This window comes from Ceratotherium simum, chromosome 4, assembly GCF_057802395.1.
Source record: "Ceratotherium simum simum isolate JZ-2026a chromosome 4, ASM5780239v1, whole genome shotgun sequence".
Taxonomy (NCBI): Eukaryota; Metazoa; Chordata; class Mammalia; order Perissodactyla; family Rhinocerotidae; genus Ceratotherium; species Ceratotherium simum.
The window spans coordinates 34,932,583-35,003,500 of NC_141903.1; the positions used below are offsets into that span (position 1 = coordinate 34,932,583).

Sequence of the window (70,918 nt, forward strand, 5' to 3'; positions counted from 1 at the left end):
TCACTTTCTTGTTGAGTTCCTAATAGAGAGACTATTTTATATATGGTTTCTAAAGCCATTTTTTTACACACAGAGAATCAGATTGGCCCATCTTGGATCAGCAATGTCTACCACATTATCTGATCACAGAGGGAGATGAGTCATATAAAATAAACACATGTGCAACAGTACACTTCTCCTGAAGACAGGAGAAGTTTCCAGAAAAAAGATGGGGTGGGCTAGATAGACATCACAAAAGGGCTCTATTATTTAAATATTTTGAAATAATCTAATAATCTTTCTATAATATTCATATATATTATACACTGAAGGTTGATATAAAGAGAGAAAAAGCCTTTAAGTATGGGAGAAATTGTAGTCTTTTCCATTTAATACTACTGTGAAACAAAAACATGCAATTTTTGCAGACATTTCTCCATTAAAAATCTTAAGACAAGTAGGCGTAATATCAGATTAAACAGAATATATACTATTAATTCATTATATTTGTATCATGCTTGTCTCCTAAGTAACGACAACATCGAAAACTTAGAAAAGGCTTCTGGACAACAATCAAACAGAGAATAGGGCTAAGGTCATCTTCAAATCAATAGTGTTTGATGATGAAAAGTTGATAAATCGAACAAATATTCGTGACTTGTCAGTAATGAAGTAAAGTTGTCTCCATCAAAATATAAATGAGGAAATATGAGTATATACTCAAAGAAAATTACTAATCTCCTTAACTAAGAAAATGAAATCAGCAAAAACCCAAGAAATTCTGTAGGAACCAAAAAGGTAATGGAGACCTAGTATATTTAGAAAGAACTAACCTTCATCCTGAATGCTCTGAAAAATCAACAAATTCCTAATTGAATCCAAAACCGTTTACAAAGTTTGTTTTCCTCCACATCATTCACAGATGGTCAGAAGCAACAGACTTCAGAAACTGGAACTCGCTGGTCCCAGAGCCTCCCCTCAGACACACCTCATACTGGTAGCTCTGGGACAGGGTCCCAGTACCGCTGACGTCCACCAGGTGGCCCGGAAAGTGGCCCTCAGGCACCGAGCAGCGACCCAGCGAGGCGGCCCTGCTCCTCCCGCACAGCCGCACCGCGATGAACGCGAGCACCGAGAAGAGGAAGAGCGACGACACCGCGGCCAGGGCGATGACCAAGTAGACGGTGAGCGGGTCGGCCTGCGCCTGCTCGGCCGCCGCCTCCGGCAGCGGCAGGTAGGGCTGCGAGAAGCCGTCCACCAGCAGCACGTGCAGCGTGACGCTGGCCGAGCGCGGCGGCTCGCCGTTGTCCTTGACCAGCACCAGCAGCCTGTGCTTGGGCGCGTCGCGCTCGCTCGGCGGCCTGGCCGTGCGCACCTCGCCGTTGTGCGCCCACACGCCGAACAGCCCGGGCTCCGTGGCCTTGAGCAGCTGGTACGACAGCCAGGCGTTCTGGCTCGAGTCGCCGTCCACCGCCACCACCTTGCTCACCAGGTAGCCCGCCTCGGCCGCCCTGGGCACCAGCTCGGTGCAGGGCGCCGAGCCGTTCTGCAGCGGGTAGAGCACGAAGGGCGAGTTGTCGTTGTCGTCCAGCACCAGCACGCGCACCAGCGCCTGGCTGCTCAGCGCCGGCGAGCCTCGGTCTGTGGCGCCCACGCCGAACTCGAAGGCCTGCAGGGCCTCGTAGTCCAGGGACCGCAGGGCGAACAGGTGCCCGTTGTCCGCGTTGATGGACACGAGGGAGGCGAGGGGCAGGTGCGGGTCGTGGGGCGGCAGCAGCGAGTAGGTGACCTGGGCGTTGGCGCCTGCGTCTGCGTCTGTGGCGCTGACGCTGCCGATGTGCAGGGCGGGGCTGTTGTTCTCGCGGACCCGCAGGGTGTAGGAGGTTTGGGTGAAGGCGGGGGCGTTGTCATTGACGTCGGAGACCAGCAGGGTTAAGTTGTGCTCGGTTTTCAGCTTGGGGGATCCCGTGTCAGTGACGGTGATGGTGATGTTGTACTCGGCTCTGCTCTCTCTGTCCAGGTCTTCTTCTGTTTACCAGCTTGAAGAAATTCTCAACGGAAGGTTTCAGAGTGAACGGAACATCTTCCTGAATGGAACAAACCATCCTTCTGTTGTCCCCAGAGTCTGGGTCTTGAATACTGAAAAGAGAAACCGTGGTCTAGGGGGAATTTCCCGGAATGGAGCTTATAAGTGAAGCCACCGTTAGTTCTGGGGTGTTGTCGTTTACATCCACCACTTGTATTATGACAGTGCATTTTCCAGAAAGACCTGCCCCATCGGAGGCCTTAATATCCACCTCATATGACACAATTTTTTCAAAATCTAGTTTCCCAATTATTTTAATTTCTCCCGTTAGTTCATTAAGTGCAAATGTCCTAGTAATCTCTTCAGCACCATAAAAAAATGAGTAGAATACTTCGCCGTTTATTCCCATGTCTAAATCTCTTGCAGAAACAGTGACAATAAGGGATCCCAGGGGACTGTTTTCCAGAATCTGCACATGATAGAGTGGCTGCGCAAACTCAGGGGCGTTGTCATTGATATCCAAGACATGAGGACGAGGGCAGTCCCAGTTTTGGGAGGAGCTCCGCCATCTACTGCCATGAGAGTTACTCTGTACTCCGGCTGCACCTCTGGATCTAGGGCTTTGTCCAGAACCAGTTCCGGGAATTTTCTGCCCTCACCGCCATTGCGAGTAAGAACGTGGAAATGGGAGTTGGGGTAGATGCTGTAGTTTTGAACATTATTGATGCCGACATCAAAATCTTGTGCTTTTTTCATGGGGAACACAGTCCCTGGAAGAGTATTTTCCATGATTTTCAAAATCATTTCTGCTTCTGGGAACACAGGGGAATTGTCATTTACGTCTCTGATCAAAAGATTAAACCTATATACCTCCCAAGGTTCTTCCAGTAACACCTGGAATTGCAGCACACAAGGTTCAGTGGGGCCACACAGTTCTTCCCGATCCAGTCTCTCACTTACTTGTAAATCTCCGGTCTGAAGGTTCAGCCGAAAATGTTTTTTGTTATTGTTAAAAACGACCCGAGCCCTCCTCCAAGACAGCTCTCTTACCCCCAGCCCTAAGTCCTTTGCTAGACTGGCCACAAAAGAACCACTCTCTGTTTCTTCTGCAATACTGTAATGTTCCCGCTCCGTGCAAGTCTGAGCCAGCAAAATAAAGAGAAGAATTCGCCTTAGTTTAGGAAAGCGCTCCTCTTCAGCCTCCATTTCTCCAATGCCAAAAGTCTTTAGGGTCTGGGTGCCTTTGGGTCTGTAGGCAATCTGCTCTGGGTGTCAATCCTTACCGCAAGGTAATTCTGTTAAGAATCCTCTTCTCTTACATCTGTGTATGACTGCCAGAGCAGTAACCACCCGCAGGTCTGTTTTTCACAGCCTTAGCTTACAGCGCCACCATGTGTTCCACTTAAACCTAGTTGGCTGAAAATGCTACAAAACGTATTCCATTTATTTAGATTTATGTACACATACACAAGAAACAAACAACGGATTATATATGGGGTGCTGTATAAATAAAAATGGTAACTTCTATTTTCCTGTGATATTATGAATGTTGAGATGGTGCCAGACACTTGAGAAATGATGCAAGAACAAAGCTAACTATATTTATTTGTTTATTCAACAATTTGTTTATTCAACAAACACTGATTTCTTATTATGTGTCAGGCACTGTACTAAGTGCTGGGAATAAAAATTCTGACCTCATGGATTTTACAATATAATGTCTACTATATTGTATAGTCTGTGCTTTGGGGGAAAAGTGAGTAGACAAGGATGTGTAGCTATGAGTCTGTTCCTAAAGAGAGAATATACACCATTAAACTCTTAACTCACTGCTAGCACAGTAGATGAAGAGATTCACTCACATGTTTCAGGGATATAAACTTAAGTGATAGACCAGCTAGAACCGGTCTATTTTGCAAACTCAATAGACAGCTTAAGGGGTTGTGGATAACTTATTTGTAAATATTGTCTAAGGAGAGTGTCTCTGTACCTTTGAGAGCAGGTTGTATTGACTTATTCCATTATCCAAAACAATTTGTAAAGAGTATGTACATTTATTCATAAACTAAGACACATACATGTTGAAGTTGAGTCACTGAGATCTGAAAATTAAGAGTCAAGATCACAAAGACAAAGGGCTGAAGTTAAAGTAAAAACTAAAGTGCAGAAGAAATAGCAGGCTAAACTTATTCCCAATAGGAAAGATCACAATTCATTTATAGCAAGCGACTCACATATCTCTCGTGGATACCTTGGGATCCTGGCACCCTAATATGGAACTGAAGTTATTTTACTCCTAAGGATGGGAAAAACATCTTGGGATGGGGGACCTGAGGTCTCCCCAATTGCATCAAACTTAAGCTAATATTTTAATAATAATGTTTAAATAATAGACACTATCACATATTCTGGCACTTTAATTACCTGGCTAACTTGGAAAACTTAGCATGGGCCAAGTGTAAAAATTGTGTTGCATATTGGTTTAATTCTATTAAGGTAAAAATCACTCAAATCGACATTCTATTTTAGAATGTTTTCCCCTACAGTGAAACAAATTTGATGAAATAAACTCAAAATATGAGAACATGCTGGTCACATTTAAAATCTGATAGATAATTTTCCTCATAAAAAGATCTTGGTCATGGATCCAAACTCTTTATTATGGAATTAAATGTCCAAGAAAATGTGCCCTTAATGTCCATGCATTTTTTAATATTAACAGATAGAAGCTGATACCTATGTCAGTAAGGGAATGGATCAAAATTAGTTTTTCATTCCCATCTGTCATATCTCATATAAGTATTCTCCTTATTTTCTCTTCTAAGGAGAAAATTTTAAGCCTGTAGACTTGGCAGGAAGCTTGAAATTTTTTTCACGGGGCGTTTTAGTAATAGAATACGTGTCAATCAAATAATATTTATTACTATTAATGAAATCATGAATCAATGCATGTGATGTATAAATTGGATTATTTATAGATATTGAAGATTTTACACTAAATGATAAAAGAATTCTGTTCATACTGAACTCAGACAATACTTTTTAAAAGAAAGAGGTGCTAAGGAGGGTATGATAATCCTGAGAAAAGGTATAGACACCTAAACAATAACAATTTCAGTGTTACTTTTTAAAACTGATGCTGGAGCACATAAAATAATGAAGGGAAACCTGTTAACAAAGTATTCCATAAAACAACCCTTTGTAGCTTCTTTTGTTGAAAGACCTCATAAATTATCTATAAAATTAAGTTTTGTAACAAAATTATCTAGTATAGATAAGTTATCTCTAAGCTTGTACATTTTTTATTCCATTCATTGATTAAGTTAATGGTAGAAGCATGCAATAAACGACCTGGGTTTAATTGTACGTACTCTAATTGAGTACTTAAGATTGCATGTACCTTTTCTGTCTCTTTTGGTTTCAGGAAACATTCTCCTCCCCAAGATAGGTTAAATAAAGGAGTTTTATTACTAGGAAACTGGTGTCTTACCGTAGAACTCAAGGACAATTAGATGTTGGGGACTTAGGAACACTGGAATCAGGAACTGACAGGTCTAGAATCAAGTAGCTATCTTAGTCTCTACTGTCTCTTAAGCTTCTGCCTCCTTCACTTTCTTATTTCTTCTCACTTTTACTCTTTCCTTCCTTCTCTCTTCCCTCTCTAGATGCCTTTCTGTGCTGCCAGCCTACACAGGTATAAACATGGCTACCTCAGCCCATGCTTAACATTTATTTCCTAGTTACAAGCAATCAAAAAAAATAGATGAATTACATCTTAATTGCAAATTCAGGGGTTTGGAGAATGTGATTATTCTCACTTTAATCAGGAGTCTATCACTGGACCAATCAAAAATGGCCAGGAGAGGTAAAGAAGAGTAGAATAAATGTCTCAATAGTGATTACCTCTCTTGGTTAGTACAAGGAAGTTCTTAGACAAGAAGTGTGGGCTGGATATATATCTTAATTCAAACAAGATTAGAACTTATTTTAATACACCAACATCTAAGCAATATATATAGTTCACAAAATATTTATGAAGAAAAATACCTAAATGCAGAAAAACTTCTCTGAAATATTTGGCAGAAAAGTAGAATGGAAAGATTGATTATACTTTTAAAAAAATCTAAATAACATAACATCTTAAAAACCATGCAGGGTTTTTATTCATACCATGCATTTTCCACTATAATAATACTATCAAACATACAAAAACTGTTTTAGTGAAAGGATCTACAGCCTAGAACACCCAGAGAATACCCAGTGAGCCCAGTGTGCAATTAAGCTGGAAGGGAAAATGCTGTATATTCGAATAAATTATTTGAGGCTGCATTTTGGAAGAAAGACTAAGCAAATCCTAGTTCCCTTAGTTTTTTCCACAGTTAATATAAAGAAGAGCAGAAAATAGCCTTACATTATTGAAATTTCTGAAAAATCTTAAGTAAATTGAAGTTACCCAAACGAAGAACTTTACATTACAATGAATGAATTTTACAAAGAAATAGAGCTCGTTCTAAAAGTTCTACATAATAATCAAAACCCTAATTGAATCCAAAGCCACTCAGAAAGCTGTGGCTTTCCTCCATTTCACTGTCTTGGGGCGGGAGGTTGGGAATAATGGGTTTAAGGAACTTGAACTCGCTGGTCCCAGAGCCTCCCCTCAGACACACCTCATACTGGTGGCTCTGGGACAGGGTCCCAGTACCGCCGACGTCCACCAGGTGGCCCGGAAAGTGGCCCTCAGGCACCGAGCAGCGACCCAGCGAGGCGGCCCTGCTCCTCCCGCACAGCCGCACCGCGATGAACGCGAGCACCGAGAAGAGGAAGAGCGACGACACCGCGGCCAGGGCGATGACCAAGTAGACGGTGAGCGGGTCGGCCTGCGCCTGCTCGGCCGCCGCCTCCGGCAGCGGCAGGTAGGGCTGCGAGAAGCCGTCCACCAGCAGCACGTGCAGCGTGACGCTGGCCGAGCGCGGCGGCTCGCCGTTGTCCTTGACCAGCACCAGCAGCCTGTGCTTGGGCGCGTCGCGCTTCGCTCGGCGGCCTGGCCGTGCGCACCTCGCCGTTGTGCGCCCACACGCCGAACAGCCCGGGCTCCGTGGCCTTGAGCAGCTGGTACGACAGCCAGGCGTTCTGGCCCGAGTCGCCGTCCACCGCCACCACCTTGCTCACCAGGTAGCCCGCCTCGGCCGCCCTGGGCACCAGCTCGGTGCAGGGCGCCGAGCCGTTCTGCAGCGGGTAGAGCACGAAGGGCGAGTTGTCGTTGTCGTCCAGCACCAGCACGCGCACCAGCGCCTGGCTGCTCAGCGCCGGCGAGCCTCGGTCTGTGGCGCCCACGCCGAACTCGAAGGCCTGCAGGGCCTCGTAGTCCAGGGACCGCAGGGCGAACAGGTGCCCGTTGTCCGCGTTGATGGACACGAGGGAGGCGAGGGGCAGGTGCGGGTCGTGGGGCGGCAGCAGCGAGTAGGTGACCTGGGCGTTGGCGCCTGCGTCTGCGTCTGTGGCGCTGACGCTGCCGATGTGCAGGGCGGGGCTGTTGTTCTCGCGGACCCGCAGGGTGTAGGAGGTTTGGGTGAAGGCGGGGGCGTTGTCATTGACGTCGGAGACCAGCAGGGTTAAGTTGTGCTCGGTTTTCAGCCTGGGGGATCCCATGTCGGTGACAGTGATGGTAATGTTATATTTGGTTTTGGTCTCTCGGTCCAATGGGCGCTCTGTTACCAGAGTGTAGAAATTCTTGAAGGTAGGCTTCAAGAGAAAGGGGAGATTGTCCTGAATGGAACAAACCATCCTCCCGTTGTCCCCAGAGTCTTGGTCTCTTATGCTAAAAACAGCGACTACCATCTCAGGAGACGAATTTTCTGGTATGGGGTTGGTAAGAGAGGTCATGAGTATTTCTGGTGGGTTGTCATTCACATCTACAACTTGAACTAAAATTGTTGATTTTCCTAAAAGGCTCCCACCATCAATGGCTTGAATATTTATTGTGTAAGACTGGATTAACTCAAAATCCAAAAGTGCTTTTAAATGGACTTCACCAGAAATTGGATGGATTTCAAATGTTTTCCGTACGTCTTTGGAGATGTGGGAAAATGAATAAGAGATTTCTCCATTTATTCCTGCGTCTAAATCTGTAGCAGACACCTTGATGACCAAGGATTCCAGAGGGCTGTTCTCTGGTACTTGAACCTCATAGATGGGTCTCTCAAACTCTGGGGCATTGTCATTGATATCTAAGACCAAAACACGAACCAGAGCTGTTCCGGACCTGGGCGGAGACCCACCATCCAAAGCTGTTAGCGTTAATCTAAGCTCAGACTCCTTTTCTCGATCCAGAGATTGGTCCAGTAACAGCTCTGGGTATTTTCTGCCCCCATCGCTGTCTTGTAATTTAAGGTGGAAATGTGGATTAGGGCTTAATGTGTAGTTTTGGACACCATTCTTTCCTACATCCAAGTCCTGAGCACTATCCATTTGGAATGAGGTTCCTGGAGCAGTACCTTCTGAGATTTTCAGAAGTATATGTTTATCTAGGAATGTGGGAGTGTGATCATTTATGTCTTTGACCCAAAGCTCAGCCTGGAAAAATTGCAAAGGATTTTCAAATAATACCTGGAAATTCAATACACATGGCTCAGTGAGATCGCAAAGTGCCTCCCTGTCCAGTTGCTCATTTAAGAGTAAGTTGCCGGTCTGCTGATCCAACCACAAATATGGTTTATAGTCATCAAAGATGACTCTGGCTCCCCGTGCAGCCAGGTCTTCCACACCCAAACCTGTGTCTTTCAGCATGTTGGCTATAAAGGAGCCGATCTCTGTTTCCTCTGCCACAGAATAGCGCCAGGTCTCTGAACAGACCAAAGACCCTCCTAAGCAAACAAAGAAAAGCAGCACTTGCCTTATCTGCTGACGGCTCACCTCTCCCGGCTCCATGGCTCCTCAGCCAAACGTTCTTCTGCGGAAATGTTTCAACTCAATCCCGAACAGCTCTGGGAGTTACTTCTCTCATCTATCAGCCTGGACCATTGAGAATCTCTAGACTTGTAATCCTGTCGAGAGGGTGTTGTTTGCTCCCTACCTTTCTCTTGAAAGCCTCTTTTCCCCCCTGCTCTTCCAGCGCTTTCAGTTCCACTGGTTAATGGAAACCAGAGCATCTGAGGTTACAAAAATTTCCCCATCTTATCCTGCAGCGCCACCACGCGACTCTGCAGAGTCTCAGGTTTTAAACAAAGTCAAATAAGTGAGATGAAATATTAATCTGTCTTGTGTGTTTGTTGATAATTTAAATTATATTTTCTTGTATATTTCTATTTTCTTTTCTGAGTTGCATTCTCTGTGATATGTGATGCTATTACTATTCAGTATTAAACACAATAAACCAGAATCTGCTAGAGCTGTGGTGGATATAAAAAGCATATTTAAGATATAGGCCCAGCCTCAAGTAAGTTATGATCTCTCTGTGAAGACAATATATAACACAACTAAAAATAGTTGAGAGGACTGTTTTATGTAATTGACCAAGTGAGCAAGAGGCTCCTAGGAAAATTGGAAATGGGAACCAGAAGTCTTAGTCTTCTCTAGCTGTCAGCAATTACTCTTAGAAAAGACAATCAGAATATGGTCATGCATTTGAAACTGAACCTGGTATATGCAAATAGTTGTTTTGGGGAGGCTGGACATCTGAGACTGGGTAAATGGTACCATTTATTTAGGGATAGTCCATAGGAGACTTACCTGGCAGCAGTAGAAAGTAAATGCGCAAAAGAAGTGACTAGGCTATAATTAACAAGACAGGAAACAACATGTGTTGGAGAGGATGTGGAGAGAAGGGAACTCTCATACACTGCTGGTGGGAGTGCAAACTGGTGCAGCCACTATGGAAAACGGTATGGATATTCCTCAAAAAATCAAGGATGGAACTACCATATGATCCAGCTATTCCACTGTTGGGTATTTATCCAAAGAACTTGAAAACACCAATGCGTAAAGATACACGCACCCTTGTGTTCATTGCAGCATTATTCACAATAGCCAAGACTTGGAAGCAACCTAAGTGCCCATAAAGGGACGAATGGATAAAGAAGATGTGGTATATATACACAATGGAATACTACTCAGCCATAAGAAACGATGAAATCCAGGCATTTGTGACAACATGGATGGACATTCCAGGTATTATGCAAAGTGAAATAAGTCAGAGGGAGAAGGTCAAATACTGTATGATTTCCTTCATTAAGTAGTAGATAATAACAACAATAAACAAACACATACAGACAGAGATTGGATTGGTGGTTACCAGAGGGGAAGGGGGAAGGGGGGAGGGTGAAAGGGATAATTCAGCACATGTGTGTGGTGATGGGTTGTAATTAGTATTTGGGTGGTGAACATGATGTAATCTATGCAGAAATAGAAGTATAATGATGTACACCTGAAATTTTTACAATGTTATAAACCAATGTTACTGCAATAAACAAAAAATTAAAAAAAAAAGAAGTGAATAAAGTAAGATATATCCAGTCTCTGACAACATTAAAAAAGGTTGAACAAACTAGACCCCAGTTTAGTTGTGGAACTGAATTCCATTTTGCAGACCCAGGTCTTCCAGAAGCATAATCCTAAATATTTTATTCATACATTCATTAATTTGTTCAGCAAATATTGTTGAGCATAGCTTTGTGCTAGGAATGGTAATAAGTTTTAGGAATAGATTGGTAAACAGACACAGTTTCTGTCCTGAAAGATGGATGCAGAAAAGTGAACACACCTTTAGAATAGAGCATGATGAATGCCATGATAGCAAAAGTTCATGCTACTATAAGAGCATAGGTAAGGGTCATCTAACCAGAATTTGGAAGTACAGGAAAGACTTTTCTGGAAAAAGTATATTCTAAATGGATACATAAAAAACGAGTATGAGTAATCCAAACAAAAACTGGGCGTGGGGTAAAATTTCCTGGCAAACTAAAAACATGATTGTGCAAACCCAAAATAAGGGAAGTGTTTTGTAAGAACTGAAATAGGATCAATACAGCTGAGCCATAGAGCAAGAGGAGAGAAATGGTGAGAGATGAGATTGGAAAGATAAGCAAATATTTTGTAAGCCATGCCAAGGCATTTGGACTCTGCATCAATGGAAAGGGAAGATTATTAAAAGGTTTGAAACATAAAAGTGACAGGACCATATTTTTATTTTTCAAAATATCATCCCGTTTCAGAGTTGAGAATAAATTAGAGAGGAAAAAGACTAGAGACAAGAGACTGATTAGAAGTTGTTGCAGTAACACAGGTAAGAGATGATATTGGCTTCAACTAGAAATGCAGTAATAGAGCTGTATTAGAATGATAAAGATAAAATATACAGGATGTGGTGATAGTTTAGACTTAGAGCAAGTGGGATAACTAGGAGTGAAAGTAAATGTACATTTTCAGTCTTAGGGAACTGAACCAACTGAATGTTGGTGCTATTAGAGAAAACACAGGAAGAGGAGAAGAGAAGAAAGGGTATAGAGCTGGAGAAGATGTTTAGTTCTGAGAAAGAGAAAATTTTAATTTAAAACATGCTGAGTTTGAGGTGTCCGTAGAACATCTATATAAATAGTTATATAAAGGACCTTCCATTACATAAATGAAGTTGAGGAAAGAGGTTTGGGCTGCAGAGACAAATTTGGGATACATTGGTATAAATGGTGATTGTAGGCCTTCAAGAAATAATGTAAGGTGTAGATTAAGAGAAGTATGTTTGAATTTCTTATTTCAGAGATGATGCATCTCTAAGAGACTACCATCTCCAGAAAGTGGCCATGGCCATAGGTGACTAAACTAGAGTAGAAGTGAATGTCACTAGAGATGAAGAGGGCTAGAAACAGCGACAGGTCAAACTCCTGGACTCAGAATTGCGGCAAGAGATGGACGGATGGAAACCGTAAGAAGTTATATTTGAGAGATAAAATGTCTCTACACCCCTTCTCTCCCATGATCTTGATTAATTTAATACCAAACTGATATCCAGGTGATTTGATTCTCTCATTTGATAACTCTCATGTGCAAAGACTATTTAGGCAGGAAGGTTTGCTAATTTCTTTCAGCACATCCAAGATATCTTACTTTCTTTTAGTTTCCATTGCTACTGTTGAGAAATTGTCAACAGGGAACATAGCTGTCTGTTTAACTGTCATGTGTTTAAATATTAACTTTTTCCTATGCCTTTTCTTTTTTCAAAAAGATGTCTCTTTCTCTTTGTCTTTCTGAAATTTCACAATGATGTTTCCAGGCATGGTTATCTTTTATTTATCCTGTTAGGTTTATTTGGGTCTCTTGAATCTGTGCATTGACATTTTCATCAATTCTGGAAAAATCCCAGCCATTATTTTTCCAAATATTGCTTCTGATCCAATCTTTCTCATCTCTTTTTCTGGAATTCGGTTAAATATATGTTAAACCTTTGTACTCTATCTTATGTTTCTAACCATGTCCTCTGTATTTTTCATCTTATTAACTCTCTGAGTTGCATGCTGGATAAATTATATTCTGACCTATATTTCACTCCATGAATTCTTTATTTGGTTGTATCTAATTTTCTATTAAACCTTTTATTCAGTTTTAAATTTTGATTATCATATTTTTCAGTTCTAGGAGTTCTATTTGGTTCTTTTCTGTCACATTTTATGGTTTCTTGTTCCCTGTACATCTTCAAGTATAACTTTTATTTAAATTAAAATGGTTAGCGTATTACAGACTGTGTCTGATAATTAAAATATTTGAAGTGTTTGCAAGTTTATTTCTGTGTTCTGTGTTTTCTTCTGGCTCTCACTAATAGTGTCATGTTTCCTTGTGTATGCATTTATCTTTGTGTTCAAGTTAAGAACTTAAAAATTATTTATATGAATAATTCTGGGCTTAGAATGAATAAACATTCTTTCATAGGAGGTATGCATTTGGTTCTATCAGGATCTGGGAGCACTACCTGTCAATAACCACCTTAAATCAAGTTAAATGCTAACAATCAAGTTCAAAGCTGAAATTCCACACAAGGGCTCATCCATTTCCAGTTTACTTTCACCCTAAATGTGTACCTCTTAAGGATCCAAATTAATTAATGCCCAGGTCTTCTATAAACTTCTTACTTTGTTAGGCTTTGATTTCCTCCCTCATTATAAAAATCATCAAAACAGAGGTTCACATTTCCCAGGATTCCAAATGTTCCCAGGGAAAAAGTGGATTTGAGGCTCATTTATCTCTCTGGATTACCTTTAAACATTAACTGTGACCTGACAATATATTAGTGTCTTATTAGCTAATTGTTTTCAGTGGAAGCATTGGGCTACATAATCTATACCATCCTTATTAAAAATGTAAAGTCTTGGGGCCGACCCGGTGTCGCAAGCGGTTAAGTTCGCGAGCTCTGCTGCGGTGGCCTGGGGTTCGCTGGCGGGATCCTGGGGCGCAGCCATGCACTGCTTGGTAAGCCATGCTGTGGCGCATCCCATATAAAGTGGAGGAAGATGGGCACGGATGTTAGCCCAGGGCCTCAGCAAAAAAAGAGGAGGATTGGCAGATGTTAGCACAGGGCTGATCTTCCTCACACACACAAATGTAAAGTCTCAAGGATATTGTTATGTCCCCAAATTACAAGTAAACTCTTAGCTTTCATGGTATAGAGGCAATTGATCTTGAGAGGATAGAGAAATAATATGTATTTTTTACCGTCTTCAACTGATCAATACTAAATGAGCTCTATAATGCTGCAATCAATTTAAACAATCTCTTGGAAGACATAATTGCTATCATTGACATTGGTATAGCTCCCACTTCTCTCTGCACCCCTTATTCTCCTATATATGAACACATATCTTCTTTCCTACAGCTGTTCCTTCTTCTCTCCTTCCAATGTTTATTTACATATTTGTATATTTCTAAAAATACAAGATATTATATATTATATGGCACTGTACTATAAATCTCAGTCTCTTTCTTCCTTTTAAAACATTTGGGATTTATCCATGTGGTTGTATGTACACCTGGTTCACTCCTTGTGATCACTGCATAGTACTCCTTCATAAACATTTCCACATTTTGTTTATCAATTGCTTTACTGATGGATATGTAGGTGGACTCCTATTCTCGGCTCTCTCAAGATGAACATTCCTATGCACATCATTGTGAAGCTGTATAAGAGTTTTCTGGCTTATATACCCCAAAGTAGAAGTGATGGATCATAGGGTATGTACATACTAAATACTATTGAAAATCTCTCAAAATGGCTGTACATGTGATTTCCTATTGTTCCACTTAATATTACCCAAATTTCTCATCTTTACTAACGTTATGGATGTAAATTGGTGTCTTATTTTATGCATTTCACCAGCTAATGTGGTTGAGCATTACTTCATGTTCTTTTCAGACTTTCTGTATTCCATTTTTAATTTCCTTTCCCTTTTATCGTCTTAAAAAATCTTACTGACTCTCCTGACATTTTGATTTTTGCTGATCTGCAAGAGTTATTTGAATAATCTAAATACTAATCCTTCTCAGTTAAGATGCTGCAAGTAGCTTCTGTCAGTCTGTCATATGCTAGCTTGCCTGTGCTATCCTCTAGTTTTGAGGTAGTAATATTTGTCAAGTTTTATCTTTATTTTTTGTACTTTTAAAGCCTTGTTTAAGAAATTCAAACTGATAGTAAGCTCATAAATATATTTTTACCTAGATTTATTACATTTTTTCCCATTAAAGTATTTCAGATTCACCTCTTAGATCCATATGAAGTTTATTTTTAGATGGTATGAGATAAGGATTTTGTTTCTTTATGAAGTGAGCCAATCTTCCCAATAACATTTGCTGAGTAATCATTATTGCCCCTACCCTCAGTGACCAAATTCTCTTCTATAAAAGGATCTGAACCTGGATTCTATTTTATCTGGTAGTCTACAAGTTTGTTCCTGAATTATTCAAATAGGATATTCTGTTCTTATCTATTCTTATTCTTATGCATAAGAAACATAAGATTTGCTTCTTATGACTCTGAGGGACAAAGAGGGTCCAAACATTCTTTTTCAGGATTTTATTGCTTAAATGTCTATTTAAATGAAATTCTCACAACTAGTAAATATCTATTGCAACACAAAATAAAACCAATAAAAATAGTGTGAAGCAAAGAACAAATGATTCCTAAGGAAATTGAAATTTGTCTCACTTATTTCACAATGTCAAGTAAAATTCCATTTTACTACATCATTTAGTCTATAATATTTAATTTTATGGGAGAAATTATAGAAATGTCTATGCGCAGTAGCTTTAAATCCACACTACATTCTAGCTATCAAAATCTCTACTATAATCCTCTGTTGAACTGTCCACTTTTAGATTGGAGACTTTATAATTTGTAACACCATTAGGCATTTAAAACCATAAATACAGACCCATTCTTTCTTTGTGGATAACTGAGAGAGGCCACAAAGTATTAAGGACTTTTTATATTTACTCTTAAAAATCAATTGGAAACTGAACCTAATTTATTTCTTTAACAGTTTAAATTTTCATTTTAATTTCTTAAGAAGTTTTTATCTGTAATCTTCTGAGGGAGGGTTATTTTACTCAAGATGATACTATGAACTACATTCTAGCTAAGTAATGATCAATATAAAATAATACAAATTTAAACTAGCAGACATGGCATATTTAAAGAAAACAAAATAGCAATATCAAGACCCAGAACATTATAAGACTCCTCCCCACAACAGCATCAACAACAACAACAAAGGAAAATTACTTAGAAATCAATAATTTCCAATGTGATCACTTCTATTTTGTCATAAAGTGAAAAACACTACATAACAAAAAGCAAACAAATAAGGTACCTGAGTACTGAATATGGAGAGGTTGCATTTTTTACCCTTTATGATGAAAATTTTCAAAGCAAATAGTGCAATAAAGTCCAATATACTTTCCACCCAGATCCAATAGCATTTTTTATTTTTCCTTTGATGAAATGTCTAGAAGTAAATTACATATATTGTGGCATTCACTTTTAATATTTCAGTTTGCACCTCCAAATAATCAATAACATTGTCTTGCATAACTGCATTATCACAACAAAAATATTAGCGATAACTCTGTTAATATAATATTTTTGACCAAATAAAAAAAAACACAGAAAGTGCACAGATTATATTTCCATGTCATTATAGCCACTAAAAAAAGATTTTTAAAGCAACTGTGAGGAGACTGTAAGAAATGATAATACATGCAACTATAGTGCAACCTAAAATCTATTACAGATAGGCAAAAACTAGATGCTTTCTGCTAAGAATAATAAAGAAGGAGAAGTTTAAAATAAATTATTTTATTGACTGTTGAATCCAAAGCTATTCCTAAAGTTCTCATTTCCTGCCATATTCCCACCAGTATCATGGACTGGAAGACTGGGGATAATCGGCTTCAGAAATCTAAACTCATTTGTCCCAGTACCTCCCCTCAGACACACCTCATACTGGTAACTCTGGGACAGGGTCCCAGTACCGCTGACGTCCACCAGGTGGCCCGGAAAGTGGCCCTCAGGCACCGAGCAGCGACCCAGCGAGGCGGCCCTGCTCCTCCCGCACAGCCGCACCGCGATGAACGCGAGCACCGAGAAGAGGAAGAGCGACGACACCGCGGCCAGGGCGATGACCAAGTAGACGGTGAGCGGGTCGGCCTGCGCCTGCTCGGCCGCCGCCTCCGGCAGCGGCAGGTAGGGCTGCGAGAAGCCGTCCACCAGCAGCACGTGCAGCGTGACGCTGGCCGAGCGCGGCGGCTCGCCGTTGTCCTTGACCAGCACCAGCAGCCTGTGCTTGGGCGCGTCGCGCTCGCTCGGCGGCCTGGCCGTGCGCACCTCGCCGTTGTGCGCCCACACGCCGAACAGCCCGGGCTCCGTGGCCTTGAGCAGCTGGTACGACAGCCAGGCGTTCTGGCCCGAGTCGCCGTCCACCGCCACCACCTTGCTCACCAGGTAGCCCGCCTCGGCCGCCCTGGGCACCAGCTCGGTGCAGGGCGCCGAGCCGTTCTGCAGTGGGTAGAGCACGAAGGGCGAGTTGTCGTTGTCGTCCAGCACCAGCACGCGCACCAGCGCCTGGCTGCTCAGCGCCGGCGAGCCTCGGTCTGTGGCGCCCACGCCGAACTCGAAGGCCTGCAGGGCCTCGTAGTCCAGGGACCGCAGGGCGAACAGGTGCCCGTTGTCCGCGTTGATGGACACGAGGGAGGCGAGGGGCAGGTGCGGGTCGTGGGGCGACAGCAGCGAGTAGGTGACCTGGGCGTTGGCGCCTGCGTCTGCGTCTGTGGCGCTGACGCTGCCGATGTGCAGGGCGGGGCTGTTGTTCTCGCGGACCCGCAGGGTGTAGGAGGTTTGGGTGAAGGCGGGGGCGTTGTCATTGACGTCGGAGACCAGCACGGTTATGCTGTGCTCTGTTTTCAGCCTGGGTGTCCCCGAGTCGGTGACAGTGATGGTGATGTTGTACTCGGCTCTCATCTCTCTGTCCAGTGCTTTTTCAGAAACCAGAGTAAAAAAGTTCTTGAAGGTTGGTTTCAGGAAAAAGGGGAGGTCATCTTGAATAGAGCAAACTATCCTCCCGTTGTCCCCAGTGTCTTGATCTCGGACACTAAAAAGAGCGACAAGGGTCTCTGAGGAGTTCTCTGGAATTATCTTTGTAATTGACGACATGGTCACTTCTGGTGGATTGTCATTTATATCTATTACTTTAACCAGAAGAGTGCATTCTTCTGAAAGACCCCCACCATCTGTTGCCTGAATATTTATAGTGTATGACTGTATTACTTCAAAATCCAGGCGTGATCTCAAATGTACTTCCCCAGATATTGGATTGATTTCAAATGTTTTACGAATATCTTCTGATGCATGCAACAATGTGTAAGATATTTCCCCATAATTTCCTGCATCCAAATCCTTAGCAGAGATGGTGATAATCCAGGAGCCAACGGGTGTGTCCTCCAGGACCTGCACCTCATAGAGCCTCTGAGGAAATTCAGGGGCGTTGTCATTGACGTCCAAGACCTTGATGAGAACCAAAGTTGTCCCAGTCCTGGGTGGGGATCCACCATCCAGTGCTGTGAGTGTTAATCTGAGCTCCGGCTTATCCTCGTGATCTAACGCTCTGTCCAGGACCAGTTCTGGGTATATTTTTCCATCACTGCTGTCTCGAACTTTAATGTAGAAGTGAGAATTGGGGCTAACTGTGTAGTTTTGGAGACTATTGCTTCCTATGTCCAAATCTTGGGCGCTCTCCATTAGGAATGTGGTTCCGATAGTGGTACTTTCTGGTATTTTAATAAGTATTTCCTTGTCCAGGAATGCAGGGGAGTGATCATTTATATCTTTGACATGCAGCTCAGCCCGAAAAAACTGTAAAGGGTTTTCCAATACCACCTGAAAATGCAGCACACAGGGCTCGGTGGAGCCACACAGCTCTTCTCGGTCCAGTTTCTCATTTAGGACCAAATCCCCAGTCAGCAAATCGAGGTGCAAATGCTTTTTATTATCCTCAGACACTACCCGGGCTTCCCTTGAGGACAGCTCCTCCACCCCAAGCCCCAGATCTTTTGCCAGATTGGCCACAAAAGAGCCAACTTCTGTTTCCTCTGCCACAGAATAGCTCACAGATTCAAGACCCGCCTGAGACAATCCCAGCAAAACAAAGAGAATCAGGACTTGCCTTTTCTGCAGAGCGAGCGCCCCTCTGATCGCCATGCTTCCTTCAGGCAACTTCTTTTGTGGAAAAATTTAAATTCAGCGCCAATTTTGGAAGCTGAAGCCCTGATTTTTTACTAAGAACCCCCTGGTGGGTAAATAGCCCTCCAGCAGCTCTGTAGAAGAAGCTCCTTTAGTACCTTCCTTTTCGGTGGGTTGGATGTTCTCTCTTCCCCTGAATAATAGAGCCCACAGTGTTGACCATGCATCATTTTCATCTTATCCTGCAGCGCCACCATGTGTCTCTATGAATCCTTTTTCAGTAAGAATTTTTTTCTCTTTGAACAAGTAATTCATGAATAGATCTGGAGTATTTTAAAGCAAATCCCAGAATCATATGTTTTTACCTCTAAATATTTCACTAAGTATTTCTAATAGACAAAGACTTTTAAAATATAACGTTTAAAATATAACTATGATACCACTATCACAATCGACAAATTTACCAATAATTCCTTGATATAATTTATACACAGTCTGTGTTTGGTTTTCCCCAAAATGTTTTCTACTGTTGATTTGTTTGAATCAGGATCCAAAGAAACTCCATATAGTACATTTAATTAGCTATGTTTTGAATGCCTGTCAAGAAGAATCCATTAAAATGTTCTGAACTGAAGAAGTAATATTTTATTTAGGCCATTTCTTGAGTAATTGCAAATATATTCTCTCCTCCACTCTTGTAAATACTTGTTGAATTCAGTTAATTATAATTAGTAATGTCATTTCTTTTTTCACCAATATATTTTTAAAACTACACATGTAAGGACATGACATAAATAAGATAGAGATAATCCTTTATGGAGCTCACAGGCTAGAAAATTTGGCAGACAAGTAACTAAAATATGTCACAATGTTTTCATAGGTAAAGAGTAATATAGAAATACCTAGAAGGGACATCTTGTACCTAGGAGGCAGCATTGTGTAGTGGTTATGGACATGGATTCTGGAACCAAAATATCTACATTAGAATCCTAGTTCTGCCACTCACTGTCTCCAGACTTGGGCAAGTTATGTACCTCTGTTTCCTTACCTGTAAAATAGGGACAATAATGGTATTTACCTCCTAGGATTATTATCGTAGGAATCTAATGAGTTAATATTTACAAAGTGGCTAGTAAGTGCTAGTTAAGTGTCTGTTAAAAATAAAACAAATAAAATCTAACACAGATTTTTGGACATCATTGAAAGCTTTCCTAAGGTAGTAAACTATAAGTTGTGATCTGAAGGAGCTAGCCAGGAGAAGGAGGAGTGTTTCAGACAGACATTTGTTTGTTTGTTTGTTTGTTTTATTGATGTTTTAATAGTTTTAAACGTTGTGAAATTTTGGGTTGTACATTTTTGTGTGTCCATCACCATATATATGTCTCCCTTCACCCCTTGTGCCCACCCCCCACCCCCATTGCCCCTGGTAACCACAATACAGTTTTCTCTGTCCATGTGTTGGTTTATATTCCACATATGAGTGAGATCAGACACTGTTTGTCTTTCTCTTTCTGACTTACTTCACTTAACATAATACCCTCCAGGCCCATCCATGTTGTTGCAAATGGATGATTTTGTCTTTTTTTATGGCTGAGTAGTATTCCATTGTATATATATACCACATTTTCTTGATCCAATCGTCAGTTGAGGGACACTTAGCTTGCGTCCACTTCTTGGCTATAGTGAATAATGCTGCAATGAACATAGGGGTGCATAAGCCTCTTTGGATTGTTGATTTCAGGTTCGTTGGCTAGATTCTCAGTAGTGGGATGGCTGGATCATAGGGCATCTCTATTTTTAATTCTTTGAGGAATCTCCATACCGTTTTCCATAGAGGCTGCACCAGTTTGCATTCCCACCAGCTGTGTATGAGGGTTCCTGTTTCTCCACATCCTCTCCAACATTTGTTGTTTTTTGTCTTGGTGATTATAGCCGTTCTAACGGGCGTGAGGTGATATCTTAGTGTTGTTTTGATTTGCATTTCCCTGATGATTAGTGATGTTGAACATCTTTTCATGTGCCTATTGGCCATCTGTATATCTTCTTTGGAGAAGTGTTTGTTCATTTCCTCTGCCCATTTTTTGATAGGGTTGTTTGTTTTCTTGTTGTTCAGTTGTGTGTGTTCTTTATATATTATGGAGATCAACCAATTGTCAGATATATGTTTTGCAAATGTTTTCTCCCAGCTGGTGGGTTGTCTGTTCATCTTGATTCTGGTTTCATTTGTTTTGTAGAAACTCTTTAATCTGATAAAGTCCCACTTGTTTATTTTTTCTTTAGTTTCCCTAGCCTGGGTAGGCATGTCATCTGAAAAGATTCCTTTATGACCAATGTCAAATAGTGTGTTGCCTATATTTTGTTCTATGAGTTTTATAGTTTCAGGTCTCACCTTCAGGTCTTTGATCCATTTTGAGTTAATTTTTGTGAATGGTGATAGCAGAAGGTCCACTTTCATTCTTTTGCATGGGGCTGTCCAGTTTTCCCAACACCATTTATTGAAGAGACTTTCCTTTCTCCATTGTATGTTCTTAGCTCCTTTGTCAAAATTAGCTGTCTGTATATGTGTGGTTTTATTTCTGGGCTTTCAATTCTGTTCCATTGATCTGTGTGTCTGTTTTTGTACCAGTACCATGCTGTTTTGATTACTATTGCTTTGTAGTATGTTTTGAAGTCAGGAATTGTGTTGCCTCCTGCTTTGTTCTTTTTTCTTAGGATTGCTTTAGCTATTCGGGGGCTTTTGTTGCCACATATGAATTTTAGTATTCTTTTTTCTATTTCCGTGAAGAATGTCCTTGGGATTCTGACTGGGATTGCATTGACTCTGTAGATTGCTTTAGGTAATATAGACATTTTAACTATGTTTATTCTTCCAATACATGTGCATGGGATGTCTTTCTGTTTCTTTATGTCATCATCGATTTCTTTCAATAATGTCTTGTAGTTTTCATTGTATAGGTCTTTCACCTCCTTGGTAAGATTTTTCCTAGATATTTTATTCTTTTGATGCAATTGTAAATGGTATTATCTTTTTGAGCTCTCTTTCTGTTACTTCGTTATTAGCATACAGAAATGCAACTGATTTTTGTAGATTGATTTTGTACCCTGCGAATTTGCTATAGTTTTTGATTATTTCTAATAGTTTTCCAACGGATTCTTTAGAGTTTTCTATATATAAAATCATGTCATCTGCAAATAGTGAGAGTTTCACTTCTTCGTTACCTATTTGGATTCCTTTTATTCCTTTTTCTTGCCTAATTGCTCTGGCCAAAACCTCCAGTACTATGTTGAATAGGAGTGGTGAGAGTGGGCAGCCCTGCCTCGTTCCTGTTCTCAGAGGAATGGCTTTCAGTCAGACAGACATTTTGAGGAACGGAGAAAAGTTCAGTACGCCCTGAACTTTAAACCATGAAAGGGGAGAACTTAAAAATGAGACTGGGAAAAAATCAAGGTGAGGACATAAATGATTATATAGGTTATATCATGCACTTTATAGTTTATCCTAAGGGCAATTAAAATACAATGTGGGATTTTAAGCATTTGCTGACATGATCACATCTGCATTTTTGAAAAATCAGTTTGGCCAAAGTATGGAGACTCAATTTCAGGGGAATGACTAGAATCAGAGAGACCAGTTAGGAGATGATGGTAGCCTGGGTGAGGTGATGCTAGTGTAGATGGGGAGAAGAGGGATGATTAGAAAGATATTTAGGAGATAAAAGTATTTAAGTCCAGGTGATTGATAGGCTGCATTGGGAGAAAAAGAGGCAAGACTCAAGGATGATTAACACACATCTGGATGGGCAACTGGATGGCTACTGGTGTCATTCACTGAGACAGAACACAGAAAAGAAACAAAACAAAATTGAAGTGGAAAAAGATGAAGTCAGTTTTGGACATGCTGATATTGAGGTAAGTACCTATGGGCTACGTATGTGTGTGTGTGTGTGCATATGCACATGCCTGTGTATATTTGCGTGTGTGTACATATATAACAGAAGCACAGGATATAAATCTGGGCTGCAGATATGGACTTTGGGATTCATTAGCATGTACATGGTGATTGAAACCATGAGAGCTCTAAGATAACCAAGCTAAAGTGTATCAAGTAAGGATAGAAGAGGCTTAGCACAGAACTCTGAGAAACACCTTCATGAGAAGAGAGAGGAAAAGAAGTATCTTTTAAAAGACAAGGAAGGCCCAGAGTGCAGAATCATGAAACCAAAAGCAAAAACCATTTCAAGGAGATGATGAAGATCAACAGTAGCAAATGCTTCAGAAAATTCAAGAAAAATAAGTATTAAAATGATCCAGGGGATTCAAGAAGATGATCATTGTGGAGGATTCTGATAGATGTCTGCCAAAATCTGTTCCCTTTCTTTACATAATAGAACTGTACCCAGGCACACAGCTACTCAGATAGATTGCCTGTCCCAGCCTCCCCTGTAGTGAAGTGTGGCCAAGTGAATTAAGTTCTCACAGATTGTGCATAGAACTTTTGTTTGCCTCTCCTGGGTCTGGAATGGAAGACATCTGGATGTGTCCCCTCCCTCCCAGCCAGCTAGAACCCAGTTGTGGCAGTGACCCAGCTACAGTCATGCAGATTATGACATTGCAATAGGGGATGTAGGAGCAATTACCTGGGACAAAATTTGGTTCCAAAAGGACTGAAAGGAGCAAAGCTGCCCTATCTACCCACCATTTACATCGGAACTGTCACAAGAAAGAGATACAGACTTTTAGAAGCCGGTGTGTAGTTGCACTGCTTTGTTTCTGCAGTTTAACCTTACCAAACTTACACAGAAATTTATAATCACCTCTACAATGGCAGTTTCAGTAGAGTGGTTATGATGAAAATTAGATTGCACTCGGCTCAAAAGTGAGAAGGATAAGGAAGTAAAAATGACAATCTTTTCCAGAAAGTTGGCTGTAAAAGAAAGAAATAGATCAGTATCTGGAGGAAAATTTAGACTCAAGAGGGTTTTTTTTAAAGCCTAGAGAAACTTGAACTTATTTAAAATGCTTATTTGTAGTATTCAGAAGAGAGAGAGAGAGAAAATTCAGATACCCGAGAGAAGACATAATCAATGTGAAGCCCCTAGAACGTGGTTAAAGATAGGATCCAGAAAATATATACAGGGATTGGACTTAGGTGGAAGGGACCTCAGTAGAGGAAACTGTAAGTACAGATGCTACCAAGGGTGCAGGTTTGGGGACAGGAATTTGAGAGAATTCCCACTGATGGATTCTATTTTCTCTGTAAGGTATTAGGCAAATTCATCTACTGAAAAGGGGTATGTAATAGTAGGGTGAGAAGTTTAAAGTAAGATAAATACATTTGAAGTAGTTTTTATGGAGAATAGAAGAGAAAGCTGATTAGAAAAATATAGAAGGATTTCTTGATCTTGAAAGCCCAATTAAGTTTGAATGTGATAAACTTAATGGCAATAGGATTGATAATTGTCTAAGTTTTGTCTTACAGGGTGCAGCGTCCCAGGCATAAGAGAAGAGGAAGGGGACAATTATATTCATCTCATGTGGAGTTTTATCAGGTGGTTTTAGTGAAGGAAAATTGAAGAAGAGGATTGAGAATATGGGCATGAGAGTTATTGGGAGTGGCCGCTAACTTTCTGCCTGAGCTGTTTGAACTGCTCTTCCCCCTTGCCCACTAGAGATGAGAGAAGGCCTAGATCACTTGGGACCGCAGGCTGCTAGAACCACTCCCACCTTCATTTTTAACAAGGTTGTTGAGAAATCACTTAGATACCATAGAGTTTGCCCATTTAAAGTGTACAGTTCAATGGTTTCTAGTGTATTTACAGAGTTGTGCAATTATCACCATGGTCTAATTTTAGAACACTTTCTTCATGCCAAAAAGAAACCTTGTGGGGCCGGCCCTGTGGCTTAGCGGTTAAGTGCTCTCGCTCCGATACTGGCGGCCTGGGTTCGGATCCCGGGCGCGCACCGACGCGCTGCTTCTCCGGCCATGCTGAGGCCGCGTCCCGCATACAGCAACTAGAAGGATGTGCAGCTATGACACACAACTATCTACTGGGGCTTTGGGGAGAAAAAGGGGGGAAAAAAAGGAGGAGGATTGGCAATAGGTGTTAGCTCAGGGCTGGTCTTCCTCAGCAAAAAGAGAAGGATTGGTATGGATGTTAGCTCAGGGCTGATCTTCCTGATCTCACACACACACACACACACACACACACACACACACAAAAAGAAACCTTGTACCCATTAGCAGTCACTCTCCATCCCCTACCCTCCCTCCAGCCCGAGGCAACCACTAATCTGCTTTCTGTGTCTATAAATTTGCCTATTCTGAACATTTCATATAAACGAGACCATACAATATGTCATATTTTGTGACTAGCTTCTTTCACTTAGCACAGTGTTTTTTAAGGTTCATCCATGTTGCAGCATGTGCCAGTACTTCATTCTACCTTATTGCTGAATAACAACAATTCCGTTGTATGGAGATATCACGTTTTGTTTATCCATTCATCAGTTGGTGGATACTTGGGTTGTTTCCACTTTGGGTTATTATGAATAACGCTAGCATGAACATCCACGTATAAGTTTTTTTGTGTGTGAACATATGCTTTTATTTCTTTTGTATAGATACATAGGAGTTGAATGTCTGGGTCATAAGGTAACTATATGTTTAACATTTTGAGGAACTGCCAAACTGTTTTCAAAAGTGGCTGTGCCATTTTACATTCCTTCCAGCAATGCATGAGGGTTCCAATTTCTTCACATCCTTGCCAACACTTGTCATTGTCTGTCTTTTTTATTGTAGCCATTCTAGTGTGTATGAAGTGGCCATTTTTATTTTTCACCTTAAGTAGTCTGTGTATCTGGTCTGGCATGCTAAGAAGCTATAATGCTTTATATCTCTTTAAGCTAGTGGTCCTCTACCTTTTCCCCACTACGTGCAGTAAAGACAGGAAGTAATCTTAATACTTAACTTCAATTTGTTAATATCTTATGAATTTTAGTTCTCCATGTAAAAAAGCTTTCATTTAGGGAGGAAAGACTTGCTTGCTCCTAGTTCCACTTCTGATAATAGAAAATTAGAATTTTCTATTATCAGAGAGACTTCTGTTCCCTCCATTTTTCTTGAATTCAAAGAATAATTAATCAGTCCACACAGTTCAAAAGAACTGGTAGTGAAATCTTAGTTTTCAAGAAGTGTGAATATTAGATTATTTTGAATATGCTACAGCCAGAGATTTTACTTTCTGGCATTATTAACTGACTAATACCCAGCCCCTCTACAATGTTAAGATAGAGTTTTAAGAATATCTTCAAGAGGCAGTTTCTGGCATTGACTCTAGTCTGGGCACTAGAAGCAATAGAAGCAATCACTTTACGCACCCTCACACATCTCCTCTTTCCCATTTCTGCTCTCTCTCTCACACACACTTCTCTTCCCTCTATACCCTTACTCATTTTGTTAATCTATGCTTTCCTTCCACAATATACAGACTTTAGACTTTTTGATGAAATTTATTGGAAAACTCCTCCGCCAATGGCGAAGGCTTTTTCTTCTGTAATGCAGTCAGATCACTAAAGGTGGGAGTGGTTGGCATGCTTGTGCAGCATGAGACAAAACTTCCTTTTACAATGGTTTGAAATTTTTAAAAAATTAGAACCTTACAGGACAATCTTTTGATACTTCTCAATGCTCTACATATATCTACGAGAAAAGTAGTTTTCCAACCTTGGATTGCTACCCATTAGTAGGTCATGAAATCAATTTAGTGGATCATGACCACATTTTAAAAATTAAATAGAATGGAATAACATAGGCAATTTTAGATTGCATCCCCCCAAAAGCTAAGCATTGTTCACAAAACATTTCTTTCTATTATGTTTGTATGTTACATAACATGATAGACAACATAATTTTTCTGTGAATTTTTTAAAAGTTTGAAAATTAGTGCCCAGTGTATATATATTAAATTCTAGGAGAACACAGGAGGCAAAAAATTATACACATTAGCACACAAGTCCACTTATGTTATACAAATCATTATTCAGGTGCCTGCATTCAACTGCATTGCATTACAGCTTTATAACATTAATGAGACATCTGGAATCATAATTTCATATTACAAGAATCTGTGGGTGGCCACAATATTAATGTGCCTTCACAATCACTCTCCAGGATGAATAAGGAAGAATGCTAAGAAAATTGCCTTCTGGTCCTTTCTAACAAAGTGATTACACTTATGGTTGTATCATAGGACGTGATTTTTCAGGTGTATTTTCTACAGTAATAAATATTTTTAAATGTTAACTAAAAAATTCAGTGAATTTAAAGAAAGAAAAATGACATTTCTGAATAGCAATCATTATTAAACCACAAGAAAAAATGCAGAAAAGAATCAAATGACGAAATACTTGAACACTTGAAATACTTTGAAAGTGGTCTGCTTTATTTTACCATAAGCATAACTGTGGGAGAAAGTTCGATTGGAGAGAAGGCCGTGGAAAAAAGTGATTTGGTGGTGTTATTTAAAGAGGCAAATTCATTACAAATTAAGACCTCTTGGGTTAGAGGATAAATTACCATCTTATTACAACTACAAATACAGATAAACATTCACTTAAAAGTAAAGGTGGGTAGAACATGCTAAAATACAAAAGTAACGTCAGTACGATTTAAAATACACATAATTTGGGGAAAATAACTTCGAAAATAAGCAGCACAAAACAAAATACATATGGAATATAAAAATTAATTGTGATCACTGAATATTGAACCCAAAGCTATTGTGGAAGGTGGGATTTTCCTCTATTTCTTTCCCAGGGCAGTGGGGTGCGAGGTTGGGGATAAGGGGCTTCAAAAATTTGAACTCATTTGTCCCAGTACCTCCGGTGAGACACACCTCATACTGGTGGCTCTGGGACAGGGTCCCAGTTCCGCCGACGTCCACCAGGTGGCCCGGAAAGTGGCCCTCAGGCACCGAGCAGCGACCCAGCGAGGCGGCCCTGCTCCTCCCGCACAGCCGCACCGCGATGAACGCGAGCACCGAGAAGAGGAAGAGCGACGACACCGCGGCCAGGGCGATGACCAAGTAGACGGTGAGCGGGTCGGCCTGCGCCTGCTCGGCCGCCGCCTCCGGCAGCGGCAGGTAGGGCTGCGAGAAGCCGTCCACCAGCAGCACGTGCAGCGTGACGCTGGCCGAGCGCGGCGGCTCGCCGTTGTCCTTGACCAGCACCAGCAGCCTGTGCTTGGGCGCGTCGCGCTCGCTCGGCGGCCTGGCCGTGCGCACCTCGCCGTTGTGCGCCCACACGCCGAACAGCCCGGGCTCCGTGGCCTTGAGCAGCTGGTACGACAGCCAGGCGTTCTGGCCCGAGTCGCCGTCCACCGCCACCACCTTGCTCACCAGGTAGCCCGCCTCGGCCGCCCTGGGCACCAGCTCGGTGCAGGGCGCCGAGCCGTTCTGCAGCGGGTAGAGCACGAAGGGCGAGTTGTCGTTGTCGTCCAGCACCAGCACGCGCACCAGCGCCTGGCTGCTCAGCGCCGGCGAGCCTCGGTCTGTGGCGCCCACGCCGAACTCGAAGGCCTGCAGGGCTTCGTAGTCCAGGGACCGCAGGGCGAACAGGTGCCCGTTGTCCGCGTTGATGGACACGAGGGAGGCGAGGGGCAGGTGCGGGTCGTGGGGCGGCAGCAGCGAGTAGGTGACCTGGGCGTTGGCGCCTGCGTCTGCGTCTGTGGCGCTGACGCTGCCGATGTGCAGGGCGGGGCTGTTGTTCTCGCGGACCCGCAGGGTGTAGGAGGTTTGGGTGAAGGCGGGGGCGTTGTCATTGACGTCGGAGACCAGCAGGGTTATGTTGTGCTGGGTTTTCAGCCTGGGGGATCCCATGTCGGTGACGGTGATGGTAATGTTGTACTGGGCTCTGCTTTCTCTGTCTAGTGGGCTCTCCGTTTCCAATGTGTAGTAATTCTCAACTGAAGATTTTAGCGTGAATGGGAGATCTTCTGGGATAGAACAAATCATCATCCCGTTGTCCCCAGAGTCTTTGTCTCGGATACTAAAAACCATAACCACAGTCTCAGGCAAATTTTCTGGGATTGGACTGGTAATTGACGACACAGTGACTTCAGGAGCATTGTCATTCACATCCATCACCTCAATTCTGACTGTTGCTTTTCCAAAAAGGCCTCCACCATCTGTGGCTTGAATGATTACTGAGTATGATTCAATTGTTTCAAAATCCAAGGATGCCGTTAAACTCACTTCTCCAGACTTTTGATTAATTTCAAATGTCTTGCGAATCTCTTCTGAGGCATGGGAAAAAGTATATGATATTTCCCCATTTTTTCCCGAGTCTAAATCCCAAGCTGAGACGGTGACAACCAGTGAGCCTAGCACGCTATTTTCTGGAATCCTCACCTCATAAAATGGCTGCTCAAACTCAGGGGAGTTGTCATTAGTGTCCCCGACCACCACACGAACAGAGGCAGTCCCGGACCTGGGCGGGGACCCGCCATCCAGAGCAGTGAGGATGAAACTGAGCTCGGACTGCTCTTCATAATCCAGTGCCTTGTCCAGAACTAACTCTGGGTATTTCCTATTGTCTGGATTGACTCTCATTTTGACGTGGAAATGAGAGTTGGGGCTTATTGTGTAGTTTTTTATACTGTTCATTCCTACATCTAAATCCTTCGCACTTTCTAGTAAGAACACGGCACCGACAGGACTATTCTCTGGGATTTCTAGGAGCATTTCTTTTTCTAAGAAGACGGGCGAGTGGTCATTTATATCCCTCACCTGGAGCTCAATCCGTAAAAACTGCAAGGGGTTTTTCATTAATACCTGGAAATGCAGCACACAGGGCTCGGTGGAGCCACAGAGCTCCTCCCGGTCTAGCGCTTCGCTTAAGAGCAAATTCCCCGTGTTTACGTCCAGCTGCAAACGCTGTTTGTTATCATTAGAGACCACCCGAGCCCCCCTGGAGAAGAGCTCACCCATTTGCAGTCCCAGCTCTTTTGCCAAATTGCCTACAAAGCTCCCGCTCTGCATCTCCTCTGCCACCGAAAAGCGCCCAGACTCGGAGCCGGCCTGAGACATTCCCAGCAAAACAAAGAGAAGCAGGACTTGCCTTATCCGCAGAGTGCTTGCCCCTCCGTGCTCCATAGCTCCTTTCCCAAAAGCTTCCTGCAGGATCGCTTCAGCTCCACTTTGCAGTTCTGGGAAACGTGCCTGTTATGTCCACCAAATCTTCAGAGACCTAAGGATTTTAACCCCGTTGAATAGCTTCTAGTTCGCCCCTTGAAGCCTTGTTCTTTCTGTCTCCCCAAATCCCTGTGTGCACTGGGTAAGAGAGTCCGGAACATCATCCAGCATAGGTGTTTTTTTTTTTTTTCCCCTCGGCGATATTATCCTGCAGCGCCACCATGCGTCTCCACAATTTTCAGGGTTTGGTGAAAGCTACCTCAATTCCATTCACATAAATGTCCTTCAGAAACAAATATTTATTCATTGTGCTTAAGTGATTACAAATATATTCTATCTTCCATAAGAATTGTTTTTATACTCTTTATAGTTTCTGATGCTGTTAGTATTTGTTTTAAAGCATTTAAGTATCCCTCCCCACTCGCTGCACAACCGAAGTGCTCAGCTGTAGTGAGTACAGAAATACAAGAAGTGATTCCTGGCACCCAGGAGCCTGTACTCTTTCTGAGAAGATTGAAAACCTGAAATAAGGAGAGTATAAATGACTGTTAAACTGAGCAAAATCCCATCACTACTTGGCCTTCTTTAGGTGGCAAAGGAAAGGGAAGGTGTACCTGAGTCATTTCAGTCTTCTCAGAGGATATGAAACTGCATTAGCCATGAGATAGAACATATATAGATAGTTGTTATAGCACAAAAAGGCATTTCTGTAGATTTCCTTGATAACAATGAACTGCAAACTGGGAGAAAAATGAAGATGCGGAGGTGGAATACATTATGTAAATCCAAAATTTAGTTCCAGTTTCTCATAATTTCCCCCCCAAAATTTAATAAATGCACAAACACAAACATGTTAGCTTCATTTAAAGCAGGCTTACTCCTAAAGCTGGCTTCCCTCAGGCTCCCAAGATTTATTTCAGCTACAGCTATGGTCATCTGCTTTCTCTTTCAGCCCAGCAGGAGAGAGTGAGAAAGAGTCTCTTTCCCAATCATAGAACAAAAACTTAGTTTACTCTGATTACAGCAACTAAGATCACATACCTGCTACTGAAGTAATCATTGTTTCAAGAGGTATAGAATTATAGGCAGAGATTTTAGTCCCAGAATCTGAAGATCTATCTTTGGCCCTTGCTTAGTTTTAATCCTGTCTGGAACCACCTCTTAAGCTTTGGTGGTTTCAGTCCTAACCAAAGTGCATGGTTGCTACATAATGGGGGAGATTGGAACAGATGCTAGGAGCTCACCGATGATGTGAGGTCTCAAAAGTGCTCTCAAGAATGGATGGAGGTGGGATCTAACAAGTTTGCATTTTTAGAATGTTAAGTTCAAATTATATTCTTAAAAATGTAAGCCAGATATATGGTTAAAAAATCGATCACTACAAAAGGGTAGGCATTGAAAAGTAGATGGATTGTCTACTTTTATCCTCCCTCCTTTTAAAATACCCACTAAAATGATTTTTCTGATACCGAGAAAAATGATGAAAATGGTATGAACTCATAAAGACTAAGAATGCACAAGTGAACACATATTTTTGATGAAAGAAAGCAGATGGGAGAGCAATTGAGTTAGCAGTTCCAAGAAATGTCTAAAGTTTCTGCATTGGAGACATTGACAAGAAACTGATGGGCTTGTCCCACATAGTTCCATTTAGGTACAAGATTTGGAGGAACCAAGTACATAAAAAGACTAAAGTCAGTTAAAGACTAAAAAAGAAGTTATTAGTTGACAGTGTGGATATAGGAGAGTTGAATTCTCGGATCCTTTCATCATCCTTCATAGATAGGAACGTAACTCAGAGTCTCCGAATGAAAAGTTTATTCTATGGAGAAATTAAATGGGATTATCTCTAGTTTTGGAGACCCTAGGCAGAGCTGAGAGCAAGTGTGAGGTGTGAAAACAAAAACAGCAAGATTAAGCAAAATTTTGCATCCTGAAGGGTGAGAAGTCTAGCCCCTTCCTATGCAGTAATTTCTGATTGTAGGACACAAGGGAAATGCCTGAGCCCCTCCCTAACTCTCCCTCACACAGAAAATATTGTAGAATTCTAACCTGGAGAATATGAAAGGCTCAGATAAATACTTACACATACTGATATTTGGGGGTGTCCCACGGAAATAGTCCTATCCTAGCATGGTTACGTTACAGTGAAGCCCTGCCATCAACAGGTCTCATGTACTCACAAAGAGCTGACTGTCAGCACTATGATATCTCACCATTCTTAAATATGAGAAGATAGCCAAGGATCACAAGATATTTGAGGAAATACCTACAACATGACACAGAAAGGCCAAAATGACCACCACCAAAAAAACAAAACTAAAGGAATAGGAGGAAACAGATATAATAGAGAAAACAGAAGAAAGTCTTTAAAAATGTCTGATCAATATCCCCAGAGCAGTAAAATATAATAAGAGCTAATACTTATTGAGTATTTACTCTGTGCTACCCATTGTTCTAAGTGCCATATGTGTTTAGCCATTTAATCTTAACAGTAACCATGTGAAGTATATATTCTTATTGTAAGATGAAGAATAGATTAGGGCTTAAGTGCCCCTTATTAGCTATATAACCTTGGACAAGTTCTTAACTTCTTTGTGACTCACTCTCATTTTTAAAATAAGTATAATGTAGTTTTTACTGCATAATGCATTTCAAAAGAATAGATTATAGATGAGACAAGATATTACATTTACAAATCTATAACAAGATGCTATGAAAAACCCTCAGAGAACCAAAAGAGCTCTTAAAAATAAATATTTGTCAACCAGAAAGTAAAACTTAAATATAAAGATTGGATGATAAAATAAATTGCCCAAAAAGTAGAACAAGAGACAATGAGAAAATAAGAAAGGAAAAAAAATTAGAGTCTTAGAGAATCAATCCAAGAGAGTCAATATTTAACTAATGGGATTCTGGTTAGAGTAAGAATGTACAAAATTCAAGGGAGAAATTATGAAGAAATATAACAAGAAAATTTTCTCTTAACTGAAAGTAAGAGTCTAAATGCTAATAGGGTACACCCATGTAAGCAGATTAATAAATAAATAAATAGCAGAAACTAAAGTGTTTTCAGAATACCAGGAAAAAATTTCCAATGGTTTCACAATGAAAAAAAAGGGGTGAGATTAACAGAGATAGGAATCAGAGTGGAATCCGTCCCCTGAACAGCAGCTCTATATGCAATCAAAAGGAACACTGCTTTCAAAATCTGAGGGAAAAATCTGAGGAAATTCTACGTTGAAAAAAATCAACCTAGAATTTTATACCCAGTCAAATGGTCAATCAAATGAAAAGAAAATGAAGATACCTTCACAAGGCAAGTTGTCAAAAAATGTTACCTCCTCTGGATCCATTTTTATGAAGGTATTGAGAGATGTATGTGAGCTAAAGAAGGGAGTAAACCAAGAAAGAAGAATATACTGGATCTTGTAAAAGGGGACTAACACAGGAAAGTATTAAAGAAATAAAAGTGATAGGGGGACAGCCTATAGATCAACTAGTGTAAATGAAGCAGAGATATGGAGGGATCTGGGTGAAAGATCTCCAGGAAATAAATATAATTGATAGATATCTGACATTTTTTAATATCTAAGGAGAAAGATTAATATTTAAATGAGAGACAATGTGAGAAATCAATAGCAGTAGATAGAAAATGATGGAAGTAAAAACAACAATTATCAGCTCTAGGAAAGTTGTTTTTCAAGAAAGGAAATGTAATCATACAACACTAACGTATATTTTGAAGTAATCTTAGCAATATGGACAAAAACTACTGGTTTAACTTAAAAAAATCGATGACAATTCTATTGGGAAAATAGGATAAAGGAAATGTGCAATGTTTGTATGTGTGTTTGTTAGTTGGAAAGTAAAAAAGTTAAATCCTTTTTTATCATAAGCAGAAGTGATTAATATATAAAACTCAATGTCAAGGGATAGCAGTATAAACATATTAGAAATATTGAGATCAATTCTAGAGAAACCACTAGTAGGAGGAGGCTGGAGATTGAAGAATCTTGTTTTTCTTTATAATTTTTTAGTTCATTTTGATTTTTAATTTGGTAGTAATTAAAATAAATTTACAAAATAAAATGAAAAATGAATATCTTTACAAAGGGCCACCAATATTCTCACAAATTTTCAAAATGTTTTTATTTATATTCCTTTTCATGCAGGTTATTACATTTTGTTTGAATTATAAGACATTATCTGTTTTATACATCAGCAAAAGTGGACATTACAAAATATTAACTGAGTAAGAGGAGTGTATTTAAAGGAAATGAAATAATAATATGAACACACATATAGTATTGGAGTACACTGTCACTCACAAAATGATGTTTCATTTTCTCAAGAGCAGAGTACTAGAGAAATATTTCTTTTTAAATGCTGTGATTTAGAACTAGATAATATTTTTTCAACGAGATTAAACAGAATGTTAGAATACGATCAGAAGTGCAGGTATGCCTTCTTACATGAAGGAAGTAAAACAGACAGGTGGATAAGATCATAAGATGCAGACTATGAAAAATACTAGGAGAAAAATCAAAACCTTAGTTTTCTAGAATGAGAAATAACTAAAACTTTGTCCATATTGAAAGGATTAAACCTTAAAACTATTATTTAGAAATGGGTACTAATGAAAACTAACTGCTGATTAATGCAAAAAAGGATGAAGTAACATTGTAAAAACACAGATATACAGAACTTTAAGATTAGGCTTGAAGTTGCATAGTAATTTAACTTGGAGTTTTAAAACTACACTAATATTGACATGGTTATATAACACTTCAAAAGTACATGAAAATATATATAAAAAAAACTTACTGAAAATTAAATCCAAAGCTATTTCGCAAGGAGGGATTTTCTTCACTATTCCTCCCAGGGTCCTGTGCCTGGATATTGGGGAGAATCGGCTTCAGGAACTTGAACTCATTTGTCCCAGTACCTCCGGTCAGACACACCTCATACTGGTAGCTCTGGGACAGGGTCCCAGTACCGGTGACGTCCACCAGGTGGCCCGGAAAGTGGCCCTCAGGCACCGAGCAGCGACCCAGCGAGGCGGCCCTGCTCCTCCTGCACAGCCGCACCGCGATGAACGCGAGCACCGAGAAGAGGAAGAGCGACGACACCGCGGCCAGGGCGATGACCAAGTAGACGGTGAGCGGGTCGGCCTGCGCCTGCTCGGCCGCCGCCTCCGGCAGCGGCAGGTAGGGCTGCGAGAAGCCGTCCACCAGCAGCACGTGCAGCGTGACGCTGGCCGAGCGCGGCGGCTCGCCGTTGTCCTTGACCAGCACCAGCAGCCTGTGCTTGGGCGCGTCGCGCTCGCTCGGCGGCCTGGCCGTGCGCACCTCGCCGTTGTGCGCCCACACGCCGAACAGCCCGGGCTCCGTGGCCTTGAGCAGCTGGTACGACAGCCAGGCGTTCTGGCCCGAGTCGCCGTCCACCGCCACCACCTTGCTCACCAGGTAGCCCGCCTCAGCCGCCCTGGGCACCAGCTCGGTGCAGGGCGCCGAGCCGTTCTGCAGCGGGTAGAGCACGAAGGGCGAGTTGTCGTTGTCGTCCAGCACCAGCACGCGCACCAGCGCCTGGCTGCTCAGCGCCGGCGAGCCTCGGTCTGTGGCGCCCACGCCGAACTCGAAGGCCTGCAGGGCCTCGTAGTCCAGGGACCGCAGGGCGAACAGGTGCCCGTTGTCCGCGTTGATGGACACGAGGGAGGCGAGGGGCAGGTGCGGGTCGTGGGGCGGCAGCAGCGAGTAGGTGACCTGGGCGTTGGCGCCTGCGTCTGCGTCTGTGGCGCTGACGCTGCCGATGTGCAGGGCGGGGCTGTTGTTCTCGCGGACCCGCAGGGTGTAGGAGGTTTGGGTGAAGGCGGGGGCGTTGTCATTGACGTCGGAGACCAGCAGGGTTATGTTGTGCTGGGTTTTCAGCCTGGGGGATCCCATGTCGGTGACGGTGATGGTGATGTTGTACTCGGCTTGTCTTTCCCTGTCCAGGGCTCCTTTTGTCATTAGGATGTAAAAATTCTCCATAGAGGGTCTCAGAAGAAACGGCAGATTATCTTGAATGTAGCAAACCATCTTTCCGTTTTCTCCAGAGTCTCTGTCTTTAATCCTAAAAACAGCCACTGTTGTCTCAGGAGAGTTCTCAGCAACAGAGTTGGAAAGTGATGACATGATCAGTTCAGGGGGATTGTCATTGGTGTCCAAAACCTCAACCAAAACTGTACATCTTGCAGAAAGGCCCCCACCATCAATTGCCTGTATATTTATTTTGTAAGACCTTTCTAGCTCATAATCAAGCAACACTCTGAGAATGATTTCCCCAGAAAATGGATTGATTTGAAAGGTTGTTCGAACATCTTCAGAAGCATCAAAAAATGAATAGGATATATCTGCATTCACTCCAGAGTCTACATCTCCTGCAGAGACTTTAGCAATAAGAGACCCTACTGGGCTGTTCTCCAGAGCCTGGGTCACGTAGGTTGCCTGAGAAAACTGAGGGGCATTGTCATTGATGTCCAGGATCACAATGTGTATAGTGGCAGTCCCAGATCTGGGTGGAGACCCGCCATCCAGTGCAGTGAGTGTTAACCTGAGCTCTTGCTGCTTCTCCCGATCCAGCGCCTTGTCCAACATTAGCTCTGGATATATCACGCCTTCATCGTTGTCACTAATTTTAATATGGAAAAAAGAGTTGGGGTTGATGGTGTAGTTTTGGATACCATTAAGTCCTCTATCTGCATCCTGTGCTCTTTCTAGTCGAAATGCTGTCCCTTCAGCTGTATTTTCTAGTATTTTTAAGACCATCTCTTTGTTCCGAAACACTGGTGAATGATCATTTATGTCTCTCACCCTCAGCTCAGCCCGGTAAATCTGAAAGGGGTTATCCATTAAAATTTGGAAATACAGCATACAGGGCTCTGTAGGGCCACACAGCTTCTCTCGGTCCAGTTTCTCATTTGTGAGCAAATTCCCAGTCTGAGAATCCAGGAGCAAGTGTTGTTTGTTATCATCAGAGACCACCCGGGCTCCCCTTGCAACCAGCTCCTGGTCCCCTAGCCCCAGATCCTTTGCCAGATTGACCACAAACGATCCTCTCTCTGTTTCCTCCATCACCGAGTACCGTCCAAACCCAGAACCTGCCGAGGATACTCCCCAAAACAGAAAGAGAAACAGGACTTGCCTTTGTCTTGGGAAGCACAACCCTCCAGCCTCCATAGCTTCCTCTGAACACGTCTTTCCTCAATATTGGTCACAATCGCAGATCCCAGTGTAAAGAAACAGCAGAAGAAAATCCAAGACCTACGATATTTAGTAGCAGGCGTCTGGATTTTTTTCCTTCCCAATCTTGGGCCGCTACAGCTTTTCTCCCAGCCTACCTGCCGCTCGATCTTCCTTTTTTGTTAGTGACATCCGCAGTATTCTCAGTTCAGTTTTTAACCCGGTCTCTTTAGCCTGCAGCGCCACCGCGTGGCCTCCAGCAGACTCAAATTGTTGTATCCAATTTGTGAATGTGTATCTATTTATAAATTTGTTCTTTAGTGGCTCATTTAAATATTTCATTTGTCTTTTCTTTTGTTTGTTTTGTAAAAAAAAATAATGTGGAGCTAGAGAACTGTACACATTGTTGAAATTTTTCACTGTTTCATGGGGAAAGTTAAAAATTCAACAGTTGGGAAAAGATGTTTCTAGCAGTTAACTCTGTCCACATCGTTGGGCTAGATTTAGTTCTGTACTAGGCCTTTCACACCTGAGACTACTCCATACAATGTCAGGAACCCAAGGGAAAACGTAGTGACCTCTGAGACCACCAAAATAATAGACTTGACTTTTCCAGAAACATTGGGCATAGGAACACCAAAAACTGACAAAAGTAACTTGTTTCACACCTTCTTTGACACATTTCCTCAAAATCTAATTATGTTGCCTAAATAGAATCATCACTGTATAATCCAGAAAGAAGCATTTAGGCTGTCCCTCCTCTGTTTTTCCATAAAAGCTTGTATAATTGCACTGTAAATATTATTGCTTCCTGTTTCATGCCAATCTGTCCTTTCTTCAATATGTGACCTACTTAAGGACAGAAACAATGTCTTAGTTATCTTTGGTTGGCAAATCAGACACTCACTAAATGCTTGCTGTATTAAGACATGCACAAATAAGCTCTAGTGAGTAGAATATGAAAAAATTTTCAGTGCCTTTAAATCCTTACCCTCTGAAAATCGCATTTTTTTTTTGTGAGGAAGATCAGCACTGAGCTAACATCCAATGCCAATCCTCCTCTTTTTGCTGAGGAAGATTGGCTCTGGGCTAACATCCGTGCCCATCTTCCTCTACTTCCTATGAGACGCCACCATAGCATGGCTTGACAAGTGGTGCGTAGGTGCTCCACCAGGATCTGAACCTGCTAACTCCCCGGCCGCCACAGCAGAGTGCTCGCACTTAACCACTATGCCACTGGGCCGGCCCCTGAAAATCATATTTTTTCATTTAGTCATTCTATGCAATTTCTGTTCCTTTTCTTTAATATGTCTTTGTTTTTCTTATATTAGCTTTAAAATTACTTGCAGAATTAAAGAAAGGACTGACCTTCATTGTAAGTTCCCTCAATTAATTTGAATGGGATCTAATTTCTCTGCACCAAATGAAGGGAGAAAAAGAACGGACCACACTAAAGCCTATGCTAACACTGCTGAAAATAAGAACGGCATTATAACATCTGCCTCATATAGAATTTTATTCAAAGGCCTAATATCTAGAAAGGAGCTCTACTTTTTCCATAATAAGCAAGGGATACAGATTAGATTGATGGATATTGTACAGGGAAATGGCTAGATACTACCAAAACACTCTAATTGTTGAATATAAAAGCCACACCATATGAACCTCTGCTTGATGACTTCTATTGTTTTTTCAACTGAACAGGATTGCATTGTTAGCCATTAAAAACTTAATAGGGACTTCTGATTTTTTCATCCAGAATTAAAAGCAACAAATTATTAAATATTTCTACATACTACAGAATGACTAAACTTTGCTTTTTTGTCTCCAAACTTAAACACATATACACGCACTCAATATCTTACAATAATGTTTCCTCTTATTTTCAGATAAGGATGATTAGAGGTTTATTTTATCATATCATACAACAGAAATATTATATTTTAAACAGGCAGATACCATTACAGGGAAAGAGAACTTTTAAAAAAGTAACATAGTTTAAGAAAACTGCTGTAATGAAAATGAAGGTTGACAAACCAACAAAAATATCAGTTTTGAAAGGAAAATGGAAGAAATATCAAACAGTGAATATACAGATCACATGCAGATTATTTTAATTATTGAAGAATTTCTACCAAAAAGAACTAAAATGAAAAAATGTAACTACAAAGTAAAGAGATTTATAAATTGGAAAAAAAATTTTTTAATTTAAAAAATATCAACTTTGAAGATCAAGCTTATTTCACTCTGGCATTCTAGTAAGAAATACTTCAGTGGGCTAAAATGTGAAGAAAAGGAAAATTGTGAAGTTAAGCATAAAATTGGAAATTGAGGATGAATCAAATAGAGAAAAGTAAATAGCACCTTATTGGTGGTGGTGGACAAAAAAATTATTCAACAAAAAAATATTAGAAGGAAATGTGTTTATTAAACAGGTTCCTATCATTAATTACATCACAAAGCTATTCCGAAAGGAGGGATTTTCTTCCACTTCCCTCCCTGTGCCCTGGAAGGAGAGATTGGGGATAACTGGTTTGAGAAACTTGAACTCGCTGGTCCCAGAGCCTCCCCTCAGACACACCTCATACTGGTAGCTCTGGGACAAGGTCCCAGTTCCGCCGACGTCCACCAGGTGGCCCGGAAAGTGGCCCTCAGGCACCGAGCAGCGACCCAGCGAGGCGGCCCTGCTCCTCCCGCACAGCCGCACCGCGATGAACGCGAGCACCGAGAAGAGGAAGAGCGACGACACCGCGGCCAGGGCGATGACCAAGTAGACGGTGAGCGGGTCGGCCTGCGCCTGCTCGGCCGCCGCCTCCGGCAGCGGCAGGTAGGGCTGCGAGAAGCCGTCCACCAGCAGCACGTGCAGCGTGACGCTGGCCGAGCGCGGCGGCTCGCCGTTGTCCTTGACCAGCACCAGCAGCCTGTGCTTGGGCGCGCCGCGCCCGCTCGGCGGCCTGGCCGTGCGCACCTCGCCGTTGTGCGCCCACACGCCGAACAGCCCGGGCTCCGTGGCCTTGAGCAGCTGGTACGACAGCCAGGCGTTCTGGCCCGAGTCGCCGTCCACCGCCACCACCTTGCTCACCAGGTAGCCCGCCTCGGCCGCCCTGGGCACCAGCTCGGTGCAGGGCGCCGAGCCGTTCTGCAGCGGGTAGAGCACGAAGGGCGAGTTGTCGTTGTCGTCCAGCACCAGCACGCGCACCAGCGCCTGGCTGCTCAGCGCCGGCGAGCCTCGGTCTGTGGCGCCCACGCCGAACTCGAAGGCCTGCAGGGCCTCGTAGTCCAGGGACCGCAGGGCGAACAGGTGCCCGTTGTCCGCGTTGATGGACACGAGGGAGGCGAGGGGCAGGTGCGGGTCGTGGGGCGGCAGCAGCGAGTAGGTGACCTGGGCGTTGGCGCCTGCGTCTGCGTCTGTGGCGCTGACGCTGCCGATGTGCAGGGCGGGGCTGTTGTTCTCGCGGACCCGCAGGGTGTAGGAGGTTTGGGTGAAGGCGGGGGCGTTGTCATTGACGTCGGAGACCAGCACGGTTATGTTGAGCTGTGTTTTCAGTCTAGGGGACCCCAAATCAGTGACAGTGATGGTGATATTGTATTGGTCTCTGGTCTCTCTGTCCAGAGGTTTCTCTGTTACTAGGGTGTAAAAGTTTTCCAGGGAAGATTTCAGGAAAAAGGGTAAATCGTCCTGAATGGAGCAACTTATTTTCCCGTTTTCTTCTGAATCAAGATCCGAAACACTAAAAACTGCAACCACAGTCTCAGGGAAGTTCTCAGGGATCTGTCCAGTAAATGCAGACAAAGTGACTTCTGGGGCATTGTCGTTCACATCCATGACTTGAGTCAGAACGGTGCATTTTCCAGAAAAGCTTCCAGCATCTCTGGCCTCGATATTGACCTCATAGGACTGAACAGTTTCGAAATCAAGTTGGTTTTTCAGTCGAATTTCTCCTGTTTTGGGGTTGATCTCAAAGGTTTTGCTAATCTCTTCTGAAGCCTGGAAAAGTGAATAGGAAATCTCCCCGTTGACTCCTGTGTCTGCATCCGTAGCAGTGACTGTGACAATCAGGAAACCTACGCGACTGTCCTCAGGGATCTGCACCCTATAGAAAGGCTGCTCAAATTCAGGGGCGTTATCGTTGACGTCCACGACTTCGATGTAGACCTGGGCGGTGCCAGACCGGGGTGGAGAGCCTCCATCCTGAGCGGTGAGGGTTAACCTGAGCTCGGGTTCCTCCTCACGATCTAGAGCTTTGTCCAGCACCAGCTCGGGATATTTCCTTTCATCGTTGCGTTTGCGGGTGAGGACCCGAAAATAGGAGTTGGGACTGATTATATAGTTCTCAACATTATTTTGGCCTACGTCCTCATCCTGAGCATTCTTCAGAGGAAACGTCGTCCCAGGAGGACTGCTCTCTGCTATCTTGAGCAACACATCTCTGTCCAGGAACACCGGAGCATGGTCATTTATGTCTATTACTTGCAGCTCAGCTTGAAAAAACTCTAAGGGATTCTCTAGCAACACCTGGAAGCGCAGCACACAGGGCTCTGTGTGACCGCACAGCTCCTCGCGGTCCAGTTTCTCATTTAGCAGCAAATCCCCGGTCTCCTGATCGAGCTGCAAATGCACTTTGTTTCCTTTGGAAATGACCCTAGCCCCCCGCCTGGAGAGTTCCCTTTGCCCCAGACCCAGGTCCTTTGCTAAATTGGTTACAAAAGAACTCCCTTCCGTTTCCTCCACCACAGAATAGCGTCTAGGTTCAGTGCCCGCCAGCGATAAACCCAAGAAGAGAAAGAAGAAAAGGACTTGCCTTTGTCTGCAAATGAGCTTCCTGCTGGCCTCCATTGTTCTTACTTGGTATAGCCTCCGGCGAGGATGGTTCCGCTGAGCTGTAAAGACCTCAGTATCTGAGACTGTGATTATTCCACAAGATACCTCAGAAATACTCCGATGAATTGTCCTTTTCAGAGGACCCAGTTCCCCTGCAGCATCCACGCTTCCCGTGGGCTTCTAGGCTCTGCCGGTAAGTTTGCCAGTTAAGGGAGCCGCAGCTGCGGTTCCGGTTTGTACCTTCTTATCCTGCAGCGCCACCACGCGGCCTTACAGGATCTTACATTTTCTGGGATCAAAATGGATGCAATATTCCTAACTCTTGCCTATATGTACCACGGAGCTATGTAACGTTACAACACTTTTATTATCGCCGGATCTTAGGGTGCAAACAACTCTCTGAGGGCCACACAAGAGAAATGACATTAGTAGGGACTTTCTACTTTCAATAGTGCTAATTGAGTTTGGAGCAAAAAGAAAATACTTACATAGCAGCGTGGCTGAGAAGAAAGAATATATGCAGGACATTTTAAATATATATGTAATTGGACTAACATAGAAAACTTTCAGAATCATATACTTTTATTGCCATGAACTATGGGAATAATGAGTAGCTATGAACCTTGGACAAATTATTTAACCTTTGCCTCAGTTTCCTCATCTGTAAAGTGGAGATAATAATAGTACCTACCACATAGGGCTGCTGTAAGTTTCCCACCTTACAGATGAGGAAACTGAGGCAAAAAGAGATTAACCTTATAAACACACAAACCAGGCATGTAATTTGATGTCAGCAGGAAGCTGAGTTTGCATGAGTCCATTGTCATGACTAGAAAAACACCCAAGATTCATGTGGTAGAAGAATGCACGAGCAGGATTATCTTTGATAGAAGTTACCATGTCAAATGATGAAATAGTAAGGCTGGAGAGTTTGTCTAACAGAGGTATAATCTGTGGCAGTAGTGGTGATTCAGTACCTCAGAAGGATGTCATAGTTTTAACTCCACTTCTTTTCTTATGATGTCAATTAAAAAAACCCTTTTATCCTGAAAAATATCAAACCCCATAAAGAAAGAGAATAGTATGGAGAACATCCAAGTACTCATAACTAGCTTCAACAATTATCAATATTTTGCCATAATTGTTTACTCTATCTTCCCAACATTTTCACTTCCCAAACTAAATTTTCACCCATAAATACTGCATTATACATCTCTAACTTTTAAGGATTAAAAAAAAAAAAACAACTACAATGCCATTACCACATCTAAGAAATTAGGTTAATATTATTTAATATCCATCTATATTCAAATTTCTCCAATCGTTTCAAAGTTGTTATGGTTGTTTGAATCAAGATCTACTATGCATTATATTTGGCTGGTATGTCTCTTAATTTCTTTCATTGTATAAAATTCCCTCTTCCCCCTTTCCCACGTCACTGATTCGTTGGAAAAACTGGATGATTTTATCTTGACACTAGGAGAACAACTTAAGATTTTACTGCTGTGAATTTGTTTTTGTCTTTAGACTATATCCCATTAGTAATGCACAGTAATAATACTATTTTAAGAGTTACCAGCACTAGCTTATAATATATTCAGAATAAAGCTTTGCAAAAATTATCTAGTAAATGTTAAAGAAAAAAGTAGTTCCAGATTATAAGAAAGGAAGCTTCTCCTTAACTCCCCAGAATCTCTAAGTAATCTAATGATAATTTGTTTCTCTTTATATTACACATTTAAAACTATTCTTGGGCCGGCCCTGTGGCTTGGTGGTTAAGTGCGCGCGCTGCGATGCTGGCGGCCCGGGTTCGGATCCCGGGTGTGCATCAAGGCACCACTTCTCTGTCCAGCCTGAGGCCGAGTCCCACATACAGCAACTAGAAGGATGTGCAGCTGTGACAGACAACTATGTACTGGGGCTTTGGGGGCAAAAAATAAATAAAAATCTTTAAAAAAAAAATAAATAAATAAAACTATTCTTATGCTTTCCCAATTCAGCACTACAGTATATTGAATAGAAACTTTAAAAAAGAACTTTCAAATCAAAGAAGAAAAAGTGTTTTAAAAAAGTAGGTAGGGACTACTGCAGAAAAATTACTGTAATGTGAAAAAAATAAACTAATGATGCAATCAAAATCGAGTAATATTTCTATTCAGGGACATTAATCTTTTCTGTGAAATGAAGGTCATACGTTCAGATAACAAGGAGAAAGCACAGATTGATCTTTCAAATTTTTTTTTACTTGAAATTTGGTTAGATCAGAGCTTTAATAATAATAGCTGAATAACTGATCCAGAAAAGTTGGATTATTGGTTTATGAGGAAGTAAAAGCACAGACCAATACATACAGTATTATTTTCAGGTACAGAAAAGACTGAACAGGAATATGAATATGAAAAAAATTTCTTCTTAATTAGGGAGAAACTTATCAGGTGATATCTAATGACAAAAACAAACAAACAAAAAAACAGTACAGCATCATAGCAAGGTCCCAGAGTCAGACAGCTCTAGGAAAGATGCTCAGCTCTGCCATTTGTTAGTTGGTGACCTTAGTGAACTCACTGAACCTCTATCAACATCTACTTGCTCATTTCTAAAACACCTCCTCTATAGGTTTACTTCTAAGATTAAAAGTCAAAATAGTGTACAATGCATAGTAAGTGCTTTTTTAAAAGATACTCTACAATCTGTGCTTCTAAAACTTAGGGTCAGTATACTTGTACAGCACTCTAATCAACTCAGAAAATAAAAGTAGCAATACAATTTGAAGACAACGAAAACCAATTTAAAATATCTCAAACAAGATTTATCATGTAATAGACTGCACACAATCCATAATTGTTTGAGATTAAAATATGACACCTATACATTCCATGCTTTGTTGGGGGTTCTTAGGGCTAAAGCTGGATCCTTTTCTGTGTAAAGAAATTTATTCTGTGACTTTAGGAATACCTGAAATAACGGGAAAGCACTCCTCTACAGGTAACTCAAGATAAATTTCTTACTAGGAATATATTTAGAGACACAATACCGGCATTTATTTTTTATTTTTTATCAGAAACCCAAATCATTCCCAAATGAAGGATTTTCTTCCACTTCCCTCCCAGTGCTCAGGGACTGCAGATTAGGGATGATCGGCTTCAGGAACTTGAACTCGCTGGTCCCAGAACCTCCCCTCAGACACACCTCATACTGGTAGCTCTGGGACAGGGTCCCAGTACCGCCGACGTCCACCAGGTGGCCCGGAAAGTGGCCCTCAGGCACCGAGCAGCGACCCAGCGAGGCGGCCCTGCTCCTCCCGCACAGCCGCACCGCGATGAACGCGAGCACCGAGAAGAGGAAGAGCGACGACACCGCGGCCAGGGCGATGACCAAGTAGACGGTGAGCGGGTCGGCCTGCGCCTGCTCGGCCGCCGCCTCCGGCAGCGGCAGGTAGGGCTGCGAGAAGCCGTCCACCAGCAGCACGTGCAGCGTGACGCTGGCCGAGCGCGGCGGCTCGCCGTTGTCCTTGACCAGCACCAGCAGCCTGTGCTTGGGCGCGTCGCGCTCGCTCGGCGGCCTGGCCGTGCGCACCTCGCCGTTGTGCGCCCACACGCCGAACAGCCCGGGCTCCGTGGCCTTGAGCAGCTGGTACGACAGCCAGGCGTTCTGGCCCGAGTCGCCGTCCACCGCCACCACCTTGCTCACCAGGTAGCCCGCCTCGGCCGCCCTGGGCACCAGCTCGGTGCAGGGCGCCGAGCCGTTCTGCAGCGGGTAGAGCACGAAGGGCGAGTTGTCGTTGTCGTCCAGCACCAGCACGCGCACCAGCGCCTGGCTGCTCAGCGCCGGCGAGCCTCGGTCTGTGGCGCCCACGCCGAACTCGAAGGCCTGCAGGGCCTCGTAGTCCAGGGACCGCAGGGCGAACAGGTGCCCGTTGTCCGCGTTGATGGACACGAGGGAGGCGAGGGGCAGGTGCGGGTCGTGGGGCGGCAGCAGCGAGTAGGTGACCTGGGCGTTGGCGCCTGCGTCTGCGTCTGTGGCGCTGACGCTGCCGATGTGCAGGGCGGGGCTGTTGTTCTCGCGGACCCGCAGGGTGTAGGAGGTTTGGGTGAAGGCGGGGGCGTTGTCATTGACGTCGGAGACCAGCAGGGTTATGCTGTGCTGCGTTTTCAGTCTGGGGGATCCCATGTCAGTGACGGTGATGGTGATATTGTACTCGGCTCTGCTCTCTCTGTCCAGCGGGCTCTCTGTTACCAGTGTGTAGTAATTCTCTACGGATGGCTTCAGGACAAAGGGGAGATCATCTTGAATGGAGCACACCATTTTTGCATTGTTTCCTGAATCTCTGTCTCTAATCCTAAAAACAGCTACTACTGTCTCGGGTGAATTTTCTGCAATTGGGCTGGTAAGTGATGACATGAGCAGTTCCGGTGGATTATCATTTATATCTGTTACGTGAACCACCACAGTACATTTTCCAGAAAGCCCTCCGCCATCTTGGGCCTGAATAGTTAATGTATAAGTTTGCACTGCCTCATAGTTCAGTTCAGCTTTCAGGTGAAGATTGCCAGATGTTGAATTGATTTGAAACGTTTGGAGGATTCTTTCAGTGGCATAAAAAAATGCATAATTTATTTCCCCGTTACTTCCGGTATCTAAATCTCTAGCTGACACGGCGACAACCAGGGAGCCAACAGGGCTGTTCTCGGGCACCTGCACCTTGTAGAGCGACTGTACAAATTCAGGGACGTTGTCGTTTATGTCCAAAACCAGGATTCGTACGAGGGCGGTCCCGGATCTGGGCGGAGAGCCGCCATCCAAGGCCGTGAGGGTTAAACTGAGCTCAGGCACCTCTTCGCGGTCCAGCACTCGATCCAGTACCAATTCGGGATAGATATTCCCCTCCCCATCATCACGGACATTAATATGGAAATAGGTATTGGGGCTGATGGTGTAGTTTCTCAGGTTGTTGGTTCCAACATCTGTATCCTGTGCACTTTCCAGGAGAAATGCCGCCCCTGGAGTGGTACTTTCTAATATTTTCAAGAGAATCTCTCTATCTAGAAATACCGGAGAGTGATCGTTGATGTCTCTGACCCACAGTTCAGCACGGAAAATCTGAAAAGGCTTTTCCAGTAACAACTGGAAAGGCAGCACACAGGGCTCTGTGGGGCCGCACAGTTCCTCTCGGTCTAATTTCTCATTTAGAAGTAAGTCACCAGTAAGCGGATTGAGTAGTAAAAATCGTGTGTGCTGATCTGAACCGATTCTAGATCCCCGGGCTGACAGTTCCCCCACCCCCAACCCCAGGTCATTTGCTAGGTTGGCCAGAAAGGTGCCTCTCTCGGTTTCCTCCGCCACAAAATACCGCAGCGGTTCCGCGCCAGCCCAAGACACTCCCAGAAATACACAAAGAAAAAGGACTTGCCTTTTCTGCACAGCACGCTCCACTCTGGCCTCCATTCTTCCTTTAATCGGTCTTTCAAAAACACTTTTACTCGGCCTCAAGAAGCTCTCAGAAATGACAGCAACCCAGTCCTTAGAAATCAGCTGGATAATAGCAATGCTTGTGGGGAGGGATCCCCACTTTTCCCCAACTCCTTTTACCACGGCTTCCTTTCCCCTACTTTTCTGGTCTGGCCAGCTTTCCCCTTAACACTGGAATCTGCAACATCGTTTGTGCGAATATTTTTTTCTCTTTTTAGTCAGCAGCGCCACCTTGCGTTTTGTGGATGTTATTCCCGTTTTCAAGGAGAGAACAAAAAGATGGCGGATTAAAGGAACTGCATCAGGAGGGATTTTTTTCCCCCAAATGTCTTTCCTGTTTCATTCCATCTTTTTCCTCAAACGGTCACAGTCACAGCAACACTAGTAAGTAAGTGCCTACTTTTTCCACTCTGGTAGTCTGAATTCGTAGAAAAATATATCTGTTCTCCTTAATCTAGGGGCATGAAATTAAGCTCTGGCTCCCTACCAGAAGTAAATTCTAAGAAAACCTCTGGGTTTTAAAATAGATAGTAAAGAATATATAAGAAAATGGAGTCTCCGTCAAAAAATCAACAAATATTGGTTGAGGACCTTTTATTGATTTGTAGACCGCTTAACAATGATGCTGTTCATACTGCAGAGTAACTCGCCTTTTCTCAGTTTCTTGTGAGTTAAATAGTGATCCTTCCAGTGTCACGGTCTTCGCTCTTTACCCATATTTTCTGGAACACTTTCTGACCCCCCCAAACCTCCACCCTTCACCTGATTTAAGTATTATGTATAAATTAGTGTTCACCTATAATTTCAATGGCTAGCGTCTCCAAGAGTATGCAATGAATACTCTTAAAATTAGTAGTAGCAAGTAGGTCATTCTTGCCTTTGTGGAAGTGCTGCTAGTATTTCATCTTTATGATACTTGACCTAAACTTGCGGTAAATGCTCCTTTTTTGGATCAAGAAAGTTTTCTTCTTTTCTTTATTCTTTCGTATTTTTAAAGTAATTTTTGACATCTGTTGAAATTGTAGTTTTATTCTTTAGCTTTTTAATTCTCGATTTCTTGATATAAATGACATTTAACCATGACATATTATTGTTTTAATGCACAGATGGATTTGATGTGCTGATGTCGTTTTAGGATTTTTCTGGCCTGTGTTGCTGTGTGTGTGTTTAATTTATATGGTTTTGGTATTAAACTATCCTGGCCTCATAGAATGGATTAGGAAGCTTTCCACCTATTATCATGCAACAGAATAGTTTTTATAATTGTATTATCATCTGTTTCTACATGCTTAATTACCACTTGCTTTTTAAATTGGGTTGGGTTTGGTGGCAAATCTATAACTATCTTTTTTTTTTTTTTTAAGATTTTATTTATTTATTTTTTCCCCCCAAAGCCCCAGTAGATAGTTGTATGTCATAGCTGCACATCCTTCTAGTTGCTGTATGTGGGACTCGGCCTCAGGATGGACGGAGAAGTGGTGCCTCGGTGCGCGCCCGGGATCCAAACCCGGGCCACCAGCATCGGAGCGCGCGCACTTAACCACCAAGCCACGGGGCCGGCCCTATAACTATCTTTTTGATTTTACTTTTGGTTATTAATCTGTCCAGATGTTGTTTCCTTTTAAAGTAATTTGTACTTTATTTTAAAAACCATTCATTATCTGGATTTGTAAATTTCTTGGTATTATGTTTTCATTGTATTATTTATCTTTAGTTATATCCCTATTCTTATGAGTAATGTTTAGTATTTTATCTCCTTTTTATTCTTGGGGAGACTTACAAGATTTCTATCTTACTGATCTTTTAAAATGCATTTTTTTCAAAATAACATATGACCTTGGTTCAAAATCAAATAGTACTAAGAGGCTTATAATAAAATACAAGTTTTATGCCCTTTCCCTCCTCACTTTCCTAGTCCCCCTCCCAATAAGCAGCCATTTTTAACTCTTTTAGTTATCTCTTCTGCCGTTAATCTGTATTCTGCTGTATTTTGGTTAATTAATTTTAGACATTATCAGTTGACTCCTTATTATGCTGCATTAGGTTTTAGCTCCTGTTCTCTTCCAGAGCCCTTTCCTGTCGTCTTTCACTTGCAGTATCATTGGGAGCCTTGTTGTGTGCTAATTATATTTTCTTTCTCTCTTTTTTCTTTGAAGTTAATAATTGCCTTGCTTTTTCATTTACTTGATTTTCTTTATGTCCTTCACTTGTTCTTCCCACACTTCTAATTGCCTCTTACAGTTTTCCACATGGTCATTCCCATATCTCCTGCGATATCAATTTTCCTTTAAATTGGGTGGTTGCTCTCTACATCTGCTGCACAGCTATCATCCTGGGACTCTCATTTCCTGTCATTCTTGGAATTCTTTTTGCCTTTATTCTGGTTGGATTTCCTATTTCTAGGATTTTATTTTTTCCTCTCTTTGGTTTACTCTATGGCTTTAATAGATCACATCCTCCTATAGTTTCATCTGATTGAAAAGATGTCAGGGGACTTGCTGATGATATCCTTCAAAATGCCTGTCTCTTGAGTCATACAGTTCCAGCCTGGATAGTTGATCACTGTATTTAGGACACAGTTGTCATCCTGGGATCATCCTTCAACCTCACCTGGAGATTCATTTTACTTCTGTTCTGTTTTGGATTTCCTCTTTTTTGTTTCTTCTGACTTCCTCTCTCTTAGATTACTCTCTCATTTGATAGATATCTTCCAGTAGTAGCCAGAGAAGGGTATATGACAGTTAAATTTTGTTGTGACCTTGAGTCTATTAAATTTCTTTATTCTGCCCTCAAACTTGATTGGAAGTTTGACTGATTATAGAGTTTTGGGTTGGAAATAATTTTTCTTCAGAATTTTTAAATATTTTGTCAATGAGCTTCCTAAACCCAATGTGTTTGTTAAGTCTAAAGTGCATCTTATTCTATATCTTCTATATGTGATCTGTATTTCTATTTCTTGTTGTAGTATTTTGTCATTGTCCCAAGCATTTTAAAATCAAACACTGATGTGTCTTGGTTTGAGCTTATTTTAATCCACTGTACAGGACAATTGGTAAGCTCTTTCAACTAGGACACTAATTTCCTCCAGCTCTTAGAAATTTTCTTGAATTACTTTATTGGTTATTTTTTTTCTGCTCTCTTTTTTTGTAATTCCTAAAATTCAGATGTTGGACCTCTGGTATGGTCTCTAATTTCCTTATTTTTTTCTCTCCTGTTTGCCATTTAAAAATATTTTTGCAGTATTTCTTGGGATATTTTCTTAACTTTATCTTCAGGCCCTTCTATTTAGATTTTCATTTCTTTTTTATGTTTGTGTTTTCCAAGAGCCCTCTTTTTGTACTTATTTCTTGGATGCAATAACTTATTTTCTCTTCTGGTCATTTATTTAGACGGTCACTTATTTCTACTACCCATATTACCCCTGGCCTCAATTTTGCCAGTGGAACCTCTAATATAATAACGTGCTTTTTTGCAGTCATCAGAAAACAAAGCTCCAGACTTATGCTAGGGTCAGGGAAGTATGTTACTCAGTGACTGGAGTGGGGACAAGTGACCTGACTGCTACAGATTTAACTGCTTCTCAGCAAGTTTTAACACAATCCTCCTTATTTTGCACCCTACCGTCATTGCCAGATGAATCTCGGGCTGACAGTTCTGATGCTTCTGAAAGTCCTGCAGTCTAAACAGGGCTGGTTCTCAGCTTTGCCCACTTCAGGACTGGAGGTTGGTTTGTCAGGTCTGCTAAGTCATTCCTCTGCTTTCCAGCGACTAAGCTTTTTCTCTGTTGTCTTCTACTTTATTCTCTCCATCCTTTGAGGTTATGTTTCTGAAAATAATCTCTTCACTTTTGTGTTAGTGCATTTTTAGAGGGAGCCAAATTAAAGGTGCATGTCCAATCCACCAATTTAACTCAAAATACCCTTGATATTTTCAAAGAAATATATTTATGTTTAATTGGTCAAGTCTCTGTGGTTTTTATTCTATTTAGTTAATTTATGTTTTTATATTGATAATCCATTCCTTTTATTTTCTTTATTTTTAAAAATTATTTTTCTTGAATATTGAGTTGTTTGCTTTGCCTATTTTTTCTCAAAAAACCTTGATTCCTAAGATATGCATATAAGCCTCACAATTTTCTCTATTCATTCTTTGGTTCTTACCTTAAATATCAGTTTATTAAAGAAGCTTACTATATCAGCTAGAATTATGTTCTACATAATTTCTATTTGTAAGTATGTTCTATATAATTTCAGCCTGAAATTGTCAAAAAACCCATAACAACAATGGCTTACACAAAATAGAATTTTATTTTTCTCTCAAAAAGAAGGCTAGTAGCTGAAATCACTCTGGGACCCAGTCTTTGTTCCATCTTGTCAAGACATGGCCTTTACCTCCTAGTCCAAGATAGCTGCCTAATATCCAGCCATTACATCTCCATTCAGAGCAGCAAATAGGAGAAAAGGAAGGCTGTGCTTTCGGTTTTTTTAAGACTACTTCCATAAAGTATTCCATGGCACTTGTGCTCATATCTCATAACTTAGTTACAAGACTACTCCCCGTCACAACAGAGGTTGAGAAATATAATCTATAACCCATATATCCACATGTGCAGCTAAAAAAATGGGAGGTCTATTAGTAATAAATAAGGGGAAAACATATATTTGGGTAAAATTAGTAGTCTATGTCATACCCTCTCAGACTACACCTATAGCCCCCACTGCCCACTAGAAGCAGATAGGGTCAAATAAATTGCCTGATTGGATTGGTTATTAGAGGAGGATATGATTGTATTTCTCCATATTGGTGGTATGTTTTGTAGCCAAAAGAATTCTTATTGATTTTTATTTATTTATTTTATTGAGGTAACATTGGTTTATAACATTATATAAATTTCAAGTGTACATCACTATATTTCGATTTCTGTGTACACTACATCATGTTCACCACCAAAAGACTAATTACCATCCATCACCACACACCTGTGCCCTTTTACTCCTTTTGTCCTCCTCCTTCCGCTATTCCCCTCTGGTAACCACCAATCTAATCTCTGTATCTATGTGTTTGTTTGTTGTTCTGTTGTTGGTTTGTGTGTGTGTGTGTGTGAGGAGGACTAGCCCTGAGCTAACATCTGCCAATCCTCCTGTTTTTTTTTTTTTACTGAGGAAGACTGGCCCTGGGCTAACATCCTTGCCCATCTTCCTCCACTTTTTATATGGGACGCCTCCACAGCATGACTTGACAGGTGGTGCATTGGTGCGCCCCGGGAACCGAACCAGTGAACCCCGGGCCACCGCAGCGAGCATGCACACTTAACCACTTGCACCACTGGGCCGGCCTCTCTTGTTTTTGTTTTTATCTTCCACTTATGAGTGAAATCATATGGTATTTGACTTTCTTGGTGTGACTTATTCTGCTTAGCAAATACCCTCAAGGTCCATCCATGTTGTCACAAATGGCAAGGTTTCATCTCTTTTTATGGCATAATAGTATTCCATTGTATATATATACCACATCTTTATCCACTCATCCATTGATGGGCACTTGGGTTGTTTCCAAGTCTTGGCTATTGTGAATAATGCTGCAATGAACACAGCGGTGCATATATTTTTTCGACTTAGTGTTTTCATGTTCTTTGGATAAATAACCAGAAGTAGAATAGCTGAATCATATGGCAGTTCTATTCTTATTTTTTGAGGAATCTCCATACTATTTTCCATAGTGGCTGCACCAGTTTGCGTTCCCACCAGCGTATATGAGGGTTCCTTTTTCTCCACGTCCTCTCCAACACTTGTTATTTCTTGTCTTAATTATAGCCATTCTGTTGGGCATGAGGTGATATCTCATTGTAGTTTTGATTTGCATTTCCCTAATAATTAGTGATGTTGAACATCTTTTCATGTGCCTGTTGGCCATCTGTACATCTTTGGAAAAATGTTTGTTCAGATCCTTTGCTGTTTTTTAATTGGATTGTTTGTTTTCCTGTTGTTGAGTTGTATGAGTTCTTTATATATTTTGGATATTAATCCCTTATCAGATATATGATTTACAAATATCTTCTCCCAGTTGTTAGGTTGTCTTTGCATTTTGTTGATGGTTTCATTTGATGTGAAGCTTTTTAGTTTGATGTAGTCCCATATGTTTATTTTTTTCTTTTGTTTCCCTTGCCTGGTGAGACATGGTATTCAAGAAGATACTGCTAAGACCAGTGTCGAAGAGTGAACTGCCTGAGTTTTCTTCTAGAAGTTTTATGGTTTCGGGTCTTACATTCAAGTCTTTAATCCATTTTGAGTTAATTTTTGTGTATAGTGTAAGATAATGGTCTACTTTCATTCTTTTGCATGTGGCTGGCCAGTTTTCCCAACACTGTTTATTGAAGGGATTTTCCTTTCTCCATTGTATGTTCTTGGCTCCCTTATCAAAAATTAGCTGTCCATAGATGTGTGGGTTTATTTCTGGGCTCTTGATTCTGTTCCATTGATTTGTGTGTCTGTTTTTGTGCCAGTACCATGCTGTTTTGATTATTATAGGTTTGTAGTATGTTTTGAAATCAGGGAGTGTGATGCCTCCAGCTTTGTTCTCTTTTCTCAGGATTCCTTTAGCTATTCAGGGTCTTTTGTTGTTCCATATAAATTTTAGGATTTTTTGTTCTATTTATGTGAAAAGTGTTGCTGAGACTTTGATAGGGATTGCACTGAATCTGTAGATTGCTTTAGGGAGTATGGACATCTTAACTATGTTAATTCTTCCAATCCATTAGTACAGAATATCTTTCCATTTCTTTCCGTCTTCTTTGATTTCTTTCAACCAGTTTTTTGGTTTTCAGTGTACAAGTCTTTCACTTCTTTGGTTAAATTTATTCCCAGGTATTTTATTCTTTTTGTTGCTATTGTAAATGGAATTGTATTCTTAATTTCTCTTTCTGTTACTTTGTTGTTAGTGTATAGAAATGCAACTGATTTTTGTATGTTGACTTTGTACCCTGCAACTTTACTGTATTCATTTATTATGTCTAATAGTTTTTTGGTGGATTCTTTAGGGTTTTCTATATATAAAATCATGTCGTCTGCAAATAGTGACAGTTTTACTTCTTCCTTTCCACTTTGGATCCCTTTTATTTCTTTTCCTTGCCTGATTGCTCTGGCTAGGACTTCCAATACTATATTAAATAAGAGTGATGAATGTGGGCATCCTTGTCTTGTTCCTGTTCTTAGAGGAATAGCTTTCAGTTTTTCACCCTTGAGTATGATATTGGCTGTGGGTTTGTCATATGTGGCCTTTATTATCTTGAAGTACTTTCCTTCTATACCCATTTTATTAAGAGTTTTTTTAAATCATAAATGGATGCTGTATCATGTGAAATGCTTTCTCTACATCTATTTAGATGATTATGTGATTTTTATTCTTCATTTTGTTAATGTGGTATATCATGTTGATTGATTTGCAGATGTTGAACCATCCCTGCATCCCTGGAATAAATCCTGCTTGATCATGGTGTATGATCTCTGTAATGTATTGTATTCAATTTGCTAGTATTTTGTTGAGGATTTTTGCATTGATGTTCATCAGTGATACTGGCCTGTAATTTTCTTTTTTTGTGTTGTCCTTGTCTGTTTTGGTGTCAGGGTATGTTGGCATTGTAGAATGAGTTAGGAAGCTTCCTCTCCTCCTCAATTTTTTGGAAGACTTTGAGAAGGATAGGTATTAAGTCTTCTTTGAATGTTTGGTAGAATTCACTGGGGAAGCCGTCTGGTCCTAGACTTTTGTTTTTTGGGAGTTTTTTGATTTATGTTTCGATCTCCTTACTAGTGATTGGTTCATTTAGATTCTCTGTTTCTTCTTGATGCCGTTTTGGAAGATTTTATGATTCTAATAATTTATCCATTTCTTCTAGATTTTCCGATTTGTTGGTATATAGTTTTTCATAGTATTCTCTTATAATCCTTTGTATTTCTGTGGTGTCTGTTATAATTTCTGCTCTTTCATTTCTGATTTTATTTATTTGAGCCTTCTCTCTTTTTTCTTCAGTCTAGCCAAAGGTTTGTCAAATTTTTTTGTAGCCAAAAGAATTCTTGTTGCACTGTAAGATTAGCCCCCAAAGCAACAAAGTAATTAATTCAATTGCTAGACAAGATCCTTTGAACCAATAATGCTTCCCAAATGTGCTATTAGCACCTGTCATCATTCCTACTTCCTTTTATGAACTTTTAAAAATTCAGAATCTGGAAAGCTTAAAATTCCATTTTACAGACATCTTTGAATTATTATTCTGGATGTAAATTAGGTTTTACCAATAAGATGCCTTCTCATGAGCCTTAGAAGACAGGCAAAGGTCACCTTCTCACTGTTATTGCTGTTGACCAACAAGGTCAAAAAGATGTGAGTACTTGCAACCAAGTCAGCATTTCTGTGTCTAGTGATCAGTCTTATTGGGGCAGCCAGACACTATGTTCCAGTGTGTCGTCACCAGTTTTAGAGGTGGGAGAGGACATTGTGGGAGCAACAGTTTCGGTAGTGACAGTAGCAGCAGCTTCCTGATTTCTGTGCTGCAGCAATGGTAGTACGCCTTCAAAACCAGGAGTTCAGTGCTGACTCTCTCATTTCTGCTTGTCCAGTTCGTCCAATTTTGTAAGCATCTAATTCCCTCTATCAAATATCTTTTTTGTTAGATATATGTAGATTGGTTTCTTTTTCTTTTTGTCCTGAACTCTGAATAATTCACCCAAACTCAAAGTTTTATGACTTCACTTGGATTGTAAGGAATAGAAGCTTCTCAATTAGAGTTTGTAAAGGAAAAGATGTAAAATATAAAGCCATCAAGCAGTTAAGATACTGTTCCCTTAAGTTAACACATCTTAGTTAGTTTAAGAATAGGGAAGAATAAAAAATTATAGGTGCACTACTGAGAGACTAAGGATGAAAGTGTTTAGTAAATTTAACGTGTATTTAAAAAAAAAAAACAGAACATGGTCTGAAACTGAATCATAGACACTTTTTCTCTCCCCTAATGTGTAACACAATAAATAAAAATTAGTTAAAAATGTTATTATCCATGAATAAATAAGGAAAGAATTCACATCATATCATACATTTTAAAAGATGCTAGCTGGCTCACATTGTTTGGTGGATGAAGCAAATATCAAATAATGTAAAGAGGACATGAAAATTTTATAAAAATAAAGAAAATATTTTGTTATAGTGTTTAAGTTTATAAAGTCAGATGGTAAAATAACAGACTGAAATCCATTCATTAATTTATTCAACACTCATTCATCTATATTTACTTCAATATGCATTTTTCTAAGCACAATAGAAAAAGAGCCCTCTCCCTGAGGATATTATAGTTTAGTGGAGAAAGGAGATCATTGACTGGTCTGGGCAGAGTATCTAGTGAATGAAACATTGGATTCAATGGATTTGAAGGAAAAATAGCCTAATATATCACTAAACTGATGGCAAAATTAAATCTTCAAATCGAAAAGACATTAGTCAGAGTTTCTCATTTTTGCAACTGATGGTATAGATAATTCAGATGACCCTCCTATGGAAAACAATAAAAAAATGGACAAGACTTTTAAAAAAATCACTTTAGAAATATTGAATAGCTAAAATAATGGTAGTAAACAGTGAAAAAAGCCCAATTTTTGATGGAAGCCTGAAATAGAGGAGTAATCAGTGTATCAGAACAGCAAAACTTATTATTCCCTCAGGGCATTTGAAAATATTTGCCCTTGGGCTTTGATTTGAAGCTATGTGAGATTAAACAAATATAAACCAAGGCTCAGGGCCAACTGAATGTGTGGCATACTATACAAAGAACCTCCTCATTTTAAGGGACCCCACAAGGCTACATCCCGAATATAAACACAGTGTAAACACCACCAAATCTAAACCTGCTTCCTCCCCCCAACTCAGTGAATTATATAGAAGGCTCCCTGGTGGTCAGTAGAGCAGAAGAAAAAGAAAAGAAAAGAAAACATGCATGGGAAATTGTAGCTACAGATTGGTCCTCATGTGTCTTTATATTTTGAATATGCATAGGTTGAGTTGCAAGGAACCTCAAGCCATAAACTTGGTTTGTGGTGGTCTCCTACTGATAGTGTTTCCATGATCCTGGCTGAAACAAATGAAAATACATTTTGAAGGATAGAACATGCAACTTGGCTTTTAGGACACTCTACAAATAAATTTTCAAGGGCACTCAACCATATGAGTCACACAAAGAAACAGACAACATGAATGAGAAGATTCAGAAACAATACAGCAGCAATAGGCCCATTTTGGAAGTATCAGACAGATTTAAAAACCATTTATGCTTACCATATATAAATAAATAAATGACATACATGAAAATACCTGCATGGAACAGATAGAAAGGGTACACTGAGTTCCAGGAAAAAGAAGATAAAAAATTGTCAAAATCAAGACATAAAATGATACAGGCAAATCCCCTACAGGTAAAGAAAACAGGCTTCAGACTTCTCCTCATCAACATTTAAAACCAGAACACAATGGAAATGTCTACAAGGTTCTCAGGGGAAGAAATTATGGCTCAGTAATTTTATACCTAGCCAAGATGTTGTTCAAGTACAAAGATAACATGCAGCAAATAGGAAAGAATTCATATAAAACATTGCATTAGCACTCATGAGTGCTTATTGAAAAAAACTATTTAAGGATGCGATTCAGCGAACTTACAGACGAACTGAGAAACTATGATGAAGGGACAAATGTAATTTTGATGTCAACAAATCTCTGATGAAAAGAAAGTTGACCGAAGAATTTTACACTCAGCTAAATTATACTTCTCATGCATGTGGTAATTCAAGAAATATAGCACCTATAAACTCTTTTTTAAAGAACCACATCTGATGAAATCCAGAAAGCCAAAAGATGAAACAATATAAATAATTCAAGTGGGGAAGCTGGGATAAAGTGACTGACAGTAAGGACTGCATTTTGTTCCAGTTTGAGCACACCAGTTTATCTCAATTCCCTCTTGAAACCTCATTTATTTATTTATTTATTTATTTATTTATTTATTTATTTATTTATTTATGTGAGGAAGATCAGCCCTCAGCTAACATCCATGCTAATCCTCCTCTTTTTGCTGAGGAAGACCAGCTCTGAGCTAACATCTATTGCCAATCCTCCTTTTTTTCCCCCAAAGCCCCAGTAGATAGTTGTATGTCATAGTTGCCCATCCTTCTAGTTGTTATATGTGGGATGCAGCCTCAGCATGGCCCGAGAAGCAGTGCGTCGGTGCGCGCCCGGGATCCCAACCTGGGCGGCCAGTAGCGGAGCACACGCACTTAACCGCTAAGCCAGGGGCCGGCCCTCGAAACCTCATTTAAACAATACTCAGCAAAGGTTTAAAATAAATGGACTTATAAAGACAAAAAAGAGTAGGAGAAGAGTAAACAGCAGGGGAGAAAAGTCACTAAAATTTTTGGAAGATGCAAAGCATACAGACAATTGGTTAGAGACAGATTTCAGTTTTTTTTGTGTTTTCTAATGGGAGTGGAAAGGGTGTGTGGGAGGAGAAGTTGATAAGAAGAAAATCAAATCCAGGCAAAGTAATGATTCATACTGAGGATCCAGGGAGAGGCTGAAAATCTGTATGAGGAATACTTGTATCTGAGAATTCTTTCCCCAGTCAGTGGAGCAAGGTGCCTTTCCTTTTCTCATAGCAGCAGAAAATGGGAAGTATACTATCTGTAGAGGTTACATAGATAGGGCTCTGGACTGAGGGACACCAGCGCCACTCAGGGCAGGACTGAGACCTTATTGAGAAGAGGATTAAAGAAATTCTACCTACTGATTAGGACCCCCTCTCCAACCAAGGAGCTCTCAGAGTGCTGGGTGCCAGCTTTATAACACCTTCTACCACCACCCACATTCTTATTGAATTCCTCTCTGGAAAACAACATAGACCCAAGAGAAAAGACTTAGAGATATTGACTTTTGGTCCCCCCAAAAAATGTTGTTTCCTATTTCATTATGCTAAGGTGAGATCCATCACCCAAACATACAGGTCTAATCAGCTTTTTAGTGCCTCATGAAAAAATAAAGACAGACAGCCAAGCAGCATCATACATATAAGGAAAGTCTCTAACATGAAGGCAGACACCAGACAAAGAAGATAAAAGTAATTCAGAAGAAAAACGAAGTGCTAGGATCAGAAGAAAAATTTTAAAAAACTAAAATTAATATCTTCAGAGATTTAAGAAAAGACCTAGTCTCTGTGATATAATAAAAGGCTACAATAGATGGACCAAAGACCTAAATGTAAGGGCTGAAACTATAAAACTCTTAGAAGAAAACATAGGTGTAAATCTTCATGACCTTAGATTAGGCAATGATTTCTTAGGTATGACACCTAAAGCACAAGCAACCAAAAAAAAAAAATAAGTAAATTGGGCTTCATTAAAAAAAAAAACACTTTTGTGTTTCAAAGGATACTATCAATAAAGTGAAAAGACAACCCACAGAATGGGAGAAAAGATTTGTAAATCATATATCTGATAAGGGTCTAGTATTCAGAATAAAGAACTACTCCAACTCAACAATAAAAAGACAAAAATCCAATTTAAAAAAATGTGCAAAGAATTTGAGTAGCTATTTCTCCAAAGAAGATATTCAGATGATCAACAAGCAAATGAAATGATGGCCAATATCATTAATCATTTGGGAAATGCAAATCAAACCACAATGAGATACTACTTCACACCTGCTAGGATGGCTATAATCAAAAAGTAAATAACAAGTGTTGGTGAGGATGTGGAGAAATTGGAATCCTCATACACTGTCAATGGGAATGTAAAATGGTACAGTTACTTTGGAAAACATCTAACAATTCCTCGAAAAATTAAACAGAGTCAGTGTATGATTCAGCAATTCCAATTCTAGGTATATACCCAAGAGAACTGAAAACATGTGTCCACATAAAAACCTGTACATGAATGTTCATAGCAGCATTGTTCATAATAGCCAAAAAGTGGAAACAAACCCAAATGCCCAACTGATAAAATGTGGTACATCAATACCACATTATATTATTCAGCCATAAAAGGAATGAAGTACCAATACATGTGACAACATGGATGAACCTTGAAAACGTTATGCTAAGTGAAAGAAGAAAGATGCAAAAGGGTACATATTGTATGATTCCATTTATGTGAAATGTCCAGAGCAGGAAAATCCATAGAGACAAAAAGTTGATTAGTGCTTGCCACGGGCTGGAGGGAGGAAGGAATGGGAAGTGACTGCTAATGGGTACCAGGTTTCTACTTAGGGTGATGAAAATGTTCCAGAATTAGATAGTGGTAATGATTGTAAAACCTTTTGAATATACTGAAAACCACTGAACAGTATGCTTTAAAAGGTAAATGTTAGGGTATGTGAATTATATATCAATAAAAAATTAAAAACTAAAAGGCTACTTTAGAAAGAAACATTCAGAGAACAAGAAAGAGCTTTTTGAAAGGAAAACTATGATAGCAAACATTTAAAACTCAATCAGAAGATTAAAAATGTAGGTTGATAAAATCTATAGAATCCAGGAACATAAAGACAAAAGATAGTAAATAGAGAAAGGTTAAAAAAAAAATCAGCCCAGGAGGTCACTATGTAACTAACAGGAGTAACAGAATAAGAAAACAAAGAACATTGAGTAGAGGAAATAATTTTTTAAATTACACACACGAAAAACCTCCAAATCCTGTTCTAGTCTGAAGAACATGTGTCACAAGATTAACAAAGCTCATTGAGTACCTAGCACAATGGATGACAAAATTCTTACACTATGACAAATAATCAAGAAATTCTAGAACACTGAGATAATACATAACAATCTAATTTAATCTAAGGTAAGGCTTCTCAGCCTCAACACTTTTGGCATTTGGGGCCAGATAATTCTTTGTGGGAGGCTGTCCTGTGCATTGTAGAATGTTTAGCAGCATCCCTGGTCTCTACCCACTATATGCCAGTAGCACCACATCCTGCAGTTCTGACAATCAAAAATGTTTCCAGACATTGCCTAATGTTACTGGGTGACAAAATTGCCTCTGGTTGAGACCCCGGGATCCAGAGGGAAAAACAGGTCTCAGAAAAGAATGGGTGATCAGAATATTGAACATCTCAACATTGGAGATTAGAAGACAATGAAGCAATGCCTTCAAAATACAAGCAGTGTATAATTCCTAACCTATAATTCCACACCCAACAGAATCATCAAATCAACGTTTGATTTCATGATATCTGAAATTTACAGATGTTCAAGTTCTCAATTTGTCACCAAATATTCTTCAGGAACTCGAGGGAGTAAATGAAAAAAGAGGGAGACATAAAGTCCAGAAAATGAAATCAAACACAGGCGAGAGAGAAAAGAAATTCCCAGGATGATGGATAAAGCAGTCCCAAACTGCCAGCCCTGCAAAAGGTCTAGAGAGCAGATAGTACACAACTGAGCAGGAGTCTGGATTGCTTCAGGATGGCTCCAAGAAAAACAATGGAACTGAGAGATTTCTTGATGGGTTTAATAATACGAGGAGCTTTACACTTTATAAAGTACGAGGATAACTTAAAAATATGTACATAGAAAAGTAAGGAAAGTGAAAACTTAGGCAATTATTAATTTAAGGGTAAAGAAAAGAAATAAAATCTCAGCGTACCGTGAGATTCAGGTGTAAGCGATATTTACATACATAATTATATAAACACTATTTAAACAGAATTACGATATTGGTATGAGAGGGGATGGAGTAGAGGAAATGTGTGTGTTGTGCCACTTAAAAAAAAAGTAAATGGATAATATCTAAAACTGAAATTTGAGAAAAAGCATTTTATAAGCATATTATTTAGAAATATGGAAGTAAATATGGAAAAAAAACAATTAAAATCTTTAAAAGTTGTTACCTCTAGACAGTCAGACTTGAATAAAATTGAAAAAACTTGTAGCATTGTATTACAAATTAAAATTTTAAAACATAAAATGTCTAAACAATTATGGGGATTATCCTTTTAAAATACATTGTAAATATTATAAACATTGATAGGGTAATTTTATATAACAAAAGTATAAAGTAAGATGAGGAGAGGAGGGAGGAAGTGTAAGAACGTTTATTTGCTCATTTTTAAGCAGACAGTTATGTGATGCTAATATCTTAATATGCATCATACTCTTGTTTTTAACCTTGATAGGGATTATTTCTCTAAGCTTAAGCAAGTTCTCTAGTTTCATATTATTTTGTTTTATTATATTCAAGTAAAATCTGATTGTTTTAATCATAAACCTAGCAATTTATTATAGCTCCATTTTATAAAATTATTTCTATCTATTAACTTACTCATATGCATTCATTGAAATATTTTAGAATGATATTGACTTAATGTTAATTATAATTATTTCTGAGTGGTGGAATAATGATTTAATTGCATTAAATGATTTAAATGATTTAATTTGCTTTCTTTTTTGTTCTTATTGAATACGTTTGATTCATTTTAAAAGAATGAGAATCATTATTTACATACCAAAAACCATTTATTATGAAAAAGTAATCATGTCTACCACCATTTTTTCTATTTTTTTCAATTTAACAGGGATTGAATCCTTTAAAATTATAGCAGATAGTATAATTAAATGATATCAATTTTGAAAGAAAATACTCAACTTAGAAAACATCCAGGTAAATATTAGTTCATCTGAGGAAAGACAATAGTGTTTTGAAAACAGCACTACAGAAATCCAACAATTTACGAGGTCACAAAAATTTTTGCATAAATAAAAATTATTTTTAACTGAAAGCCATCATTTACAATAGTTAGACTCATGCTGATAATCATAAAACACAATTCTCTTAATCATAACAAGATATTAATGAACAAGCTCAAATCAGAAACCTGAAAACATTTGTGACTTCCAAAAATCTGACCCCCAAAAACCTGAGAAACACTATTTCTCCGTATTATGTGAACATGCAAAACATGAGATGGCTAAAAACAACAACAATAACAACAAAACACCCAGGGATTCAGAATGTAAAATACTTCAACAGGTTGAAATAACTATAAATATGACAATAATTATGAATGTGTGAATATGTAAGCTCTTTATGTGAATGAAAGGGTTGGGAACTAATACATCAGTGAATATTAGCATTTATCACCTCTTGTCAAGGTGAGATTGCTAATTGAACCGAAAATGATTTCTGAAGTTAGAGTTTTCCTCAGTGTCCCCACCAGCTCCTTCACCCGTGAAGATGGGGACTACCGGTTTGAGAAACTTGAACTCGCTGGTCCCAGTACCTCCCTTCAGACACACCTCATACTGGTGGCTCTGGGACAGGGTCCCAGTACCGCCGACGTCCACCAGGTGGCCCGGAAAGTGGCCCTCAGGCACCGAGCAGCGACCCAGCGAGGCGGCCCTGCTCCTCCCGCACAGCCGCACCGCGATGAACGCGAGCACCGAGAAGAGGAAGAGCGACGACACCGCGGCCAGGGCGATGACCAAGTAGACGGTGAGCGGGTCGGCCTGCGCCTGCTCGGCCGCCGCCTCCGGCAGCGGCAGGTAGGGCTGCGAGAAGCCGTCCACCAGCAGCACGTGCAGCGTGACGCTGGCCGAGCGCGGCGGCTCGCCGTTGTCCTTGACCAGCACCAGCAGCCTGTGCTTGGGCGCGTCGCGCTCGCTCGGCGGCCTGGCCGTGCGCACCTCGCCGTTGTGCGCCCACACGCCGAACAGCCCGGGCTCCGTGGCCTTGAGCAGCTGGTACGACAGCCAGGCGTTCTGGCCCGAGTCGCCGTCCACCGCCACCACCTTGCTCACCAGGTAGCCCGCCTCGGCCGCCCTGGGCACCAGCTCGGTGCAGGGCGCCGAGCCGTTCTGCAGCGGGTAGAGCACGAAGGGCGAGTTGTCGTTGTCGTCCAGCACCAGCACGCGCACCAGCGCCTGGCTGCTCAGCGCCGGCGAGCCTCGGTCTGTGGCGCCCACGCCGAACTCGAAGGCCTGCAGGGCCTCGTAGTCCAGGGACCGCAGGGCGAACAGGTGCCCGTTGTCCGCGTTGATGGACACGAGGGAGGCGAGGGGCAGGTGCGGGTCGTGGGGCGGCAGCAGCGAGTAGGTGACCTGGGCGTTGGCGCCTGCGTCTGCGTCTGTGGCGCTGACGCTGCCGATGTGCAGGGCGGGGCTGTTGTTCTCGCGGACCCGCAGGGTGTAGGAGGTTTGGGTGAAGGCGGGGGCGTTGTCATTGACGTCGGAGACCAGCACCGTGATGTTGTGCTGAGTTTTCAGCCTGGGGGATCCCATGTCGGTGACGGTGATGGTGATGTTGTACTCGGCTCGTTTCTCTCTGTCCAGCGCTCCTTCTGTTACCAGAGTGTAGAAATTTTCTACAGTAAGTTTTAGAAGGAAGGGGAGATGGTCTTGGATGGAGCACATCATTTTGCCATTGTCTCCGGAGTCTGGATCTGAAATTCCGAAAATAGCGACCACAGTGTCAGGGGTGTTTTCTGGGACATCGCTGATGAGTAATGACATGGTCAGTTCGGGGGCGTTGTCGTTTACATCCAGCACTTCTATGGCTACGGTGCATTTTCCTGAAAGACCCCCACCGTCTGAGGCCTCAATTTCCATACGGTAAGATTGAATTTCCTCAAAATCCAACATTTTTATTAATCGAATTTCTCCCGTGACGGCGTTTATTTCAAAGGCCTGAACGACTTGATTTAATGATTGGAAAAATGAGTAGGAGAGCTCTCCGTAGATCCCAGCATCTAAATCTCTAGCGAAGACGGTGATGACAAGGGAGCCTATGGGGCTGTTCTCTGGGACCTGCACCTCGTAGAGCAGCTGAGCAAATTCAGGGGCATTGTCATTTATGTCCAGGACTATGATGAGAACCTGGGAAGTCCCAGTCCTGGGCGGTGACCCGCCATCCAGCGCCGTGAGGGTTAACCTGAGCTCCGGCTGCTCCTCACGGTCCAGCGCTTTGTCCAGCACCAGCTCCGGGTATTTCCTGCCGTCGCTGTGATTCCGAGTGAAAAGGTGGAAATGGGAGTTGGTGCTAATTGTGTAGTTCTGAACTGTGTTGCTGCCTACGTCTAAATCTTCAGCTAGTTTCAAAGGAAATGCAGTCCCCGGATGGCTGCTTTCCGGGATTTTCAGGAGGATTTCATTTTCCGAGAATTCTGGGGCATGGTCATTTACATCTAGGAGCTGTAGTTCACCTTGAATAAACTGCACCGGATTTTTCAGTAACACCTGGAAATGCAGTATGCATGGATCTGTGTCACCACACAACTCTTCCCGGTCCAATTTTTTTTCTTGGAGCAAATTTCCACTCTTCTGCTCGAGCTGCAAATGCTGTTTATTCCCTTTGGAAAGAATCTGGGCGCCCCGCGCGGCCAGCTCCCCTATGCCCAGCCCCAGATCTTTTGCTATGTTGGCCACAAAAGAGCCGCTGTCCCTCTCTTCTAGAACAGAATACTTAATGGTCGCACCGCCCGCCTCCCACAATAGTAATAGGATAATAATGGCGGTCACTCGCCTTTTCTGTGGCGCTTTTGGTAGCGGCGTCTCCATCATTCCTCAGGGTCCAACAGATGCGGTATTTAATCCCAAAATAATTGCTTTGCAGCCGACTCTGCTATCTTGGTTCAATAATCTTGAGTTAATTCTTCTTAACATTGACTGACATGGGGATAGCTGTCTCTCTGAAACCCTCTATCCCCAATAGTGTAAAACGTTTCCTTTTCCAGCTGCCAGAAACCGCTCAGCTTTTATGGAGTCTGCAGAGACAGTTTTTCACTCTCTTAGCCTGCAGCGCCACCAAGCGTCCTGCTTTACAACTTCAGGTATTTTTCGTTTCAAAGCATAATGTAATAGCTAAAACGCATGGAAAGCCTTCTGTGTCATAGAGTGTTATGAACACCCTCCCCACCCCATGCCCCTCCTATTCTCCACTCTTGTTCAGGTAGCTAACGATAGTTGTGAGAGCAGAAGTATTACCTGTACATCTATATCTATAGTCATCTTCCTTATAAAAGTACAAGTTCAGCACACAAAACTCTGCTCAAGACAAATTCATTTATTTATTTAACCAGTATTTCTCTGTGTAGGCATTTTTCTATCTTCTGGAGATAAAACAGTAAATTAAACACAAAAGTTCTTGCTCTTGGGAGCTTATATTCAATTACAAAAATACTAATTTGTTCTATTGTGTTGAAAGAAGTTATGAATTTTTAAATCCAGTTTCTGCTCCCAAATGGCAATGTGCCTGTAACTTCTGAAAAAAAGTAAAATGTGATTTCTTGTCAGTCTCTGGGCTACATAGCCTTTGGTAATGTTTTTCCTTCATAAATTCACTGTGTGCAATGCCCAGTAAAGTTGAGAAGAAACAGTTGTTTGTTTTATTAGAAATCAATATAAGTTAGAATTCAGGAGATGTCTTCCACAGACATGAAGGATGCAATAAAGTCAATGAAGTCAAAGATATACTTTCTAGGGAAGGGTTTTGACCTGTCAGCATTGGACAGGGGCCTGTCCCAGTGTACATCCTCTGGAACTATGGAGATGGGGTTATTGAAAAACAGCAGTGCACCAACTAAAGCCATGTGGCTGGAGTGGAAGCAGCAGTTTCCCCTAAAGAAGAATGCTGTTCTACGGAGGAGAGGGTAAGTATCTGGGAATGCAAAACATTGAGTGTTCCCTATACTCATTGAACCAACTGGTAATCGTCCATGACAAAAGAGCCTTGACAATTCACTTATTTGGACATAAAACACAGCCAAATATAATTTAGTTAAGCCCAGTTCCATTTTAATTAAGGATAAAAATAAAATATTCACTTAATAATCACTTTACTATAAATTGCCTGACTTTGATGGGAAGCTGAAAACAGGGATTTTTCATAAACTACTACAAATATAAGCAACATAAATAAGACCAAATACGGGTTAAATTGTGAAAGTAAGTGATTTTATGGTTAATAAAGATAAATGATGAGTACACAGCACTAGAAGGGAAAATCTGACATTACCTAATAACCTGCCACTAATAACTTACTTGGGTCTTGGCAGGTATCACACATATAGAAGCTTGAGAAATTAGGAGGAGGAGTTTGAAAAATATAATTTGGATTTTACTAAACAATACCTTTGAAGTTTCAAATTGTTAGACAAAGACAAGGAGATAAAATGTACTCTCAAGCATTTTATATTCTGTAATAGAGTTTAGGGTGAGTGGCGGGTGTTTTCTGTTTAGAAGGAAAGTAAAAGTGTTATTAATAATTTCACTTATTGGCAAGGGTACTATATTGTAGAGAGAATGTCAGCATTTCTGTATTCCTTGAAAAATGTTTTTAAATGCACTATTGGAATGTCAATAACATTCAGGAAATATTTATTAAGCATTTATAATAGGCTTGGTATTATTAAAAAGACCATCATATTCTTACATGAAGCTCACAAACTCTAATTTAATGCATTGACACTTTCATTAGGTCTATATTTATAGAAAATATGTATTGACTATTATGGTATATTGAAAAGCACAGTAAATATGAATGGCTAAGTTAGCATTTAGCCATCTTTAGTGTTTATCTTTAGTTTTCAAACTGTAGGAGTTCAAAATTAGACTTATATTGGCAGATTAAATGATATCAAACCCTTGCATTTAAAAATTTTATAGCATATAGTTATGACATAGCAATAGTGATGACAATTCTCACCACTAGTTGGAAATACGATTTTACTTAAGGACCTTGGAATATAATTTTTGTAAGGAATAGATGATTGAATTTCAAAAATTTTAAATTATGCAAATAAAATTTTACTTTTTATTCAGATTGTCAAATATAGTTGAGTGAGAGTAATAAAAAAACTACTAAGTATAATATAGGGAAAATACTGTGTATACCCAGTATCTGGTTTTTTTTTTTAATTTCACCCTAAGGAACAGTAGTAAAATAATCAAGAAACGGACCATAAATAACATGCATTAATAACATGTAACTTTAAGTTAAAAGAGATTTCCAAACTTATTAAGTAGGGTTTAATAGAATAATCCAATACTTAACTGAATTGGAAACTATTCCGAAATGTCGGGTTTTCCTCCATTTCCCTCCCACTGTCCTGGGGAGGGAAGTTGGGGAGAATCGGCCTGAGGAACTTGAACTCGCTGGTCCCAGAGCCTCCCCTCAGACACACCTCATACTGGTGGCTCTGGGACAGGGTCCCAGTTCCGCCGACGTCCACCAGGTGGCCCGGAAAGTGGCCCTCAGGCACCGAGCAGCGACCCAGCGAGGCGGCCCTGCTCCTCCCGCACAGCCGCACCGCGATGAACGCGAGCACCGAGAAGAGGAAGAGCGACGACACCGCGGCCAGGGCGATGACCAAGTAGACGGTGAGCGGGTCGGCCTGCGCCTGCTCGGCCGCCGCCTCCGGCAGCGGCAGGTAGGGCTGCGAGAAGCCGTCCACCAGCAGCACGTGCAGCGTGACGCTGGCCGAGCGCGGCGGCTCGCCGTTGTCCTTGACCAGCACCAGCAGCCTGTGCTTGGGCGCGTCGCGCTCGCTCGGCGGCCTGGCCGTGCGCACCTCGCCGTTGTGCGCCCACACGCCGAACAGCCCGGGCTCCGTGGCCTTGAGCAGCTGGTACGACAGCCAGGCGTTCTGGCCCGAGTCGCCGTCCACCGCCACCACCTTGCTCACCAGGTAGCCCGCCTCGGCCGCCCTGGGCACCAGCTCGGTGCAGGGCGCCGAGCCGTTCTGCAGCGGGTAGAGCACGAAGGGCGAGTTGTCGTTGTCGTCCAGCACCAGCACGCGCACCAGCGCCTGGCTGCTCAGCGCCGGCGAGCCTCGGTCTGTGGCGCCCACGCCGAACTCGAAGGCCTGCAGGGCCTCGTAGTCCAGGGACCGCAGGGCGAACAGGTGCCCGTTGTCCGCGTTGATGGACACGAGGGAGGCGAGGGGCAGGTGCGGGTCGTGGGGCGGCAGCAGCGAGTAGGTGACCTGGGCGTTGGCGCCTGCGTCTGCGTCTGTGGCGCTGACGCTGCCGATGTGCAGGGCGGGGCTGTTGTTCTCGCGGACCCGCAGGGTGTAGGAGGTTTGGGTGAAGGCGGGGGCGTTGTCATTGACGTCGGAGACCAGCACGGTTATGCTGTGCTGCGTTTTCAGCCTGGGGGATCCCATGTCGGTGACGGTGATGGTGATGTTGTACTCAGCCCGGCTCTCTCTGTCCAGTGCTCCTTCTGTTACCAGGGTGTAAAAATTCTCTACCGACGGTCTTAGGAGAAAGGGGAGATTGTCATCTATAGAACAAATAACCTGTTGGTTACGTCCAGAATCTGCATCTGACACACTGAAAACTGCCACTGTGATCTGTGGCAAGTTTTCAGGAATGGGGCTGATGAGTGACGACACGGTCAATTCAGGGGCATTGTCATTCACATCCAGGACCTTGATGACTAAAGAGCATTTTCCTGATAGTCCCCCGCCATCTGTGGCCTCAATATCCACGTGATAAGACTGAAATTCCTCAAAATCCAACGTCTTTCTCAGTCTAATTTCTCCTGTAACTGCGTTTATTTCGAAGGGTTGGTTAACGTCATCGACTTGAAATAGGGCATAAGATACCTCCCCAAAGGACCCTGCGTCTAAATCTCTCGCTGACACGGTGATAACCAGCGAGCCCAGGGAGTTATTTTCCGGGATTTGCACCTCATAGAGCTCCTGAGCAAACTCAGGGGCGTTATCATTGATATCCAAGACTAGGATCTGAATCTCTGTGGTCCCAGACCGGGGCGGAGACCCGCCATCCAGCGCTGTGAGGGTTAGCCTGAGCTCGGGCTGCTCCTCGCGGTCCAAAGCTTTGTCCAGCACCAGTTCCGGGAACCTCCTGCCATCGCTGCGATTGCTAGTGAGAACGTGGAAGTGAGGATTGGAGCTGATCATGTAGCTCTGAAGGCTGTTGCTACCAGCGTCTAAATCCTGTGCCATTTTCAAAGGAAATATCTTTCCTGGCGTAGTAATTTCTGATATTTTTAGTAGCATTTCTCTGGCGGGGAACTCGGGGGCGTGGTCATTTATATCTCTGACTCGCAAGACAGCCTGAAAAAACTGCAAGGGATTTTCCAGTAACACTTGGAAAGGTAGCGCGCACGGCTCAGTGGAACCGCACAGCTCCTCTCGGTCCAGTTTCTCATTTAGCAGCAAATCATAGGTCTGTGGATCAAGCTGCAAATACTGTTTGTTTCCCTTGAAAACAACCCGGGCGCCCCGCGCGGCCAGCTCTCCCATCCTGAGTCCCAGGTCCTTTGTCAAGTTGGCTACAAACGTGCCACTTTCTGACTCCTCCAGTACAGAATAGTGAATCGATTCTGAACCCGCCTCCCACAAAAGCATCAATATAATGAAGATGGCCACTTGCCTTTTCTTGCGATGTACTTTTGTTTGCGCCATCTCTATTGTTATGTCTGATTCCAGGGGAAGAATCCTTTTCCACCCCCAATC

General features: G+C 41.6%; 9 protein-coding genes across 9 annotated transcripts in view; all 9 read right to left on the bottom strand.

The window, feature by feature from the left end:
• Positions 1-411: 411 nt before the first annotated feature.
• On the bottom strand, positions 412-3,211 carry LOC101388453 (protocadherin beta-15-like). The gene is given in 3 exon segments (XM_014795209.2): positions 412-2,011; positions 2,013-2,533; positions 2,536-3,211. Coding segments are annotated over 3 exon segments (2,313 nt in total). The 3' UTR covers positions 412-895.
• Positions 3,212-6,158: 2,947 nt separating this feature from the next.
• On the bottom strand, positions 6,159-9,102 carry LOC101406945 (protocadherin beta-18-like). Its single transcript, XM_087429667.1, is given in 2 exon segments — positions 6,159-7,032; positions 7,034-9,102. Coding segments are annotated over 2 exon segments (2,388 nt in total). The 5' UTR covers positions 8,933-9,102; the 3' UTR covers positions 6,159-6,543.
• Positions 9,103-15,950: 6,848 nt separating this feature from the next.
• LOC106803185 (protocadherin beta-14) lies at positions 15,951-18,898 on the bottom strand. The gene has a single exon (XM_087429668.1). The coding sequence runs from the start codon at positions 18,732-18,734 to the stop codon at positions 16,338-16,340; it is 2,397 nt and encodes a 798-aa protein (XP_087285794.1). The 5' UTR covers positions 18,735-18,898; the 3' UTR covers positions 15,951-16,337.
• Positions 18,899-27,114: 8,216 nt separating this feature from the next.
• Positions 27,115-30,059, bottom strand: LOC101388207 (protocadherin beta-12). Its single transcript, XM_004420068.3, has one exon. The coding sequence runs from the start codon at positions 29,864-29,866 to the stop codon at positions 27,470-27,472; it is 2,397 nt and encodes a 798-aa protein (XP_004420125.1). The 5' UTR covers positions 29,867-30,059; the 3' UTR covers positions 27,115-27,469.
• A 3,979-nt stretch (positions 30,060-34,038) lies between these two features.
• Positions 34,039-39,382, bottom strand: LOC106803188 (protocadherin beta-10). The gene has a single exon (XM_087429669.1). It carries the CDS (start codon positions 37,123-37,125, stop codon positions 34,729-34,731), a length of 2,397 nt encoding a protein of 798 aa, XP_087285795.1. The 5' UTR covers positions 37,126-39,382; the 3' UTR covers positions 34,039-34,728.
• A 154-nt stretch (positions 39,383-39,536) lies between these two features.
• On the bottom strand, positions 39,537-42,346 carry LOC101407210 (protocadherin beta-13-like). Its single transcript, XM_087429670.1, has one exon. The coding sequence runs from the start codon at positions 41,963-41,965 to the stop codon at positions 39,578-39,580; it is 2,388 nt and encodes a 795-aa protein (XP_087285796.1). The 5' UTR covers positions 41,966-42,346; the 3' UTR covers positions 39,537-39,577.
• Positions 42,347-44,975: 2,629 nt separating this feature from the next.
• On the bottom strand, positions 44,976-47,614 carry PCDHB7 (protocadherin beta 7). The gene has a single exon (XM_087429671.1). The coding sequence runs from the start codon at positions 47,393-47,395 to the stop codon at positions 45,008-45,010; it is 2,388 nt and encodes a 795-aa protein (XP_087285797.1). The 5' UTR covers positions 47,396-47,614; the 3' UTR covers positions 44,976-45,007.
• A 15,404-nt stretch (positions 47,615-63,018) lies between these two features.
• Positions 63,019-66,192, bottom strand: LOC101407461 (protocadherin beta-17). The gene has a single exon (XM_087429672.1). It carries the CDS (start codon positions 65,994-65,996, stop codon positions 63,603-63,605), a length of 2,394 nt encoding a protein of 797 aa, XP_087285798.1. The 5' UTR covers positions 65,997-66,192; the 3' UTR covers positions 63,019-63,602.
• Positions 66,193-68,272: 2,080 nt separating this feature from the next.
• Positions 68,273-70,918, bottom strand: part of PCDHB6 (protocadherin beta 6) — a 2,810-nt gene continuing 164 nt past the window's right edge. The window contains exon 1 of the mRNA XM_004420066.3: positions 68,273-70,918. This exon is cut by the window's right edge and continues 164 nt beyond it. Coding sequence (XP_004420123.2) covers positions 68,483-70,867 — 2,385 coding nt within the window. The 5' untranslated portion in view covers positions 70,868-70,918 and the 3' untranslated portion in view covers positions 68,273-68,482.

Bases quoted from the DNA above. Each gene is read 5' to 3' on its own strand.
- PCDHB7 (XM_087429671.1), bottom strand. From the start codon at position 47,395: ATGGAGGCCAGAGTGGAGCGTGCTGTGCAGAAAAGGCAAGTCCTTTTT.
- LOC106803188 (XM_087429669.1), bottom strand. From the start codon at position 37,125: ATGGAGGCTGGAGGGTTGTGCTTCCCAAGACAAAGGCAAGTCCTGTTT.
- LOC106803185 (XM_087429668.1), bottom strand. From the start codon at position 18,734: ATGGCGATCAGAGGGGCGCTCGCTCTGCAGAAAAGGCAAGTCCTGATT.
- LOC101407210 (XM_087429670.1), bottom strand. From the start codon at position 41,965: ATGGAGGCCAGCAGGAAGCTCATTTGCAGACAAAGGCAAGTCCTTTTC.
- LOC101407461 (XM_087429672.1), bottom strand. From the start codon at position 65,996: ATGATGGAGACGCCGCTACCAAAAGCGCCACAGAAAAGGCGAGTGACC.
- LOC101388207 (XM_004420068.3), bottom strand. From the start codon at position 29,866: ATGGAGCACGGAGGGGCAAGCACTCTGCGGATAAGGCAAGTCCTGCTT.